This window comes from Indicator indicator, chromosome 1 (assembly GCF_027791375.1).
Source record: "Indicator indicator isolate 239-I01 chromosome 1, UM_Iind_1.1, whole genome shotgun sequence".
In the NCBI taxonomy this organism is placed as follows: Eukaryota; Metazoa; Chordata; class Aves; order Piciformes; family Indicatoridae; genus Indicator; species Indicator indicator.
In genome coordinates this window covers 32,762,785-32,834,873 of record NC_072010.1, presented here as the reverse complement: position 1 = coordinate 32,834,873, position 72,089 = coordinate 32,762,785, and the positions used below count along the sequence as shown (strand labels likewise).

The 72,089-nt window shown below is 40.9% G+C and overlaps 2 protein-coding genes across 2 annotated transcripts; one reads left to right on the top strand and one right to left on the bottom strand.

Annotated features, from left to right (window-relative positions):
* Window positions 1-19,389: 19,389 nt before the first annotated feature.
* CCDC122 (coiled-coil domain containing 122) lies at window positions 19,390-28,729 on the bottom strand. Its single transcript, XM_054390272.1, has 4 exons — window positions 28,604-28,729; window positions 25,217-25,615; window positions 24,002-24,118; window positions 19,390-19,554 (listed from the first exon to the last, which is right to left on the bottom strand). The coding sequence occupies exons 1-4, from the start codon at window positions 28,715-28,717 to the stop codon at window positions 19,390-19,392; spliced, it is 795 nt and encodes a 264-aa protein (XP_054246247.1). The 5' UTR covers window positions 28,718-28,729.
* A 6,354-nt stretch (window positions 28,730-35,083) lies between these two features.
* On the top strand, window positions 35,084-40,366 carry LACC1 (laccase domain containing 1). The gene is made up of 5 exons (XM_054388213.1): window positions 35,084-35,642; window positions 36,726-36,907; window positions 37,389-37,554; window positions 39,535-39,760; window positions 40,192-40,366. Exons 1-5 carry the CDS (start codon window positions 35,084-35,086, stop codon window positions 40,364-40,366), a joined length of 1,308 nt encoding a protein of 435 aa, XP_054244188.1.
* Window positions 40,367-72,089: the final 31,723 nt, after the last annotated feature.

Sequence of the window (72,089 nt, the reverse complement as noted above, 5' to 3'; positions counted from 1 at the left end):
TTCATTTTAGCTTCTCATAAAATAGGTATTTGTCATGATAGTTATCTGGTATGAAACAGATAACAAGGGTAGGATGGAAATAGAGGTTATAAGGGCTTTTACTGCTACAAATGGAACCTGTACCAGAGCAAGTTACAAATTCTTAGGCTCCATTTTCTTCCCCTTTCACTGAAGATCATGTTTATTTGTGTCACATGGAGTGTTTTTAGACTTTAAAAATACAAGAGATGACAAACCATATCTTGGCACAGATGCAGATTTATCCTTTCCTGAATCAGAAGTGCAAAAAGAGTCAGCAGCTCTCACAGCAGAGTCCCATCTCCACTCCCAGACTTCAAGTTAAGATTTGTATGTAGCCCTCAGGAATATGAATTTTGGCAGCAGGCAAGAATTTCAACGTAATTCAACTCCATCTTGAGTTGTGCTGGAAAGGACTGGGAACACTGGAGCTGCTGTGGAAAGCCTTTGACACAGCCCTTAAAATGAGAGCATTCTGGCAAGTAAAATCACAGAATACAGGTTGAGAACCCTATTGCCACATGTATAATCCAGGCTTTCCAAAGACGGTAAGTGAGGGCCACAAGGAAGCTTGTGGCAACAAAAGTGATATACATTTTGTGATTAGCATGCAGACCTGAGCTAGCAGACTCTATTTTCATGTTTATCCAGGTGGTTGCTGGTCACAAGTGCTGTTCCATAAGGATCAATATGGAGGCCTGTTCACTTCAATATCTTTATCAATTATCTGGATGAGGGGATCAAGGGCACCCTCAATAAGTTTGCAGATGACACCAAGTTAGAAGGGAATGTTGGTCTGTTTGAAAGTAGGAAGACTTTACAGAGGGATCTGGGCAGTCTGGATCGATGGGCTGAGGCCAGTGGTAAGAGATTCAGCAAAGCTAAGTGCTGGGTCCTGCACTTTGATCACAACCCTATGATACATGCTTGGACAAAATTGGCTGTAAAGCTGCCCAGCAGAAAGGGACCGGGGGGTATTGGTTAATAGCTGGCTAAATATGAGCCAACAGTGTGCCAGTGTGCTAGCATCCTGGCTTGTATAGTATATATAATAGTGTGGCCAGCAGTGCTAGGGGAATGATTGTTTGCTTGTACTCAGCACTGGTGAAGTCATGCCTTGAACACTGCATTCAGTTTTGGAGCCCTCACTAAAAGAAGGACATTGAGGTGCTAGAGTGTGTCCAGAAAAGGGCACAAAGCTGGTGAAGGGTCTAGAGGACAAGTCTTGTGAGGAGCAGTGGAGAGAACTGGGTTCATTTAGCCTGGAGTAAAGGATACTGAGGGGAGATCTAAGAGTGTGGGTTAGCAGTTGGACTCAATATTAAAGGTTTCTTCTAGCCAAAATGATTCTATGCTTCCATGATCCTCACTTCATTGAGTTTTCCCGGTAGCTAATGGCCTAAAGTCCTATAGATTTGGTATCCTGCTAGACACAGGATCAGTTCTGTAGCAGGCTTTCATTAGTCTCTTCACATTTTTCATCAGCCTCAGATTTTACAGTAAGATTTTAACCTAATGAAGAGGATATTCTTCATACTGATTCCTTCCATTAGGCAGGCCAGTTTCTGTTCTAGTATGAGGGTGAAAGGGCAACAGCTTTCTTTTTGGCACCAGTTCTAACCTTCTGTCTTAAACAGACCCCAACTAATTTGTAGTAATATCTTGAACAACATTAGGTTTTAAGAGAAGAGGGCAAGCTCCTATAAGAAAGGCACTGACAATACTTTCATTTTCCAGTGTCTATGAGATGTTCTTCAGACAATGTGTAGCACTGGAGAAACTGCCTACTGGTGCTGTTCATGAAACCTATGGCTTCCAGTTCAAATCTTGGCTCCAGGAACAGGCAGGAAGCAATCATGAGTCTAGGCAACAGATGGGGATGTTGCTAATTGGCATGTTTTGAAGCTGGGCCATCTACTGACAGACACTTCACACTTCTCTCTTAGCAGTGATTCGTCCTGTCAACAAACTACAAATACAGGAATGATAACAAAGAAAGTGAAAACAGCAATCACTTTGGTGCAGACAATTTTTTCTCAACTGTGCTAATGAAATTTGTTACAGAATGTCATGAGGCAGCTTAGACTTGGCAGACCAAAAGATGTGATTTTTTTCCTACAGTGTCAAGTGGCAATGACGTTATGTGAGTGCCATCATTTCTAGGGCATTTATTCTGCTTTCTTAAGAAGCCTGGTGATCATTATAAAGAAGGAAAGCAGGAAACCATATGTGTAAAAAAAAAAAAATATGCTGGGTGAAAACTACCATGAGAGCAGTGATGTATAAACAAGGGATCAGAACTCAGTATGGGTTGTGAGTGAGACAGAAATTATATTGCCAAAGCAGGATTCACAACCAAAAGCAGGAATAAAAGACTGTGGTTGCAGCTGGGAGAGAATTCAGGAGCATGTTGGAACTAGTGGGAAAGTTTGGGAACTGTTTCATTAAACTGTTCGAGTTTAAAGAATCATGGAATCATAGAATCAACCAGGTTGGAAGAGACATCCAACATCATCCAGTCCAACCTATCACCCAGCCCTATCCAATCAACTAGACCATGGCACCAAGTGCCTCATCCAGTCTTCTCTTGAACATCTCCAGGGACGGTGACTCCACCACCTCCCTGGTCAGCCCATTCCAATGGGCAATCACCCTCGCTGTGAAGAACTTCCTCCTAATACCCAGCCTATACCTCCCCTGGCACAGCTTGAGACTGTGTCCCCTCATTCTGCTTCTGGTTGCCAGGGAGAAGAGACCAATCCCCACCTGGCTACAACCTCCCTTCAGGTAGTTGTAGACAGCAATGAGGTATCATTGCTGAGCCTCCTCTTCTCCAGGCTAAACACCCCCAGCTCCCTCAGCCTCTCCTCATAGGGCTTGTGTTCCAGGCCCCTCACCAGCTTCATTGCCCTTCTCTGGATGCATTCCAGTACCTCAACATCTCTCTTGAATTGAGGGGCCCAGAACTGGGCACAGTTACATTACAATCTTGATACTATGTAAAACTTCAACCTTCACATTTTCTCCTTCTCCAGAAATTACTGACTACAGAACTTAGTATTTTTGTGGTAACAATTGTGGCTTTGTCTTTTGTACTGTCCCTGCCATATTTTACATGATCTGGGACAATAAATGACTGTCATTATACTGCTCAAGGCAGGGATATGGTATCAGAGATTGTGTCTGCTTTTCACTTTTTGAGCAGAGCTGCTAAGTTCTCTGTGGTTTTTAAGGATTTCTAAATTTTTTTCTTTAGTTTTCATTAAAGAAAATCAAACAACTACAGTCATTACAGATAAGCCATTTACAAAGCAGTAAACCAAAATATTTTTAATGGAAGGGATATAAAATGTCTTCAAAACTAACAGTGCCTAAGAGAACGAATTTAACCATCCACGTTTAATTATATCACATAGAAAAATGTCACCCTCTAGATGGCCAAGTTCTATTCCATTGTTGATGGAGATGTATATTCCTGAATATAGGAGACTAATGGGAAATGCTGGCAGGACCATCAGTGAAGTACCTCAACAGAAAAGGTAATTTGAAATTTGAAAGCAACTCTTTTGCCTTTACTTTTCTGAATATCACCACATCTATCCTGGACAAACACATAAAGAACTACTATTTGACGTGGTATTTTCAACAGTAACCATCCAGAAGTTACCTAAAATACATGGCAGACAGGCTTTAAACCTGGCACCCAAATTTTGCATGGCTAAAAATAAGCAAGTTGCATCTACACATATTTTAGCTGGGAGGGCCTGAAGTCTGGCTGAAGCTAATTGCATTGGTTCTTTCTGTAGCACATGGAAAAAGAAAAAAATCACATCCAGAGGGTGATTCATGCTACTTCTAACAGGCATCAATTTTAGCATACACACTGAATGTGCTTCTCGGTCCAAGAAGCCTAGGTGATTAGCTTACAGTAGCTAATGCTCAAATGGCTAAATATTAGACAAGACAAATTCCAGCACAGCCAGATGGAACATCTCTAGTGCAGGACATCACTGCAGGGCAATTCTACTTTCAAGCAATTAATTTCACCAAAACACTCATTTGAGGAGAGAGTGAATCACCTTCTTAAGGTACCTCTCTTTCACAGAGGAAATCTAGCTTATTTGTTTACATGCTTGCTGTGGCTATGATTAGGCAAGCAAAATCCCCACAGATGCAGCAAGATTCACTGCAAGTGGCCTTCTGCCTAGCTGTCCATTCCACTATTAAAAGTTTCTGTGCCATGATGAAGAAGGGGCTGATGAGATAACACAACATCCAAGTGCAGGCTGTGAAGGGAGGTGTTTTAGAGCTAAATTCCTTGGAATTCCAGCACTGAGAAACTGCACTAGTGTATCTACTAAGGAACATCATTCATTAACAGCTGTGAAACAGGCCATTCGCTTTCATGACCACTAAAGCCCCACTGAAAAGATGCCCCCATTTTCTTGATTCAAACTCACTGTTAAACAAACATGTCTTCAACTCTGCTCTGAACTCAGTTGTCATATATGACTGAGGATGAAATAAAATAGACACATATTTCACACTAGTAGTTTGGACTCAATAGACAAAATTTGCTTTTTGTTATCTCTAACAATTATGCCTCATTTTCCATTCAGGAGAGAAAAAAAAACCTCAGCAAATGCATTTACAATCAAACCTTTAATCACAATTTTTCTGCTTTTGCAGTGCACATTTCTAAACTTCTAATTTTAGTATACTAGCACATGTTTTCTATTAACAGATCTTTTCTTTCTCATTTATACTTGACCTTCTACACATCATTAATTAGAGCTGTTAGCATCATAATATGTCAGCTCTTCTTGTCTTCCACTGCTTCTAAAAACAATGTTTCATTGCTGCTTTTCTTATCAGCTGCTCTTCCATGCTTTTATGACAGGTTTTGAGTTGTTTGTTTCCCAGTGTACATTATTTTCCACACTCATGTACTAAAAGCAAACATAATTATAGTAAATGGTATCAGAAAATTAAAGCACTTGGGAAATACTCTAACGGAAGTTCAACACTCCCTTTGTATGAGAAAATTAGTGCTCTTGAAGGTTTAATAAGCATGGTTAAGAACCTCTCTGGTGCCAATAACCTAAAAAGTAGTCAGAATCCCCTGTGCAATCATTAGTAATATAATGTAACACCAAGAAAACAAACAAACAAACAAAAAAAACACACACAAAAAAAAGGAAGGACTGAAGGAAAAAAACTAACATTGTAATGCCATTCCAATGGAAGGAAAGTCATCTGCAGCTGCCTGGGCAATATGAAGGCAAAATGAGCTAGATAAGTTTTAAAAGTGACAAGTGAACTACCTACAGGTATAACTGCCAATGTATGATTCCTTTTTCAACTTCAGACTTATTGAAGTAAATGGAGTCAGACCAGACAAAAGCTGCAGTAAACCAGCAACTGATTTATTAGCTCCCTACTTTTCAACAGAAAACCAAAAAGGCTTTGAAATTCTTAATTACTATCTTTCTGAAAATGGCATAGGCATGCTCTGTAGCTTCTTTTTAGGTATGAAAGGAAAGAAGTCAAAACCACCAAAACATTGTGATTGCTACTGTAAGAACTGTGTTGCGATGGCTGTAATGAGTTACTTTTGATTTTATACTTTGATCCTTCTTTGAGTAATGAGGTGTTTCTTTGTTGTTTCACAAGTGCTAATTGCTGCAGTGCTGTGTTAAATCATTGTTATGCTGGTTTTCTTGAGCAGAAGGATGGATAATTAAATAATTACAAAAGCAAAGTTCATTAAAATGGGTATGGCTATAGAAATGAGATTTTCCAGCAATTCATTGAGAGGTTGTGTACAGTTATGCAAACAATCTGATGAAAAATATTCTTTTCCTATCTAGATCAAATCTTTCATGCACATATCTCTCAGAAACAGAATAGGAAATGACAACAACTGCACTGGGCTGACTTTCTTCTCCGCATGCTACCATGACAATATTTAATCCTGGTATGATTCAAAGAGCAGCCATAGAATTCTTCTGTTATTATGGGTAACTGACCAAACTCAAATCCTGCCTGTAAAAACAGATGTCAAGTGTGTTAGAAGTGTAGGAATCATTTCATAACACTGAAGAGCCTGCAGAAGAACATAATAAGAAAACTGTCTTCCACTTTTGTCTTTCAAGCCTTTTCTTTCCTAGGGCAGGACTGCAAAATATCAGGTGCCGTGATGGTTGATTACGCCTGAGCCATTAGGTCACAATGTGACGTAGCTGCAGTTCTGAGCTGCACCAAGATCTAAGTGTTACATCTCCAGCTACCATATTTACTGCCTCAAAAAATTTAAGCAGCTACTGAATCCTGTGAGGAAGTACTGAAGGTGTCATGGGGAAGAGAAAGACAGGAAACTGGGCATCAAACCAATCTCATAACAGTTTGAAGGATGAGTTAAAAAAAAAAAAAAAAAGTAACCTTGTGAGAATCTACTGATACTCGTAGAGGCAGCATCTGGATCAGTACTTTGGATCTTTTGCACAGATCTCTGTCACATGAGTGAACGGACACTGACGGTAACATGGACTATCCCATGGCTGGCACAAGGTGAGATTATTTGCTGACTTTGGAGGATTTGTCAGACTTAGAGACCCCCACACTCCACCATGGGCTCTATAGGATAAAACAAGCACAGGCTTATGCACTACTGTTCTCCCTTCCCCGATTTATTTCATTTTTAGCCAGTGTCTGTCTCCCATTCACGTTCACTTGCTATTCTTGTCTAAGTTTATTACCTACATTTCCAACTTCATCCTCATTTTGAAGGGGCTGCTCAGCATTTTTCTGGTCATTAGGTACTAATTTTAAAAGTCTAGGTTACAAAGAAGAGACTGGAAATTCACAGTGATGCAAATATTATTGGCTACTGGTGAGATAGTTAAAAGGACTGGAATGCCAAAGATGTTTAGATATAATTTGTTTAGGGGAAGATGTGGAAGTAGTGAATGATGTAGTGGTAGCACTATAAAGACACCGCTAACTGGTCCCTATTATATAATAATATGAATATAGTATCCCTATAATATTATATAATAAAAAATATATAATTAGCTTCTGAATAATAATCACAATATTATATTCATATGATAATATGAATATCCCTATTATAATTCAGAAACTAATTGTCAGTGTGCTACTACACACAGGCCAAGAAGGGAATACAGTAGAGTGGGAAGGAGGGAGAGTCTTTATAGACCATGAAACCATACTAGAATTATTTCTTATGACTTGTCTGCAGTGAAAAGTAGATTGCGGGAGAGCAATTGTCTTGCCATGGGAGAATTCAATTTCATAAATGTAGCATGGAGGTCACACTACTTATTAGAGATTCTAAAATTATTCCTTGTGATCATTTAATACAGAAAGTATTACTGCTCTCAATACAGGGTAACTCAATTATAGTCTCACTATGATGGACAGAGCTGTACTAATTCCTGGCCTGGAGTTGGTGAGGAATAACTGAAGATAATAGATGGGATTTACAGCATGTAATTTTAATCATCTACCATGAGTTTAGAACTAGTTTCCTTACAATATTTCATCTCCTCTCGTGCTAGTTATCCAAAAGGTAGTTTTCTTTCCATCCAGACCCCCCTCTAGTCAATTCAAAGCTCAAGGCACCAACAGAATGTGAGTTACTAAATTCTAAACAGGTGTCCAAGACAGGCAAGGTGAATCCCCTGCACAGCAGCATGCAGCAAGCTGATGCTGCAAAAGGGCTAATTTCCCGTGGCTGATAAAAATTGTGAGTGAAGCTGGCTGGAAACAAGCCAGATTGAAAAAGCAAAGGAAAAATGGGAGTTTTAGGACAGAAACTAAAAAGATGCTTAAAAAGCAAAGAGTGCTCCATCAAGAAAGAGGAAATCTTTAGCTAAAAGCCTGCTCTGGTTCACTGGCAAATGGAAATAGCTGTTAGAACCAGCATCTCACTACTCCACAGTGTAACATATGGAAAACGTGACATTGAATGTAATATATAAATGAGAAGTCTCCAGCCATGGAAATCAATAGGGAAAGCTAGAAAAGTGCAAAGAAAAATATGTGGCCACCAATAAGACAATAAAGGGGAAAAAAATAATTTTGAGCGTTTAGTAATAATGCTGTTGTGGCTGTGGTGGCTTGGACACATCTTACCTAAATTTAGACATCAGAATACAGTTATTCACATTTGAGCTAGTGATCTTTCACTCCCTTTACAGTCAATTTAGAGAGATAGGACTTTTTAGGACACAATTCCTTTCATCCTAATGTAGCTACATAAAGCAGTTCAGATGAAACATCCCTAAAAGTGTTTCTTTCCCTCCATAACTATAAAGGAAGAACCAACAGATATAACTGGAAAAAAACTTGAGATACCCAAACTCTCCTCTGCCAAAATGTTTGCTTGTTTTTCCAGCTGCATCAGTTAACCCAATACAAATGCATTAGCAACAAAATAAGTTGTAGCAGAAGTATGAATTCATAATTTGAGTGACGAATAATTTTAGTAGAGATGCACAGAAGGTAGATAGCATATTTGTACTGCACTGGAGCAGGGCATTGCAATCCTTAAGTTAGCTGCAACAGGCATGACAAAACCTGAGGATAAAATTGTGATCATGAGACCCATGAGACTTTTATCCAAGTTGGTTGAGATGGCCATTGGTCTACTGAAGTGGATTTATTTCACACAAAACAGGCATTTCATGGATTTTTTTTTTAATTAAGGGTACTGTGTTGGGTTTGTGCCTGGGGAGTTTTTTGGTGGTGGGGAAGGGGGCTATTGTCATGACTCCTGTAAGAAACTTTGAGATGTTCCCTGTGCTCCAAACTGGCCCTGCCCCTGGCCAAGCCAATCAGCACCCCTGTGATAAGATATTTAAGAGGGAAAACATGTTGGGCAGATTCCTTTATTTTTGAGAATCCTTTTGTTCTGGAAAACAGTGCGATAGGAGGGAAAGACAACCCTGCAGACACCCAGGTCAGTGAGGAAGGAGGCAGAAAGGCGTGCCAAAGGAGTTATTCTCCTTTGGTCCATGGTAAGGTGGCAGGATGAGACTCTGCAGCCCTTAGAGATACATGGTGGGACAGAATCCCATCTGCAGACCATAGAGGGCCTCATGTTGGAGCAGGGGATTGATCCTGAAGGAGGTCATGACTCTGAGGGGGAAACCTCTGCTGGAGTGATCCATGCCTGGGAGGGTTGCAGCCCATGGAGGAGAACCATGCTAATTGGAGAAACTTGCAGAGGGCTGCTTCCTGTGGGAGGGATGCTATGTTGTCACAGAGGACAACTGTGAGGAGTTATCCCTCCGAGGAGGAAGAAGCAGCAGAAACAATGGTCTGGTACTGTCTGCAACCCCCTTTCCCTGCCCTCCTACACTGCTAAGGGAGAGGAGGTAGCAGAGCTGAGCCCAAGAAGAAGGGAGGAGTTGGGGGAAGGGATTGTATTTATAACTGTCCTGCTCTGATTCAATTGGTGAAATGGTGGTAGCTGTGTTCTTGAAATTAAATTGATTTTGTTTCCCCAAGTTGAGTCCATCTTTTGCCAGTGTTCGTAACTGGTGAGTGACCCTTCCCTGTCCTTTGTCACAACTTTTCAGCCTTTCATTGTGTTTTCTCCTCCACATCTATCAGAGGGGGTCTTAGTGAATGAGCAGCTGCTGAGTGCTTTGTTGACACCTGAGTGGGCTGAAACCATGACAGGTAGTTGCTCTAGCATTCCTTTGTAGTGACTGGAAAGAGACAGACTCTGAATAAGGCACACAAGAACTGAATCAGCTGCAGAATGCTTTTCTCTTGTCAAGTGTATTTGGAGCCTCAAGCGATGACATTCATACCTTATGTTTAAGCTTTCCAGAACACTGACCTTGAGACAGAAACGCAGTTTCAGGCCAAAAGAGCCCAGGCAGGCTTATTTAAGAAGCCTGAAAACATGGGTTTATATAACATGTTGTAAATCCGTAACTACCAGCTATTGTCAGGTTTAGTCAGTTACAAGTCTGACTTAATCTTTTTGAAATATATTTTTCAGCAAACAGCAGGAAGTCAATGGTCTTAGCATAGATTTTACTAAGAAGAAAGTTTGTGTAAGACTGCTTTTAGCTCACAAAAACAGTTTTAAAAATTATTTTCCAGAAAAAATGAGAAGTCCTTCTATCTCTAGCAGACTTTGCCTTATAAGACAGGTCAGGACAGGTGAGGAAATTTGCTAAACTCTTCCTCTTTTAAAACAGATCTACAATTATGAATAAATAAATTGAATCGTCCAATTGTTTGAAGTTGTAAGAAAATACTCAGCACCTCCTTTTCATCTTGCCTTTTTAGAAATAAAACAGCATTTAGGAGTATTTATCATGTTCTGGTGAATCTTAACTATTATCACATCTTCACTGAAAGGGTTATCAAACACTGGAATAGGATCCCCAGGGACGTGGTTGAATCATCACAGAATCATAGAACCACTGGGCTGAAAGAGATCCTTGAGGGTCGTCTTGCCTAACCTCCCCTGCAGTGAGCAAGGACATCTCCAACTAGATCAGGTTGCTCAGGGCCCTATCAAGTTTGACCTTCAGTGTCCCCAGGGATGGGGCCTCCACCACATTTCTGGGCAAAATGTTCCAGTATTTCACTACCCTCATTGTGGAGCTTCCTCCTTATGTATAACCTAAATCTACGCTGCCCTAGTTTAAAACCATTGACCCTGTTGTTGCAAGCCCTTCTAAACAGTCCTCTCCAGCCTTCCTGTAGGTCCCCTTCAAGCACTGAAATGCTGCTATAAGGTCTCCATGTAGCCTTTTCTTCTCCAGGCTGAACAAATCCAGCACTCCCAGGCTGTCTTTATAGAAGAGATGCTTCAGCCTTCTGATCATCTTTGTGGTCCTCCTTTGGACCCACTCCAACAGGTCCACGTCCTTCTTGTGTTGAAGGTCCCAGAGCTGGACACAGTACTCCAGGAGAGGTCTCACCAGTGCAGAGCGGAATGACAGAATCACCTCTCTCAATACTCTCCCTGAAGGTGTCTAAAAGATTATAGAATCATAGAATGGTCTGGGTTAGAAGGGACCTCCAAAGGTCATCTAGTCCAATCCCCTCTGCAGCAAGCAGGGACATCCTCAACTAGACCAGGCTGCCCAGAGCCCTGTTGGGCCTCACTTTGAATACCTCCAGGGAAGGGGCCCCAACCACCTCCCTGGACAACCTGTGCCAGTGTTCCACCATCCTCATAGTAAAGAACTTGTTCCTAACATCCAATGTAAATCTCCTCTGTTATAGTTTGAAGCCATTACCCCTTGTCCTATCACTGCAGGCCTTTGTAAACAGTTTCTCTCCACCCTTCTTGTAGGCCCCCTTCACATACTGGAAGGCTGCTATTAGGTCTCCCCAGAGCCTCCTCTTCTCCAGGCTGAACAACCCCAAATCCCTCAGCTTGTCCTTGTAGCAGAGATGCTCCAACCCCCTGATCACTTTCATGGCCCTCTTCTGGACCCTCTCCATCAGGTCCATATCCCCCTTATACTGAGGGCTCCAGACCTGGACACAGTACTCCAGGTGAGGTCTCACCAGAGCAGTGTAAAGTGGCAGAATCACCTCTCTGGATCTGCTGACAATGCTTCTTTTGATGCAGCCCAGGATGTGATTTGCCTTCGGGACTGCAAGCTCACACTGTCTGCTCATGTTCAGCTTCTCATCCCTCAGCACCCCCAAGTCCTTTTCCTCAGGGCTGCTTTCTATCACCTCATCCCCCAGTCTGTATTAGTAGACAGGTTTGTCCCAGCCCAGGTGCAGAACCCTGCACTTGCTCTTGTTGAACCTCATGCAGTTCACCTGGGCCCACCTCTCCAGCTTGTCCAGGTCCCTCTGGATGACATCCCATCCCTCTGGTGCATTGACAACACCACTCAGCTTGGTGTCATCTGCAAACCTGCTGATGCTACGCTTGATCCCACTGTCTATGTCATTGGTAAAAATATTAAACAGCACAAGTCCCACTATGGACCCCTGAAGGACACCACTTTTCACTGCTCTCCATCTGGACTTCAAGCCACCACCCTCTGGATGTGACCATCCCACCAATTCCTTGACGGACAGAACAGCCCGCCCATCAAATCCATATCTCTCCAACTTGGTCAGCAGGATGTTGTGATGGATCGTGTCAAGGCCTTGCAGAACTCCAGATAGATCACATCCATAGGTCAATGTATAGATATGGTGCTAAGCAACATGGTTTAGCACCGAATTGATCGAGTTAGATGATGGTTGGATTGATGATCTTAAAGGTCTTTTCAAGCCAAAAAGATTCTATGATTCTATAAATGGTGATCTTCAATGTGAAACATATGAAAGGTGACTTTACCATGTAGAGGGAGAAATTTGATGAAGTTCAACAAGGGCAAGTGTAGAGTCTTGCACCTGGGAAGGAGCAACTCCATGCACCAGCATATGTTGGTGAAAAGAAATTAAAGGCATAGCCTTAAAACCATCACAGTTGGGGACAGACCTGCTGAAGAGCAGTGAAGGTGAAAAGGACCTGGGGGTCCTGGTGGATGGAAGGTTGACCATGAGCCAGCAATGTGCTCTTGTGGCCAAGAAGGCCAATGCCATTCTTCGGTGGATTAGAAGGGGTGTGACCAGTAGGTCGAGAGAGGTTCTCCTCACTCTCTGCTCTGCCCTGGTGAGGCCGCATCTGGAATATTGTGTCCAGTTCTGGGTTCCTCAGTTCAAGAAAGACAGGGAGCTACTTGAAAGAGTCCAGCGCAGAGCCACAAGGATGATTAGGGGAGTGGAACATCTTCTGTATGAGAAGAGAATGAGGAAGCTGGGGCTCTTTAGCTTGGAGGAGACTGAGGGGTGATCTCATCAATGTTTACAAATATGTAAAGTGTGAGTCCCAAATGGATGACGACAGGCTCTTCTTGGTGGTGTCCAATGACAGGACAAGGGGCAATGGGTGGAAGTTGAAGCATAGGAAGTTTCACGTAAATACGAGGAAAAATTATTTCACTGTAAGGGTGACGGAGCACTGGAACAGACTGCCCAGGGAGGTTATGGAGTCTCCCTCTCTGGAGATATTCAAAACTCGCCTGGATATGTTCCTGTGTAATCTGGTGTAGGTGATCCTGCTCTGGCAGGGGGGTTGGACTGGATGATCTTTCGAGGTCCCTTCCAGCCCCTGAAATTCTGTGTGATTCTGTGTAATTCTGTGTAAAAAGACATTTTACCACTAGAGGGAACTATTAGACTTTATTGTTGATGGGGAAGAAAAGCAACTGCCTGTGCCGGTTCCACTCAGGAAAAAATCTTCATAGCTCTGTCGAAAACAGTGGAAGTGATATGTTAATTAACATAGCGTGTAAACGACAGAAAGATATTGAAGCTTTTGGGTGACATCTAGTCCATAAGTGTCAACTATATGCTATACAATATAATAAAATGAGAGATAAGAGGCTTGCTGTTCTCAGAAAGATGTTGAGAGAACTTTACTGATTCTGTAGAATTAGACTACGTTAAATTAAAAAGCTACTGCATAATGTATAATGCACCATGTAGGAAAAGTCATGTCATTTCCTAACAGGAGAAATCTCTGTTCAACACAAGCAGGTCCAGAGGAAGGCCACAAAGATAATCAGAGGGCTGGAGCATCACTCCTATGAAGACAGGCTGAAAGAACTGGGACTGTTCAGCCTGGAGAAAAGAAGGCTATGAAGAGACCTTATAACTACATTTCAATGGAGGAGGATCTATAGGAAGGCTGGGGAAGGACTGTTCAGAAAGGTTTTTAACAACAGGTGCTATGATATAGGGGCAATTGTTTGAAGCTGAAGCAGGGTAGATTTAGGTCAGATATATAGAAGAAGTTCTTTAAAATGATAATTCTTTAAAATACTGGAACAGACTACCCAGGGATGCGGTGGAGGCCACATCCCTGGAGACATTCAAGATCAGACTTGATGTGGAATTGGGCTACCTGATCTAGCTGGAGGTGTTCCTGCTCACTGCATGCGAGGTTGAAAGGATGACCTTTGAAAGTCCCTCCCAACCCAGGCAATCTGTGAATCTGCGAACATAGAGCACTGTGCTTTGCTAATTATTGTAGCAACCATTTTCAACCAGAGCTCTGTTTAGGGAGATGATAAAGCTGTCTCAACCGTTCACTTTAATGCAGTAAAATTATCTTTCTTTTTGGGGGTAGGAAGGGTAGATATTTTGTTTGTTTATCTTGCTCTGTCTTTTGCAGTTCATGCTTTGGCTGCTTTTCTTCATTTTATTAAGTTGTTACATGTTGCTTCCTCTAGATGCTGGGAAAAGCCAAGTGAAAGAATTGTATTACTTTAAGCAGGCTGTGAATTCTTTTTGCTCAGTCCCTGTGCATTTCATTGCACTGCCTTAACCCTGCCCCTGAAAAAGTGTTTGCCTCCTGAAAATCAGACAAAAGAATTTCAGTACTGCTTGGAATTTCTCAGGAAGTCACTGCCTTGACATGACTCAGAGGTACATTCTGCAGCCTTGTTTTAACAAAGGATCTAATAATTTCTTTGATAACAATATATTAATGAATTCTGTAAAGCTAGATAAGCATTCTGAAAGCTTTTTTTCAGCATTAGTAGCGTGACATTCCATCAATGCATGGTGTGGCCACAACTTCTATTTCTTCTGAATCACTGTGTATGAAGCATTGTAGAATAAGCTGCATTACTTACTGTCACACTTGTGCATATGGCTTTCTGCACGTGACTCTTCTGAGGGCAAAGCAAACTGCAGCAGAGGCAAAGCCTTCCCTGTTCTGTTGGGCATTGCATATAGCCTTGATGAGATCAAAGATCTTATCAAGTATGTCTGGCACTATTTTCTGCTTCAGCATCTGAGGTTGTTTGGTCACATGAAAGCGTTTCAGGTGGAGTCTCAGCTTACAGCCTGGGGAAATCCTTCCTTTTATCATCCTTCAGTACAATTGCTGAATCACATGATGTGATCCAATGGCTGCATTGGTTCCCTGTGGAGTGCAGAGCAGTATGTTCCCACTCATTTACACAGTAATGTTGGAATAAATCCAGTTTCCCGTACTTCAAACTTTTGGTAAGCAGTGCATAGGCCTTGTTGGTTGTAAAGCTTTTCCACACATCAATTTGCATGGCTGCTGCTGCTTGCTGTCTCTTTTGCTGTTCAGAGTGGGCTGTCACTCCTTTCCCATTTGCCTGCAGAGGGCTGAAGCCAGAAGTTTCTCCTCTCTTAGTCCCACACCCATCCTCAGAAATGGCTGATACAGGTTTGGCAGCACATTTTTCACTGGGAGAGCCTTATGTAAGGAACACAAAGTTGCATTCACCAAGTTATCCCCTGAAAATCATAAATCATTTTCCTACTGTCCCTACTTGCTTGCTAACAGAAAAAAAGTCCTGAGATTAACCTACTGTTCAATATTGTACCAAGAAAAATCTGACTCAGCAGGTTGCCAGTATTTGCTGGAATTAGACATTTTAGAAAAAGATTCATAGAATCATAGAATGCCAAGCAGGAAGGAATCCTAAGGATCATCAGCTCCAACCTTTCCAGGTGATGGTATAGATTAAATGAGATGGCTCAACATCCTGTCAAACTGAGTCTTAAAGCTGACTAGTGTAGGGGAATCTACTACTTCTCTTGGGATGTTATTCCAATGTCTAACTGTTCTCATGGTGAAAAATTACATTTCCTTTCCTCATATGTTACACAGAACACTGACAATTTAGAGAAAAAAGTAATTTATATTTCCTTGTTCCAGGTGAGTTTTTTCCTAGATGAGGTCTTCTCCCAGTTAGCTGCAATTCACTCTTAAAGTGTTTATATCTTCCGGGTATTTATTACCTTTTTAATATTAGATGGTGAAATGGAAATGCTGTGCAAGGGAAAATATGGAAATGCTGTGCAAGGGAAAATATGCTAATGCTGTATGATACAAGGATCTGTTTAATCAGAGGCATGCAAAATGTATTTGAACCTGTAAAATGTGATGTTTAATACATAAATTAACTGACTTTAGATTTCAGATGTACTCAGTGACTAAACTTCAGGAAGTTTGATGGGCACTGAGAACAATCAAAGCTTCAAAGATTAGAGATGAATCACCTCAGGTATCAACGCAGTTGAGTTAAACACAAATAGTGTACTTATGTGGGAAGAGCAATTATAATGGTGGCATTTAACTAGGACAGTGATGCAAGATGACAACAACAGAGTCCTTGTAACAAATTATTTCAGAGATGAAACAGAGATCTTGTGACATAGTGGACTTTACTAAACAATATTTGTATTAAAGTTTTCGTACCCTATATAGTCAGTAAAGCGTAAATAAAAGAGATTAAGGATTGGCTAAAACATTTCCACAGATAATTGTAGAACATATGAAGGGGGTAGTCTCATAGTGAGACTCCACAGGTATTGGTATTAAGATTAATACTAGAGTTTTTATTTGATATGGAATTAAAGATAAACTCAGTTAGTTGTGGTTTTTTGGTGGTTTGGTTTTTTGGTTTGGTTTGGTTTTATTACGAGAGCAGAACAGTTACACATAGCACAGACACACAGAGTGAAATTAAATAATTGGACTACACCCACATTCTCCGTCAGGAAAGCTGAGATTCTGAGGTGTACTTTAATTTGAAAAGCTCCCACCATTCATATGGGAATATGGCTAAACCATGCAGCAGCTCCCTTCTGGCTTGCACAGCTAAGTTTCTTCTCTGGAAAACCAGCACAGAGGGAATGACAAGTCAGGGCTCTTCCTGATGCGGGGTTCAACTATTACCAGACGTAGGGGAATTCTGTGCAGTTACTAGAGTATGACAGACACAATCAAGCTAAGTTTATTTAAATATGTATTTTGGAAAACCAAGTTTTATACTGAGGAAAAAGGAAAAATACACCTTTGATAGCTGAGATCTCTTGAAGGGGTCAAGGGACTCAGTAGACAAGAACATGAGCTCTCCTGCAAAGTACAGAGCAAAACTGAGTGTTAGCTCAGGACTTGGACGGCAGGAGGGCCTCTGTATAGGAGAAGGCAACATCTCCTCTGCTGACAGCAGCATAGTGACTTTTGATAAATTCTATTAAGCAATTTAAAAACATGTACAAAAGAATGTGAGATACTAAAATTTATTAAAAGATACTAAGATGTATGAAAAAAACAGAGACAATGTAGGTCTAAATTATTTATAGTGTAGAAACTTCTCTAATACACAGAGAAGTAATAATGAATATCTACTTTGGTCAAAAAGAAAAATAAAGGTTAATTTTTATTATGTTAGAAGGTTTGGATTGTCTGCTAGAGTTGATTTCAACTAGCAATGAAGGTTAAACTGTGATATTAGAACCATAAAGTGCATCTGGTTGAAGTAATTTTGTGTAGCTGATAAGAAACATATCTTGCTGCATTGATTGTTCTGGTTCAGAAATAATTAGAAACTATTTGAGAACAAAGGCACAATTAAGGGCATACAGTTTTAATACCCTGAGAATTTTGGAGGTTGTGGCAATTTTAGGGATAAAGTTTTTGTCAGGACTGACAGTCACTATCTTTGGAAGGCTTTTAATTCAGCAAGACGACAGCGTGTGTTTTTCTCAAGAGGACATAAAGCACACTCATTTCACTGGATAGCTGAATAAATTCAAATTAAAAATGATGCAAAACAAAAGAAGAGTAAATAATCACTGAAACTACCAATAGGGCAGCAAATACTCCATTTTTTCAAGTCTGAATCCCTTTCTAGAAGATATACATTAACCAAACGCAAGCTGTTTTGCTCTGTGTGTGGATAAACAGTTGAAATGTTATGGTAATGCAGTATATACATGATAACACTCAGCATTCTGTTGGTGTTTTCTGGACTCATCAGAAATGAACGGGTGAGTCACTTCAGAACACAAAGGTAGTTAAGACTAGGGGTTAGTTTTAAGATGTCTTTCACTGTCTTCTTTTAAAATAAGTAAGGTTAGAAATTTTTTAACCTGGCAGAGTATTCATATTACATTACTGTTACTATAGAATAAGATATTGAGGTTTTCCTTTATACTTTATTGTTTTAATGAATGTAGGCTGGTTGATAGTATTGGAAAGGAAAAAGACCAAGCCAAAGAAACCCAAGAGTTTAAAAATGTTGAGAGAGTGTTCACGAGTCAGCATATTGCTCAAAACAACTTATATTAAGTGAAATAACATATTAAGAGAAATGTGAGTATACATGTTCTAACAATTAGTAACAGTATTGCATTTTAAACTTTGCTTTCCTAAGCTAACAATACATAGGGAGTTTAACAGTTCCTACAAGAAACAATGAATTTGCTAAAATCTTCATTTCATATTCATTAGCAAAGAGAAACTTAAATTATTCAAGACAACACCTCAAATAAAAAGCTACTTTGATAAAACAGATAAATATTACAGATTATGTCCATTCAGAATTACTACCTTAAGGAATAGAGAAAATACTATAAATTCCTCAAACGCCAAGTGTATAATAAAAACAAGACAAAGAAAAAATGTCTACCATTCATTACTATTTTAACAAGAATTTTTAATGTGTGGTCATTTTGTTAGGAACCACCTTACCAAACACTAAGCATTTAGATGGCTAGTACTACTTAGTTGTGATCACCTATAATGCTTTCCTATTTCTAGAGGGTGAGTTCTTCTATTTTAAAATGGATGTAGTCCTCTCTTTACCTACTCATTCCTCCTTGCTAACATATATTAGACCAGTTGAAGTCAGATTATTTGAAGCCCAGTTCTGAGTGTTTCTAAGCCTTTAATACCTGGACACCCTATGTTGTCCTTGTTGTCCTACCAAATATAGGGCAAACAGGGCTGTAACATCATCTACATGCATTTCCCATACAGCAAAATGCAGCTCAGAGCATTCAGAGTTCCTTAGTAGGTTGCAGTAATAAGGGATGTGGATAAAAGATCTGGCATCTTGGTATCCCAAGAGTGCAAGTATACACTGATACCAATTTATCTGCAGGAAAAACAATGTAGGTCTCAATCTTCAGAGATCTGATCAAATAAAAAATAACTACTCATATTTTAATTGGTTGACTTGAAATGACTTTTTAGATAAAATTGGCACATGTTTTGAAAACATCTATAAAAGTTAATAACCTTTTTCCCGAACAGCCTCTGGCTAAAGTAAATAAAGCAGTTATTGCAAAGCATTACATAGTGAGCACAAGCTAGTTTAGGCTACAGAATGAAAGGCAGAAAAACTTTAAAAAGAAAGAAACCACTGAGCCCAGGCCCAGCTATTGGGCTATTTACTCTTTGTAGTATTTCCAGGGGAAAAAAAAGCTCCTCTGCCTGAAAAAGATTAACCGTATTGTAAGCTTCTTAGGTTTGTTTTATACACTACTTTGTAACTCCACTACCCCAAGACACTTCCTTAGTTCTGCCGCCTTCTTCTCCAACTGCCGAATGTTCCACTGCCATTGTCTTTTATTTGAATGGAGTTTGTTCAGTTGGCAATGCAAACGTTTTAGAATAGCATTATATCTTTTATTCTGCACCTAATAAAATAGAATAGAATTAACTTCAAAATTTCACTCAAGTAAAACAACTTACAGAAGTGGGGTCAGCTCACCTAACTCTAAGTGTAGAAAAGGAAAGAGCCAAAGAGAAGGAAAGAGCTCTGTCTCATTTTGTGCTGAAGTGAGTTGAGTGTGGGTATCTGTTCTGTAGAGGTCTAAAATTTAGCAAAGTAAATCTCACCCAAAGAGTCAGCATCTGACAACTATAGCAACACTCTGAAATGGAAGATTTCAGGCTCAGGAGTGAGAGGTCAGAAAGGAATAAATTTCCATTCTTTGACAAATGTGTTTGAGCACAAATTAGAATACAAATGAGGCAACCTGGATGGCTGTAGTAGCATCCTCACTGTTGCACTGCAGTTAAAAATGTCTGGTTTTCTTTGAAAGGCAATACTGAGGCAATGCAGTACTGTATCAGTTTTGCCCCTATTGCTGTCTTATGTGACAAATGGCTGCTGCAGACAGCCCTCTGAAGATGTGCATTCTTAAGTGTAAAAGCATGAAAAATTCATTATAATAAAAATGGAAATAATGGGTATTCACTTAATGAAAATTGGGGCTTACTTACCCTAGCTTGAATGGCACATGAGCGGTAGTGTATAATTATTCCTGTGTCTGCTTATTGAAACATTATTACACTGTATTTAGCATACACGTGGACGGCGTACAGCTGCACCAGAACTACAGCATTGCCAGAGACTTCCTGTGAGTCTTGCTACCTAAATTTCACATTTAACTCTCTCCCTCACTGATGTTTAATACATTACAGTGCCACCTTTTACTGGTGATGGGTTGTCTGTCTTCATGTTGCCTGGCCCTCCACTATAATCCTTCACAATTTTTCAAGGGATGCTGTCAGATTTGTTCATCCGAATGAGCGCTTGCCGGCTCTGAACATCACTAGGGCTTTGTTGTATGACGCTGAATCATTTGTGATCAATGTTACCTGCTTTTTTAAAGAAATGCATCTCTAGCATCATTATTGGGAACTATCTAGCACATGGGCTGAGGCAGGGAGCACTAATATGCCTAATGGACAGAAGGGAGGGAGAACGTTGCTCTTTTTTACTAGACCTTGTGTACCTGTAAGTTAACCATTAGAAAATATTGCCTGGGTATGCATGGAATCTCCACTACTGGGAACCTTCAATGACAGGATAGACAAGCATCTTACAAGAATAAAATAGCTGTATGGTGATGTGTGGGAAAGAAGGGCAGAAGGGGAATAAAGAGTCTTAAGCTTTTTCATATTATTTTTACACAACAACCTGTTTTCTATTATTCGTGGATGTCCTGAATTAGTCTGATTGAAGCCTTGTCCCTACCCAGGTAATCACCCTGATTTATTATTGACATCCCTGCCCAAGGCTGCTCTTTAAGTGATGGGTTGTGGGGTTGGTGCTCAGGAAAGGGAGTGGGACTAAGTCAACAAGCTGCCTTAAAAGTCCAACATTATTCTGCCTGATGAGAAGCAGCACAGTTATTAATTAATTGTAAGATTTCTAATTAGCAATGTCAGATCAATGACTTTACTTGGGTAAAAAAAAAAAACTTTAGGCAAAAATTTCCTTTCAAGAAAAATTTCATCAATAATTTTTAACTTTCCAAAATTCATCTGCTTTAGAAAGGCATTACATTCCTGCATGATGTGTTTAGTTGGGGAGACCTTTGTGGGAAATAAAATATAATACTGAAGCAAAATAACAACAACAACAACAACAACAACAATAATAGTAATAATAATAATAATAATAATAATAATAATAATAATAATAATAATAATAATAATAATAATAATAAAAATGGGCACCAGGGCTGCAAGAGTCAGTCTGTTCTGTCTGAGTCACAGATAAGCCATTAATGAGGCTTCAATAGGAATTCTGTAGGCATTTAGGTACAGTGCTGTATAGGGGCAGACTTTGATGAGCACATAAAATCATTGCTGAATCGTGGCCCCAGAACAGCAAACTCATTAATCAGATGCAATGATATGCTTGTATCTGGAGGCTCATAAACCTGGGAGCTCACATGCTTTTTGCAAATTTGCTCATCACAGAATCACAACAGTCTGGTTTGGGTTGGAAGGAATGTTTTGAAGATTACCTAGCCCCACCCCCCTACCATGGCAGTGACATCTTTCACTAGATCAGGTTGCTCAAAGCCTCATCTAATCTGACCCCGAACATTTCTGATTATGACAATTTTTCTGGGCAAGCTGTTGAAGGGTCTCACCACCCTCATTGTAAAAAATTCTTCTTTATATCCAATCTATATCTATCTTCTTTTAGATATTTAAAACTGCTGCCCCTTGTCCTGTAACTACAAGCCCTGATAAAATGTCTTTCTCTGGCTTTCTTACAAGTCCTTTTCATACACTGGTAGGCTGCAGTAAGGTCTCTCTGGCATCTTCTCTTCTCCAGGCTGAACAATCTCAACCCTATCAGCCTTTCTTCACAGGAGAGGTACTCCAGCCCTCTGATCATCTTCACGGCCCTCCTCTGGACCTGCTCCAACATGTCCATGTCTTTCCTGTGCTGTGGGCCCCATAGCTGAGTGCAATACTGCAGGAGGAGTCTCACCAGAATGGAGTAGAGAGAGAGAATCATCTCCTTCAAACTGCTGTCTATGCTGATTTCTATGCAATTCAGGATACAACTGCCTTTCTGAGCTGCTAGTGGGCTTTTCCAGCTCATGACAATTTTTCATCTACTAATATCCTTAAGTCCTTCTCTACAGGGATGCTCTCTCAATCAGTTAATCACCTGGTCTATATTGATACTGGGGATTACCCCAGCCCTGATGCAGGACCTCACACTTGGCTTTGTTGAACTTCACAAGGTTATAAGGAGACCAGTTACTTCTGGCCCATGCAGTGCTAAAAGCTGCAAATCCACACAATATGGAAAAATCCTGTGACAAGAACTGAAATCTAGAGGTAGACTCTGAAGATTAAGACACCAAGCTCTAGAGGTGTATGTACGAACTACATGTCTACATTCTTGTTTTGATCAATAGGAATCTAGCCAATGCATACTATAAAGTCTAGAAAGAATAGACGGTGCAGCTCACCCTACCATAAACATCTTCGTATGGCTAGATCTCTAAAATACATCACTGACTACAATTCCAGTGATTATAAGGGAAACCTGTCTGACTCACATGTAGCCATCTGTATTCAAATAACCACAATCAACATTTAGGTGTCAACAATCTATAGCTGAATCCTACCACTGCAGTTCAATGGAACCTCATCTGTGTGCCGATACCACATTTCATTCCCTTGCTCAGCCTTAGTATTTTTTAATTTTTTTTTAATTTGTGCTGAGAACTGCTAGGTACATAATGTCCCTGCCTGTCCATTTCCAATTTTTATATTGACAAAAGGATTGTTTTCCAGGCAGCTCTTAATACCTTGAAAGATTCCATTTTTAAACCTGTTCCCTTCTGAGACAAAAATATCATATAACCCAAACAACTAAAGATCAGGCTAACCTTCACTATTTAATTAAATTGATTTTGATAAGAGATCAGAACATCATGTTTAGGCTGCCTAATTTCACTTTGAGTTTAGAGAACTTTCTTAGGAGGATATTGCCTTGATAATAAAATATTTTCTCTGATGCCGAATACCACAGACCTATAAGCAGCTGTGCTTTGTTTTTTGGTTCTCTACTCTTCTCTATCACATGAAAAATGATTCTTTTGTCCTCTTATGTTTTACAATGGGCAAGAGAACTAACCTTAGATAGTTAATCTCTATATTATCAAGCTTTGCTGATTAAATTTTGTGGCATTTATATGAACTAACAAGTTACATGATGTGAAATTTCCATACTAAAAATTATCTAGACATACAAAGTATTTTAATAAGGAACAAAAATGTAAAATATAGATTAATTACTTAAAAAGAGAAGCTATTAGTTGTTTATCAGAATTTTATCTTGACAGATCATTAGGAGATGCTGTATTATCTCTACTTTAATGTCAGCTCAAATTAGATTCATGGGAAGTCCATTCTCTTGGCACAATTGATTCTTCCATCCAGTTATCAAGAACCACGAACCACATCACAAATAATCAAGTCAGCAAGTATTTCTGAAGTACTACAGAAATAAAACCACATGCATTTTGCTTTAGCACCATTCAGTGATTCCTTTCTTTTCAGGCCATCATACCCAAAGTTCACAGATTAACTCCTTCTTAAAAAACTTAAGAAAAATTGTTCTTAATTTCAATTTTTTCATGATAGCCATTAAGGTCTGAATTTTAGAAAGACTATCAGTATGAAGAATTTAAGATAGGATGGTTACTGTATATACTTGAATAATGTATGGCCAGAAAGAGTGTATAAACTACTTCAAACTTCATTTGCACTATCTACATTCTGTCAGGAGAACTATAATTATGTTTTACTCAAATGACTCACCTCAATTTCTTTTTTAAGCTTAGCATGAACTTTTCTCTCTTCTTCCAGTAAATCTGTTTTTTTATTGATGAGCTCTTTCAGTGTGGTGATTTCACTTTTTAAAAGTGCAATTTCTTCCTGCAGATATAAGTCATCATACAGAAATTCTCTCCTTATAAAGTTGCACAGTACATCTATTAATCTTATTTAAAATGTCACATTTTAACAGTCTCACTTAATAGAAACAAGATGAAGATTCATAATAAACAATTTCACACTAAAATAATTACTAATCGTTAAATTAATAATTTATTAGTTGTAATTAAATTTAATAACTAAAACAATTTTAACATGACTTTAGATACTTAGGAATATATACCCTTGATCTGAAATATGCAATCTGCAATACAGGGATTTGAACTCTGATGATCTTAATTTTGTTTAAAATCTAATTTACTGAAAAAAAAGGAATATTTGAGCTAGATTTTTTCTTTCTCATAGTAAAACACAATGTTAATGAGTCTTTGTTTATCAGTATTTAAAGATTTGTTTGTACAAGCAAATTTTCATCGATTTACATAAATATAGTCACAGCAGATTTTCAATAATGCAAGTGGCATCAGGGTTTAAATCTGTGATTCCATAGCAACTTCATACATGTTTCTGTTCATATATTGGTAAAGTGGTGAAAAATTACTATATGGTGGCTTTTAATCATTATTGCAATTAGAGTCAAGTAAAACCATCAGTGCTAGAGTAGAATACCAAAACAAATATGTTTTTCCTCTCTCCTTTCTATCACCATCTCACCAAACTACCTCCTGCTGGCAAACAGTTTATTACCTGACAGCTAAGTTAAAAGAATACATGGCAATGTTCCACAGAAATCTGAAAACTGTCCACATAAGTTTATCGAACCACCCAAAGAAGCCCACATAGTTCTCCAATGAATTTAATTTACAGCTCTAAAATTTTTAAAGAGCTGAGTTCACTCAATCACACAGCATGAGCCTGACTTTCACAATAATACACAGGTTAAAATGGCTGATATTGTGTTTTTTTAATGCACACTAAAGTCCAAATGTCTTCAATTAATGCAGCATTATAAATTAGCTATATTCCCCATAGTCAGTTCCTCATGAACTGCAAACATATTAGATGAAATAACCACACTGGCTAAACTATGCCAATATTATTTCACAGAAAAAGGAAAAAATCAAAGAGGAAATATAGTACCTGCACTTGTTTCATAACTGATCCCTCTGGATTCCGGAGATCACGCATTAACTCCTCTTTCTTTCTCTTTAATTCCTTAACAACAGCTTTCTTTTCAGCAAGCTCGATCATAGCTGGCATTTTACTTTCCATCTCCCAAAAGAGATGTTTATGAACCCTTATTTTCTCCCGATACTCATTATTTCTTGCAAATGTCATCTCAAACTCTTCTTGACCTGTTTCTGCATCATACCTCAGCTTTAAAATTTCAGAATATAGGGCTCTGACTTGCACCTCCAGATTTTCACAGTGATGTTTTGTCAGTTCTATGGCATCATCTTGCAGATATATTTCCCTTTCTGTTGTCTTAACTTCTACCAGAATAGAATCCATTTCCTTTTCTAGTTCCTGAACTTTTGCCTGTAAAGAAAAATTTCAAGAGGATACTAGTTCTCTGGTTCAATACTTATGTTATTTAACAGAATCTTATTGTTTGCTCATTTTATGTAGCTTGAATGGAACATAATTAGAGTTCTACTTAAAATCAACACCTTAAAGGCACAATGCAAGAATACTGCCTTAGACTTGTCTCCTTAGATTAAGTCTAAAATATGAAATAATTTTTGAAATTACTTTAGATTCCCATATTTGCAAGGTATGTAGGACTTGCAGATCAAACTCAATCCTAACGTTTGTTTAGAGCTAAAGTCTGGTTAAGACCTAATCAGACAAAAATAATTAATGATGCTCAAAAGCACAGACCCATGCAAACACATAGATGGGTGTTTGGGGTGATAGAGCTTAATTAGCCTGTTCTACTGAAGTTTATTATCCCACCTTCCTCACAGTAATATTCAAGAGTAGGATTAATCCCAGCTACTTTTAACCCTCTAAGAAATATGCATTTAGCTGTAAAAAGGCCTCTATATCTTATCATTGACAAGAAGTGAGCAACTTCAGGAAGCAGTACTTCAACCCATCATAAGAAATCATAAAATCAGAGTATCATTTAGGTTGGAAAAGACCTTTCAGACCATTGAGTCCTATCTCTTTTCAGTGGTGCACAATATTAAGACAAGGAACAGCAGGTACAGGCTTGAACATAGAAGATTTCACCTCAACATGAGGAGAAACTTCTTTACAGTGAGGGTGACAGAACACTGGAGCGGGCTGCCCAGAGAGGTTGTGGAGTTTCTGGACGCATTTAAAACCCACCTGGATGCATTCCTGTGCAGACTACCCTGCTTTGGCAGGGGGTTTGGATACAATGATCTCTGGAGGTCCCTTCCAACCTCTAATGTACTGTGATAAACCTATCACTGCAAACTTCACCACTAAACCATACTACCAAGCCCCATGTCTACAAGTAAATCTTAAATGGGAGGATTGAATTCCTTCCTCAGAAATGTTAGCTCTGTTTGATGACTACCAAGCGTGTCTAGAAGATTCATGTAGGTTTAACATTGGACTGGTAGATGATGTGAGGTAGCTATGAATAATCCCATCCAAAGTAACAATCAACAATAGTGCACTAAGAGAATTAGCATTATGTTTTATGTTTCCTTTTATCTTTTCCCTAATGGAAACATTAACAGTGCTATGAAATCTTTGGCTCTGCAGGAAGCAGGGACTGCTTGTCTTGTATTCAAGGAGGCAATTCTTTACAGTGAGTGACAGAGCAATGGAACAAGCTGCTCAGAGAAGGTTTGGAGTCTTATCTTTCGGAGACTTTCAAAACTCGTCTGGATGCATTCCTGTGCAGCCTGCCCTAGGTGATCCTAATTTGGCAGGGCAGTTAGACTCAATGATCTCTGGAGGTCCCTTCCAACCCCTAACATTCTGTGATTTTGAACAGGTTAAGACAATATTAACTGTTAAGAACAAAAAGTTTCTGTGCGACTTTTACTCTGGAATTCTTGGGCTACAGTTTTAGCAGGATTTGTATCACTGCCAGCCACCACTTACTGAGGACAGGAGAGAAAAAAGATGTTAATGGCAAAGATCTTCAATTTTAGAGAGGAATTATTGTTTACGTGTATTCTAATACACGTAACGTGTATTCTGTCAGATGCGCACATGGGGCTAGGCGTAAAGATGAAAAGTTCTGCATTCTGACTTTAAGTTCCCAATTATTTAACTTTGCTGTTCTGCTAACATTAATGTTGGTAGGAAATTTCCAATGATTTGTACTTTTTTAAAAGAAAAAGGTGTGAGCTGGTTTGGGGCCAGACAGATCCTCTCTTGCCCCGAGAGGGACAAAAGAATGACACACACAAACAGATTGGAGAGTGATGGAAAGTTTAAATAGAAAAGCAATTAGTGAAACTACAAAAAACTACAAAGCATAGTGACAAGAATATCCCAAAGTGTACAGAGTCCCTTACATAACACCCAAAGGCTTCCCAACTCTTCCCTTCTCCCACCTGAGGGTGTACCCAAAACCCCCAGGGCTCTTTCTTCCCCCCCCCCCCCCCCCCCCGCCAGGCTAGTCTCAGGCTGGCCAGGTCTGAGACTGTCCCCCCACCTCCTTTCTCCTCCTGGCATTAGGCCTAGAGAGGCCTAAGAGGCCTTGAGATACTCCCCCACCATTACCCGATAGGGGAGCATCTCCCATGGGAGCAGAGAGGGAAGAAAGAGAGAGAGAATGACTTTGCAGATGGATTTATAGGGCGCAGGATTTATGGGTAGAGATACACCGCTTCCTGTGTCCACCTTATTGGGTTGGACACTCAGAACACCAGAGGTGTAGCTTATGTGGCAGTAACAGGAGGCACCCAGCCTAAACTGCCACAGGGTGTGAAGAGGAAGAAAATAAATGAACTAACTTAATTACTTAGGGCTCTATGACACTGCCTGTATCCAGTGTTCTACAAAATATTACTAATAAAACCAGCATTTAATGACTATTTAGGACACCTGCTTCAAAGACACAGGGGAAAAAAAAAAAAAAAGTATTTTGTATGAAAAAGATGCTAAGAAAAGACTATATAGTCTGGTGAAAAGCTGCCCAAAAGGATGCTTTTTAAGTCTGTTTTTGCCACTAATTTCTCAGGGATTCATAATGAAAATTTCAAAGAGCTCTGACTTTGCATTGAGTTTTTGTGGGTTTGCTATCTCTGTGGTTTTTAAGATTTGTTTTGTTTTTCAAAACAACCCAACCAACCAAGCTTCTGCTATAACCTTCTTTAATGAAGAAGGTTCTTAGCTATATTGCAGCCTTACATATAACACCACACATACACAGTTTTGCCTAAGCCTACACACTACAGAAACAGAACACCTCCCTTACACATAAATGCAAACATCCAGAATAAATTAAGTACCGTCAGCTTCTGTTGTTCACAGGAATACTCCCTCATCTAATGAAAAAATTAAATTAGTTAAACTTCTTCAAAGAAGTCTTATTACCTGCAATTGACAAAGAACTGTTTTGTTTTTTTTAAACTCTGATGCTTGTGAATGCTGCTGCTCTGCAACTTGTTTTACAACTTCAATTAGTGATGGTGAAATTTTCTTGGCCATTTTAGGCAAAAGTGCAGAACTGTAACAAAATATAAAAGAAACCGATTGTTTTATCACCATTCTATTTAAATCCTGCTAATGAAAGGCAACAATATTAAGGCCTTTGCTAGGAGATCTCAGGTCAATACACTATTTAATTTGGTTCATTTTTTATTAACAAGAGCAGGTTACCTGATGGTTAGATGCTCAAAGCAAATGACCAAGAATTAGAACTTTTTCATGAACAGTTTTACAAAATAAAATATTACAATGTTCTTCTGGCTTCTCCACAAGTCAGGACCTCAGTTTGTGAATATAGTCATAGCTCTTAAAAGCATCTTAAACGCTCTCATATTTAGCCTAAATATTTACATTATTGCAGTTACTATACTGCAACTGCCAACTATATTAAACTGTTCTTAATGTAAGATAATGTTGAGAAAGTTGTTATTGTGGAAGCTGTTATTTTGTTATTTACAGTAGCACTGTAAACAGACTGGCCAACACCTCACTACAACCTCCTTTCACACAGTTGTACAGAGCAATGAGGTCTCCCCTCAGCCTCTTTTTGTCAAGGCTGCACAACCCCAGTTCCCTCAGCCGCTCCTCACGAGACTTGTGCTCCAGACCCTTCAGCAGCTTCATCGCCCTTCTCTGGACACACTCCAGCATCTCACTGTCTTTCTTGTAGTGAGTAGCCCCAAAAGTGAATACAGAACTCAAGGTTTGAGCTTGGATTGTTATACAAAGTGACACCAAACTCTGAAGAAAATGCAGTTAAGTCTGTCACAGGTGCATCTTCAGGTCCAGTATTTCAAATGGCACTCTGTGTATACACTTGAACCCACAATATTAAATGACCCACGAACTGTGTGGGCCAGGTTGGTAGCGTAGGGTCAGCATGCTTGAAGCTTGGTAGTCCTGACTAGTAATCCACCTATTCCTTTACAGGGCTGTTGGAAGGATTGTCCTGGCACCTTTAAATCTTCAGCTCTATCCCGCTCAGGCACTCCACACCCCACAATACCAGGCAGGCGACACTTGCCCCTGCAGCAAACAGTCCCAGCCCCTCCAAAGGAACCGGTAAGCAAGGCGAGCCGCGCTAGCCGGCCCAGCACGACGAGCCCAACCCCTCTCCACTACCTGCGCAGAGCAGGCAAGCAACACCTGCTATTTTCCCTCGCCCCCGCCCCTCTAAGGAGGGGCTACGGCGGTCGCCCCGCCCCCGCCCTTCCCGCCCAAACCTGGGCGCGCAGGGAGCCCGCTGCTAGTTAGGGTATTAGCCGAAGAGCGAGCTGCGCGGTGCAGAGTGCGCGGCTCGGGGATTGTCGGAGAACCTCGGCGAGTGGCGGAGGCTGCGTGAGGGAAGAGCGGCCGTTAGCGGTGGCCACGGAGAGCCGGCAGAGGGCCGGGGAAGGAGGGGCTGTCCCCGGCGGGAGACCTAAGGGAAAACAGAGGGAACAGCTTGTTCTGTCAGAAGTGGGTGGGTGCTTCGCGGCGGGGTTTACGGCAGTGGTGCGGCCTAACTCACCGTGGAGATGAGGAAGTTCTGCTTAGCTTTGTTTCACTTCTCAGTTCCTCAAGTTGCTTAATTCGTTGTATGAAATAGAATTTTCTGACATAATTTGTTAATGTTTGATATGCATTCCAGAGAACATGCATTCTGCTGAGTGCTTCCGGGTTATGAGGAGGAAGAAACGAGGCCCCGTTTCTCCTGCTCTGTGTGATGCCCTTTTTTATAGCCATGGACTTGAGTCCTGCCCTCCTGGATTCCTCTGAAATCCGAGTTAAGTAATTTTAAACGTAAATCCCACTGTTTTTTCTAACAATTGCTTGTCTTTTTACACAATCTACTTATTTCATCCCTTTTTGAGATTACAGATAGCAAACATAATACTTCAGCTGGAGACAGAATGTCAGTCTGTCATTTTTTCTTTTTTTCTTTTTTTTTCATCCTGGATAGTTTGTGACCTTTTCTTTATCCTTTCTCAGCCTTTTGCACCAAATTGTTTTTCTTTAGTCTGGTTGAAGGAAAGAAAAATTACTGCCTTGGTCTCTTTCCATCAAGTCCCCTTGTTAATGTTTAATAGTTTACTTCAGACATATTTGACAGTAGGATGGAAAGCCGCAGTGGTTACAGATTTCTGCAGACTTCATGGGTAGGGAAGGAAAGGACAAAGTACCTGCATGGGTTCCTTTTGGGAGACACAGCCATGAAGGTTCATAGCTCTGTCCAGCATATGCTGGAAGGAAAGTCAGCAGTGCACAGAGTAGGAGTCTTGCAAGTTCTGTTGTTGACTTAGCAGAAATGCAGATTTACTGGAGCTGAAAGAAAAGGAGGCATAGGCAGGGGCAGCAATTTATAGGAAAATTGATTTTATTAATTCCTCTATTTGTGAAAAAAATTACGTTTTGTTTTCTTGTCCTTTAAGTTATCATATACTTTTCTGTATCCAAGAATCATTTGATGCTTGGACAAAGCCTGATCCCTCATTCCTCCACTTGCCTTTTGGCCTTTATGTTGTCCTGTCAAAACATCCAGACATTTTTACAAAGCTCTTAAATTTCTGAGTTCTGTAAGGAGAAATCAGCATCCTCATTTCAGGCCTGTAGCCCTGAAGACTGGCATCCTGTAACCTCCTTATCTGGGTCCTTCTGAATATAACTTGACTGACTACCAAACTCATCACTGGAACATGCAGTTGCGACTCAGAAGAGGAAGCTCTTGCAGCCTGAACAAGTTTTGCTTCATCTTGGCTTCTTGCTTTGTGCTGCTGTGCATCTCTGAATCTGTTTGAGATTGTGCAAAGCTGACGCAGTGGAACGTGTGATTACAGAAGTGAGTTACATGGCAGGGTTAATGCTGGTTCCGGGTGTAATGCTGCCCAGGCGGTTACTCATGTTGGTGCCTTTCAGTACAGTTTGTTCCTTTGAATGCTGACAGCAAACAAGCAGGGTCTCATCAGAAAGAAGAAATACAGGTTCCCACTCCAATCTTACTTACCACAGGAATTCCCATCTTGTACAAATCAGCTGCAAGACTGGCAGTGAGGAAGTGAGATATATAAAGCTGGTAGTGTGTGTAGGTATCAGATGATACCTTTCAAGAGTTTAAAAGGATTGTCTACCTGTGTAAGTAAATTCCTGTATTTTAAAATTTTAGTTTGTTTATGAAAGATCTGTGTAATTTCATTCTAATTTTCAATATTTTAATTATAAATTTCTGTTTCTTCAACCTTGCCTAAATACCCCAAATTAAGAGAGGCAGAATGTTTTATTTTAAGCCAATTGCTTTTATTGAAAATTTATTAGAAATGTGCTCTATCCCTGTTCTTTTGGACTGCTTTAATGGTCTGTTTTCTTTCTCTGGGCATCTTTCTCTGAGAGATGTTGAATATTTCTTGGCTTTTTAATTTTCGCAAAACTATGTCAGTTTTCTCAGTTTCTGTAAGAAGATAAGGTGACCAGCAGGGTGCAAAGGTGCAGGAAATTGCCAGCAATTTTGTCTTTACCAACAAGGGAGAATCTTTTAGAATTAGACTGGGAAGACCGGGGTGGGGGGGTTTGAAAGTTGTGAGTTTTCCCCGTTTTTATTTTGTTTCTTTTCTGAATTCACTTGCCTTTGTCCTTTTTGCCCTTGTTAACCTACTTGCCTCTCCTGTCTTTTACGTGGTATTTTCTTTGTTTCTTTTTCTTGATATCTGCACAAAAGATGTTTTCAGTGAGTAAAACAGCTAATGAGTCGCTTTAGTTTCCAGTTTATGCAGGTATTTGCCTTGCATGGTCTGCTGAGTTGAGCAGCTCCCTAAAAAATGCACTTAATCTCTCCTGGTGCAGTTACGTGCAGTGAGGCTTTTTATGGAACACTGGGACTGTAGAGCAAGTCACTTAAATCCTGAGCAACATGAATGCATTTCTCATAAGCCTAAAACATTGCTGTGCTTGACAAGATTGTATTTTGAGAAAGATTTTGTTTCAAAGACTTAGAAATCAGTCAATAAAATTTATTATGGCTGTAAGCAAATTTACTTCTGACTCCCTTGACCTCAGTAGGACTCTATGATGCAAAACTGGAAAGAAACAAGGGTGAATCAGCCCTATTGTTTCATTGAGTGCATCCTAATAATTGCTCCTGTGGAGTTTTTTTGCCCCCTCCCCCCCCCCAATTTAATGTAGGCAGTTACCTCTCCCTTGCAAATACTATCCTTCTACCCTTTAGTTTTCTGGGGAAGCATGGGCACACCAATGAATTCTATTTACCTTCCACTACTAACATCTGAAGTGGAGCAATAATCTGTTTTTCCATTACACTCCTCTGTTACTGGAGCTATTACTATACCTAGATTAGGATCGTGTCATATCCTTACAGGCCTCCCACAGAGCGTGTCAGTGTAGGGATAGAAATATCCTGATTTCCCAAGTCACAGTCTTTGACATGAGTCTGTTTCAACACTGTTTTCTTAGTGAATTGTTTTCTCTTTCAGCTGTGTGTAAATAATATTCTGAGTGAAATTAAGATTTTTTTTTTTTTTATAATGCCGTGGAAGATGCTTTTTATGTGCTGTGACATTTTGGTACTTTTAGTTCACCTGTTTTGATAGTCACTAATTAATCTTTGCAAGCATTCAACTTGCAGAAATGAAAACATTGTTTTCAGTCAGGATTATTTTTCTTCCTGTCTGGGGGAAAGAAAAATGAAGAAAATGCAAAAAGTTTTCTGCAAAACCTACTCTGAATAAACAATCCATTGCAGCCTGAGAGGTCTTTGACCTCTCATTTGAGTGTAGAAACTCTGGGAATCCATTGTCAATCATAAAGAGGAGACCAAGCCCACCATAGTGGTAGGCCTCAAGTATACACAGAAGCAGTATTTTTGCAGGGTGAAGAAGTGTTGTGAAACTAGAGCATGCATGCAGTCACAGGAGAATGAGGAGAATAGTGCCAGATATTATCTGATGCAGTTGGTTCTGCAGCAGAGCATTGATTTCAGAATCTTAAAATTACCAAGTCCTTTTTTCCTGCAAAGGAATTAATATTCGTGCATAATTTGGTACTGTACAAAAAACAAAACCAAAGGATGGCCTTAAGGAATAGTCTAAATGACTATCATGTCTTGGAACTGGTGACAATGCCTGATGTATGCCTCCTAGACCAAGCAGAATGCTTAGTCATGAAATTTGAACAGCTGTCTGCTCAAGATTCCCAAAGCAGAGGGATCTAGTCTTTTGTTCCAGACCTTTGGAGTCTTGCACAAGAAATCAAAAAGTGGTCAGGGGCAGAGAAAAGAAAATAAGGCACTTCATATAGGATACGTAAAATAGGCTGTCGTAGCAACAGAGAGAGGAAGAGGCAGATGGACAAGTTTCCACAGGTAGGCAGCCTAGCTGGGCTTTGACCAACAAAGCTGAGGAAAACAAACCAAACCCACCCCACCCCAGAAAAAAATAAACAACCAAAAACCAAGTAAAAAACCCCACAAACAAACAAAATAACCCTAGCATTATTCCATGGGCCACAGAATGATTGTGGATAACCTTAATGTGTCTTGATTTCTGAGCAGACTGCAGCTAGCATAGTGAAAAAGTTGAGCAAAGAAGTTGTGCACAGTACTATATATTTTTTTTTTTTTACTTCTGTGTACTTCTTTTATTAGTAGGTAAAGTTTTAGTAGCCTGCATTGAGTTCCTGTGTGTGTTGAAAAGAAGAACTATACCAATCGTGTCCCTCTACAAAGACGTCAGAAATTATCAAGTCAATGCTTTTGGTAATGCAAAAAGGAGAAGTGCAAAAAGTTGTGTGAAGGCTTGTAGGAAAGATGTCATTGTGCTCATATCTCAGCACCCCTGCTGCCAAGACTGGTAGTAGACGTGAGCTCCACCTCAACAATAAGTTCATAACATGCCACAAAAAATATTATTACAGAAACTTCTCCAGTTCCAGCATACTTAGAGACCTGTGTTTGGTTCCACTCATGGGAACTGGAGGAAGGCCCAACAGTCAGAGATCAACAAGATCCATGAGGCTAATCTGGGTTAATTGATTCAATAACTCTAATATTATGTACTGACCTTTCCATGACCTGGAAAAACCTGAGTTAGTCTGGGTGGTAGGGAAGTACTTAAACTCTTAAGTAAATACGTAATAATTCCTATTTCCACTACTTTTGATGCAGTGAGGAAATCCTAAGATGGTAGTTACTGCTACATCAGTATCTCTACACAGAGATATCTCTACACAGTATCACTGAATGCAGTGCACTGAATGCAGTAGCACTGAATACAGAACTCTGTAGTTAATGATGATGTCTTGCCTTTTTGTTTGTATTTCATGTTTTGTTACTTTCTACTTGCAGGAACTACTTGTAGGAATCCTTAAATACCCTGGAATATGGTGGAAGCAATACTGATAGATCTCTTCAGCCTACCAGCCAACTTGCAGAACAACATCCAAGGGTTACTATATAACACGCTGGAAACTATTGAGAAATGCTCTTCTATACCTGCTCCATTTGTTTATGTCATGTGTTGCCATAGTCAGAGGTGTGAATGGAAAGGTGAACAAGAGTCCTTGCTTCCAGCTCTGAGAGATTTTCAGAGTCTGAAGAAAAGACTGGAAGTGGTACATGCTCTGAGTACAGCTGCTGCTTTGTATACCATCAAACAAAGACTGGATGAAAAAGACTTAAGCATCATTAAAGTTATTCTCTCATCCGTAAGAAAAGATGCAATGAAAGTCTATATAGACCATCTCTTTACATCAGTCTACCAGTTTGAATTTGAGGATTTACAGGTGACATCTGATTATGAAAACCTACAGATAGCTGAACCTCAGAGTGGAAGGCAAATACAGGATGTGGTGCTCATCCAAAGTGAGATTCAGATGTACTTGGAAAGCCTGCCAAGCCTGAATGGGGAACTCACCATCCTCAGATCTTCCCTGATTCCAGGTAAAGAGAATCCCACCTAGTAGATTTTGTAGACTATTCCTAAGTATACTTCTTGAAGGCAATTGGAAAATGGGTAAGACTTGGAAATATCTTCAGGCAGCAAATAACTCTGTATGATGTTGCAGTGATGCATCATGTCCATAAGAGGGGGAAGTGTCAACAGAGATAATAGCAAAAGACTGGCAAGTCTGTTCCAGGCCTGGGGGATGATCAGATGAAAGAGAGGCCCACGTTTAGTGAGAGCATGGCTGCAGGTGTTAAAACCGCTCACCTCTGTGAGAATCACGTAGTGAGAGTTACCATTGCTTTCTGAAAAGACAGAATCACAGAATGATAGGATTTAGAAGGGACCTCTGAAGATCATCTAACCCAGTCCTTCTGCCAGAGCAGGTTCACGTAGAGCAGGTTGTGCAGGACAGTGTCCAGGAAGGTTTTGAATGGCTCCTGGGCAGCCTGTTCCAGCGCTCTATGACCCTCAAAGAAGTTCCTCTTCCTGTTTATATGGAACTTCCTGTGTTTTGTGCCCAGTTACCTCTTGTCTTGTCACTGGGCACCCACCCTTTACAGTATTTACAATCATTGATAAGATCTCCCCTCGATTGTCTGTTCTCTAAGCTAAAAAGCCCCAAGTCTCTCAGCCTTTCTTCATAAGAAAGATGTTCTAGTCCCCTAATCATCCTTGTAGCCTTTTGCTGTACCCTTTCAAGCAGCTCCTTGTCTGTCTTGAACCGGGGTGCCCAGAACTGGAACAGTACTCCAGATGAGGCTTCACCAGGGCAGAGTAAGTTGGGGGGATAGACTCTATGGACCTGCTGGTCACACTCGTCTCAATGCGTCCCAGGATGCTATTGTCTGCCAGGACCCCTTCTTTGTCAAACCTCTCTACCTTGACCTCAGAAGATTAGGATTATGAGCAAGAAGGAAATTTAGAATCCTTACATTTAAATGCCATGGCTAAATACAAGGTAAAGCAATACTCAACTTCATTGACTGATTCCAGATCTCTTCAGTATAAAACACATGTAATATCTGGACTGGTTTTGTGTTGAAAACAACCATTTGTTTTCTTTTTTGCCTTGACAGATGATATCTTCCTACATGGATTCACCACAAGGGCAGGTGGTATCTCCTACATACCAACTCTAAGCTCTTGTAACCTCTTCAGCAGTTCCAAGCGGAGGGACCCACAAATTGTTGTTAAAGAAAACCTCCGCCGGCTAGCTAATGCTGCAGGATTTAACCCAGAGACTTTTCACAGAGTCAAGGTACCTTATCAGACAATGAATTTATGTAAATAGATCAAATCTTCCTTCATGTATCACTGGCTAAAACTGTAGGCATTAGTCTTACCTTACTCAGCAAGAACTTGTGAGAGACAGGACACTCCAAACATTATGCTGGCAATTGATCTGTGGGAATAGCCATCAAAACTATCTGCCATAGGGAACTATATATGGAGAAGCACTGTTTCTTCTAAGTATACTCTGTCATTTAACTTACCACAGAGTAGATTAATCTGATAAATGATCAGAGCATTTTCTTTTTAAAGAAAAATACACCATCACTTTCATGGTGGCTTTGTACTGATACATCTGTGTGACATCTTGGCAAGGGAGTGTCTGATTCCCACACATAACCAGCTGATGCAGAAGAGTGTTTCATGCCAAAAAAAAAACCCTTGCATTAGTCAGAACTGAGGTTTTTTGCTACCATATCACTGTCCATGTTCTGGTTTTGTGTTGACAGATTGATCATGCTAATGCTGTGTGTATTATGGGAAAGACAGAGCCTGACAGCTATGATGGAATAGTCACGAATCAGAAAGGTGTAACAATAGCAGCTCCAGGTGCTGATTGCATACCTGTGCTGTTTGCTGATCCTGTCAGAAAGGCTTGTGGTGCTGCTCATTCCGGTAGGAATTTTAAATCATGAAGATCAAAATAAATAAGAAGCCACTGGAAATTGAATTTTGGACTAAGGGATTACAAAATAGCAACCAAAGGAGCACTGGGTGAAAATGAATAAATGCAAGATCACATAACAATCTGGCCTGTTAACTTTTGTCCTACCAAAATAGTCTGGAGAATAGTCTGTTTCCCAAGCTAAGGCTCGTTGGGATTTTTGCTGGTTTGGGTTTTTTGTTGATGTTAGTGGTGGGTTTTTTTTTGGTTGGTTTGGATTCTTGGTTTGGGATTTTTTTGTTGTTGTTGTAATTTTTTGATGTTGTATGGTTTTTATGTAACTGTAATAATTATTATTTAGGTATTTAGACATTTTTTTTCTGATCTTGTAGCCAAAACCAAATAATTTTTGGTGCCATACCTAACCTCATATGTGAAACATACCTATGACCCCAACAATCACTTTAGATCAGAAGAAATACTTGTCTAACCCAAATAAAAAAAAGAATAAAACTGAAACAGGGATAGTTAGCACAACCTGGGGTTGTGTCTTACTTTAGATGGGCTAGCATACATATTCTGTGGTGAGATTTTCCTGCAAGGGCTGTTTCATGTTATAAAAAAATCTTTATTTTTGAGGTCAAGGAGAATTCATAGCTGAGAGTTTCTCCACAGCTTTGATTCTAGTGGACCTCTTGATAAGACAGGAAGTTTCACCCCTGCACAGAATTTGTGAATACCACCTAATTTATACAATTCTTCATGCATTCAATGAATTAGGCAACAAAAAAAATTGTGGGTTGTCATAAGATGATCAAAATTTTGGCTTTCCTTCAGTAAAGCTGTGGGTTGTGTGTGTGTGTGTGTCCTGCCCTGTGCCTAGCAAGCTTAGCTTAGAGAAAGTGAAGAATGAGAATTGTTGCATGCCTGGGAGGAGGGGGAAGTCTTGTGGTTTTTAATAGGGAGAAGAGGTGGAGAGAATTTTATCTGCTCTTTAAAGTTTTAAGAGTTTTGCATTGTAAGTGTTCCAACCTAATTATTGCAAAATATTTTAATCTGTAGTTGCTCCTTTCTCTGCTGTCTCTTCAGTTATCTAGTCTGACACACCCACTGTTCTCCCAGCCTACACCACTGCTTTTTCTGAACGTACCTCCCAGCTTTAGCCTGAATTCCTACCTTCCATCTCCCAAGTTTTGGCCTCCATTCCCACAGACCTTGTCAGGGTTCAGATTAAATTCCTAAGTCCTTTCCTTCCTGTCCAAGCCCACCTCAGCTCATAGTTAACTTGAACACATGTTGCTATGTATACAGTTGAAGACAATTAGGTATATAAGGTCATCTCAGTCTTTGGATGTAGAAAATCAGAGGAAAAGTTATTAGTATGTCCTGTCCTTCACTATGATGCATTCCATATGCAATGCAAAGACTTCTAGGACATGAGACCAGAGAGCTGTCCTTTCTTTAATCTATTCAAAACAATGCTGAAGTGCAAAGGTTGGCTTTCTTCTGTCTTTTCAGATGATATCTCTAGCTTAAGCATATTCTTTTATTTTCTGAAATAACACTAAAACCATTTTCACCACCTTCTAAAAATATGCTATTGGCTGTCACATATTTCCATATTCTCATTTAAATATTTTAAGCACAGAGGAGCTGTAAGGTACTTGCCCAAATCAGGACATTAGAAAAAAGGAATTCTGCAATCTTCTAAACTCTTCTCTCTCATTTTCATCCCCACAAAATTATGTCAGCAAATTGATAGTTAATGTGTTGAGGTTTAAAAAAAAATATTTATTATATATATGTATTTTTTTTTAGATGTGTATATATAGTTATTAATTTGTTACCTTTAATAATAACACATATATTAGCTACTGTAAAGAGATCACAGTATCACAGTATATTAGAGGTTGGAAGGGACCTTGAGAGATCGTCAGGTCCAACCCCAATGAGTTATAAAGCTTTTTTTTTTAACCTTTTGTTTTTCACAGGGTGGAAAGGCACGTTGTTAGGAGTTTCTATGGCCACAGTAAATGCCATGGTATCTGAATATGGATGTAACCTGAAAGATATTCTTGTGGTGCTGGGCCCTTCTGTAGGACCTTGCTGCTATAAACTTCCTCATGAATCAGCAAAAGAATTTCACAGAATTGATCCATCGTGTGTGAGACTATTTGACTCTTCAGATCCTTATATTGATATTAGAAGAGCAACGCGGTAAGCCTGAGTGAACCAAAGGGTAATTCCCTAGTAGCTACCAATAATTATTGTGATACTGATTTATCCAGCCCTACTATGGTGATAGTCCTCATCATCTTCAAGTACTGTCTAGTACTTTTGCAGATCAACAAATGATACCTTTGAATTAATGCTCATTTGTGCTGGATTTCAACTATTATTTTACTGATATGTTGTTAGTTTATGGATTATAGGCAAATGTTCAACTTAAATGTGATTTTACTGGCTACAGAAAAGCAATTATTTTAGTCTCATACTGGAAGTAAAAAGAAAATCAAATGAAGGTCTCAATCACAATAGTGGTACAGTTTGTTCAGTTGGTACTTGATGTGTTGTTTGAATGATGGTGTCTTAATGAATGTGAACGAATACAACAAGCATTATCTTCTGGGTTTTTTTCTTTCTTTAAGGATTCTTCTTGAGAGTGGTGGGATTCTTCCTGAGAACATCCAAGATGATTCTGTCACAGACCAGAACCAGAATATCACTTTCTGTACTGCATGCCACCCTGATAAATTTTACTCTCACTTCCGTGATGGTGCTAACTTTGGGACACAGATTGGCTTCATATCAATCAAAGATTGAGATAGCATCTCTTACTTTCCACTAGTATTTAGACAAATCTTGTGCATTGTGTGATGTCCGGCTCTCCTCATAGATGTTCTTCCTCCTTCCTTTCACAGACTTGCAATAGGGAATTCACTGGTCTTGATTCTCAAGTTTCTTCCCTTCCCTGCCATTTGGAGGCAAGAATCAATGTCTAGAGTGTGCAGCCAATAATTCTTGTGTGAGACAAGGTGCAAAGACAGCAAGGACAACTTACATCAGTGAGAAAGCCCTTCTGCAAAATTAGATACAAGCTCTTACATTCTGGAACCTTCTTGAAAAAAAAAAATCACAGAAACCTCACTGTTTTAAGGTGGTGAAATCATGAAAAATCAATCTTATCTTCTGGGTGAGATTTCTAAATGAAGTATGGCATTACTGATACAGGAAGGGAAGCCTCCGTTGCACATTGATTGTTCAAGGATATCTGACTTTTGTAGTTTGAACTAAAGGTCAGCTTTACAGAATTAGTGCATCTAGTATTTTTCTTTGGATTTAAGAAGTGCTCCAGGATGCAGGGTTTTTCCTATGGAAAAAAAAAATCAAAGTGAGAAGCAAGAAAATTCCCTTGGGGCAGACATGAAAATACACAAAGCTCCCCACCATTCTGTATGTTTTGACTGTAGAAAAAGTAAGACTAAGACTCTTGAAATGACTTGTATGTTCATGTTTTCATAGGATTTTCAGCTGGTTTAGCTTAAGTTTATACTATTGGTGCTCTGCTAATGTCCACTGAGACAGTTTCAGCAACATCCGGTTACTAAATGAACATCTAAAAAGGGGAGTGAATCCAGCCTCAGTTAATTTTACTGACCAATAGTTGGCTTATCTGTCTTACTAAGCAAATTCTAAGTGTGCACTGTTTTCTCTGAGCCCTAAAAACTTTGCCTCTAGACTTTACAATAGACTTGATAGTTCCTGACACATAAACAGTGAGAGATTCCTCATAGTAAAACTACGCTGACTGTAACGTGCAGAGCTGCCAAGCACGAGCCTTGGGACAACTGTGCCCATGACGTGTCTTCTATTTTGAATGCAACGGTCTTTACTGATTCTAGACTTTTATGTCCACTAGAGGCCAGTGCTCACTCATGCTGCACCTTCTTCCCTGGCTGTGCTGTAGGCATGAGTTTTCAGATGATGCATTTTGCAAAGCACTGTACACCATACACTTCTACTTTTGCCGATATAATTCTTTACTAGGGAATTCCAATATCTTTGCTTTTATCTATTTTTCTTCTTTTTGTTTTGCTGTGATTCAGAGGTGACCAAATTAGAATTTCCTTGCCCTCTGGGAGAAGAGACTTTAACAAACTTCCTTTACTTTGGAAGTGGTCTTTCTCAGAGAAGAGCCTGGTTCTGAGTATTCTACCCTCTCACTGTAACCATGTTGTACTCAACATGGATTCAACAGGGGGAAGTCATGCTTAGCCAGTCCACTAGTGTTTTATGATGGCATAACTAGATGGATAGATGAGGGGAGGGCAGTGGATGTGGTCTGCCTTGATGTCTTCAACACTTTTGACGCTGTCTCCCATGACATTCTAACAGACAAGCCAAATACAGAGTGGATGATTGGGCACTGAGATAGCTTGGGAGCTGGCTGAAGGACAGAGCTGAGGGAGTTGTGGTCAGTGGGGCAGAGGATAGTTGGAGGCCTGTGGCTAGTGGTGTTTCAGAGGAGTCAGTACTGGGTCAAACCCTATTCAATGTATTCATCAGTGATCTGGATGAAGGGGTAGAAGTGTACCCTCAGCAAGTTTGCTGATGATACCAAACTGGGCAGAGTGGCTGACATGCCAAAAGGATGTGCTGCTATCCAGCATAACCTAGATAGGCTGGAGAGCTGGGTGGAGAGAAATCTAATGAAATTCTGTAAGTGTAGAATACTGCATCTGGGAAAGAACAACTCCATGTGTCAGTACAGGTTGGGGGCTGACCTGTTGGAGAGCAGCTTTGAGGAGAACTTGGGAGTCCTGGTAGACAACAAGATGACCATGAGCTGGCAGTGTGTCAAGAAGACCAATGACATTCTGCGGTGCATCAAGAAAAGCGTGGGCAGGAGGTCCACAGAGTTTATCCTTCCCCTTTACTCTGCCCTGGTGAAGCTTCACCTGGGGTACTGTGTCTGTTTCTGGGCACCCCAGCTCAAGAAGGACGAAAAAGTATTAGAGTCCAGCACAGGGCCAGTAAGATGTTTAGGGGACTAGAACATCTGTTGAAAGGATCAGAGAGCTGGGTCTTCCACATGGAGAAGAGGAGGCTGAGAAGAGATCTCATTAATGCTTACAAATACTTAAGGGATGGATGACAGAAAGATGGGGCCAGTCTTTTTTCAGTGGTGCCCAGTGGCATGACAAGAGGTAATGGACATAAACTTGAACATAGGAGGTTCCATCTAAACATGAGAAGGAACTTCTTTACTTTGAGGGTGGCAGAGCAGTGGAACAGGCTGCCCAGAGAGGTGGTGAAGTCTCTTATCTCTGGAGACTTTCAAGGCCTGCCTGGACATGATGTTATCTAATTTAGGTCATCCTGCTCTGGCAGGAGGGTTGGACTCTACGATCCTCAGAGGTCCCTTCCAACCCCTATCATTCTGTGATCTGCCAAAAAAAATACTTCCAACTCTCCTTCTTTAGAAATATTATTACTTTTCTGCTACAGCACTATGGTCCTTGACAATAAAAATGGTTGTGTTTTCAGTTACCTTTTAAAAACCTTGCCATTGCTGTCATCATTCCTGGTTTCCTTTGTAAGTTCTCTGGTGATGCTCACAGGTGGGCTCAGGTTCCAGTAGGGGCAACACTCGCACCTCTCAGCTTAATCCTGCCAGTCATGCTACTGCACATTAGCTGGTGATGTGTGTGGTATATATATGCATGTGTATGTATTGGACTTATTTCAAATATATGGACACTGACAGACTTACCTTGCTGTACTAGGTAAAAAAACCTCACATCTATCTTCACCTTTTAGTTCTGTCCCTTTGACTTGGTATTTAAGTGTGGGCACTTAGGGGCACTGACTGATGCAGCAACAGATTGAGTAAGGTGTCTTCTGCTGTGTCTGTTCTGGGGGCAGTAGCACCACATAGATTTCAGTCTCTGCACCTGAAGCTCAGCCAAGGCTTGTCTATCAGTGCCCTTCACTTAACCCTCATCCCTTGTGGGTTAAGGGCATTGCCCTCAAAAGCAGCTGAATAACTTGGTTTTGCGAGGTACTGCTTGACAGCTGGGGCATCCTGTGTGCGCGTGTCCCTGCTGTTGGCCTGTCTCACCTCAGTGATGGTTTTAAACTAATGCGTTGCAAGTAAAAGATCCTGTAGCCATGCTGCTTACCACAGTTCAGTATGTTAAGTCACAGTAACGTGATAACTGATCGTAAGCCCTGGCTTGTTCACACCTCCTTATGAATGGCTACGGAGACTTTTTGTTTAGAAAAATACCATTTATGGGTCATGGTAGGGCTGTGGAAGCTGGAGAGCATGTCAGAATGAGCAGAAACACGGAAGGCTTTGCCTTTAAGAAGACTTAATTGTTACCACAATTGCTGTTCGTTATTTCTTTTACACTGAATTACCTAGACTGTAAACCTGTCAAGACAGGAAGCAGCCAGTACTAAGGGGGAGAACTCCACGACCAACAAGAAAACAATAAAAATGTTCAGGCCTCAAGTAGGCTAGGCTCAGTATCTTAGAGAGATTCTGAAAAGGAGTCATTGCTACAAAGGCATTTTAATTCTGGTACTAAAAAAAAACAAAAACAAAACAACACCCCACCAAAAAAAAAAAACCAACCCAAAACCCAAACAAAATTAAACAAAAATAAAAAGAAAAAATTTAGAGGAAGGGCATGATAAAAAGTAAACGAGATTGTTTCACATCTGTTTATTTACTTTTCATTCCTGTTGCTTACTAAAGTAACCAGGCAGATCAACCCTGATTTACTACCTCTAGGGAAGCTCTTTGAAGGCTTCATGAAATTGTTCGGCTGTGCCAACCTAATGATCAGATCCCATTTATTAATCTTGCCTGTGATTTTATAAGCAGCATTTTCCCTATTATTAAATAACATTGTTAATTGTGACTGGGATGCCCTGAGGTGAGCACAAGACACAAATCTCGGTTTTGAAAGCTATTACTGTGCAGTTGTTGTTTGTTGCTATTGTAGATTCTGAATATGGGTCTCTTTCTTTACACTTACATATTGGAATGGAGTGTACCAAAACATGTCTGAGAAAGGCTTTGTTCACTATTCCAGTAAAACAGGGCAGCTCCAACACAGACTTCTAGTTCCAGTACCTGGGGAAGCAGTGTGCAACTTCAGAGACATAGATCAAAGCCTGAGAGAATTAGTGAAATGCTTGCCCAAACTGAGATTTATTGCCACAGGAATGGCAAAGGTGAAAAATAATATAGTTAGATTACAAATACCTTTAATTATAAAAGTTAAGTCCTTTGGTTTCTACTGACAACCTGGGGAGACAGGATGGGAGCTAGTCAGTTGCTTTGTCTTCATTTGGTATTTGATGGCTGTATTTGTGAGAAGCACCAAATTCAGAAGCAATGGGCCTCACCTTCAACAAAACACTTGGGTACTTCTTGACTCACAGAAAGTATATAATTCCTCCCAAATGGTAAGTATTCAATTACAGGAAGGTGTCTCCTATCTCTAACAGTAGCACAATTTGCAAAGTGTTTGTCTTTGCCTCCGATCCTATTTTCCTTATGCTTATCTCTTGTGCATCTCTCCCTTTATGTCCAGCACTACTTGCCACGCCCCTACAAGGCTTGTGAATCAAGTCACAGTGTGTTGGAGGAAACATGCTGCTCTGTGCAGAGGAGCACCACTGTTGCTTTCTTTTGTATGCATATGCATTTTTTCCTTTGAGTAGCAATGTGAAAGTGTTTTGTCCTCAGCATAGGATTTTTATCAGTATTCCCCAACCCAATCTTATTTTACAGGTTTCTGCAAGAACTCCTAATTTCCAGGCTACACAGCAAAGGAACCAATATTCCTAGATTCCCTCATTGCTGTCCTTGTTTCCACTCCATGCTCAATTTGCTGCTGGGTGATGCAAAGAGGCAGATGAGCTTTGCTCACTTGTCCTGAGGCTCAGTGGGGCTGTGTGTGCACTTGCCTTGATGTCATGTGTGTGAGGCTTTTGTTCTCTGAGTACCAAAGTCCTCTTTAAACTCGAGCCTCTTGTGCAGTGATATAACAGGAGCAGTAAATCCTATATGTGACAGAGGAAATAACGTATTGACCTGCCGAGGGATTTGCATACCTCCAAAGACTGAAAGCAAGCTCAGCCTGTAAGGGTGACTCGTTCTGCTTTCCATTTCCAGTAGGTACTATCCAGGGTTTACACATGAGTGGTTCAGATAAAACTGTACATGGATTAAAGAACAGTCCTAATCCAGTATATTCTTATGTCCAGGATGTTACTCTTATCCACTGTCAGATCTTTTTATAAGACTAATAAATGCTGCTGCTCTGCTTGCTTTAAATATACAGTGCCTGTGGCTGTGCTGCTAAAAAGCATGTTTATGTATTTCCCAAAGGCATGCAGAGAAATAGGATGCTAGCTGTTTCAAATGATCCCTCTGATCTTTCATTAGTAAGCATTTAATTTATAGTAGCATCTCACATTACAAATACTTGGCTGGCTTTCTTTGTCTGTGAGCTGCTGAGGTCAAAGGAGGCCCACAGAAGAATTTCGGGAGCGTGATCCCCAGAGGATGGCAGAACTGAGGTCTCTCTCTTCCTCTTCTGCAAATGTGGCATCATGTCTCCAGGGCAACCTGAATTCTGACAGTCAAGGGAGCAAGGACACAGCATGGATTTCCATTTGATTCCTGCAGCAGAAAAGAGAACTGAGACAAAAATCAATATATGACTAAACTATGGGAGTTCATTTTCACAATTTTATCTAAGGGATTGTTTCCTCTCTTCTTGTGCAAATACAATTAACTGCAATTTGTTTTTCTGGTGTTGCTTCTTCTATACATGGCAAAGGCCTAAACATGTGAAATAAATAGGTTGCAACATAAAAATTTGGAAGGTATATATACCATAAATCTCAACAGTGTTTTATAAGGGAGGCTGAAGGTAATGCTTGCATTTCAAGATGTAGAATTTCACTTTTTCTCACATGATGCAATATTTTCAGGCAGCAATTCACAGTTCTGGTAAGATGTTTCAGTTCAAGGTGATTTTATCAATGACAACTATAGAAAGCCCTGTCTATCTGAAATAAATATCTTGGCTTTTCTCTTTGAGGTACTGAACTCTTTCCTAAAGGAATAGACAAGTGAACATTGCTGCTAAAAGAAACGTTTTTGTTCTGCCTTTGTTGTATTTGTTTGAAAGCTCTGAGCTTAATCTTCCTGCACAAGAATAAATCGCAAAAAACCTCAGTTGTAAAAACACAGTTGTGACACTTTGGCTTGAACTCTTTTGGCCGGTTTTATAAAACTAGTATTGAAAACAACTGGCTCATGCAGACAAAATTATTCTTGCTTTCTGCTTTCTTCATTATATTATCTCCATAAAAAGCTTTCAGAACTTGAAAGGTGAGCAGAGCAAGAAGAATGTTACAGAGACACCTTTGGGCTTGCAACTGTCTGTTGCTATATTTGATGCTTAGATCTTCAGTTCTCTCAGTACCCTTCATTCAGCTTTGATCCTTTAATTTCCCCAGCACTGAAGTATCTTGGCTCACATAACCCCATGCTAGCAATGGCAGAAACACAGATGTTGTCTGGATAGTGATGTTTACATTGCAGTGTTTCTTCAGCTTATCTGGTACTGACATAAATGACATAGTGATAAAAATATTATGCCGCAATATGTGATACTTTGAGGAGAAAAATCTGAGCAGCCCTGCATTTACTTGAGATTTTAGGGGCTCTCAAGTAGCAATTTTTCACTGGACTGGGAAAGTTTAACATAACTTTACACATTCCCCTTGTCTAGTACATGTCTTCATCAGAGCAACATGGTTTTGGGTTTTAGAGTTGTCTGGTGTACAATGAAATCACTGTAATTTCCTTTGAGAATGGCTTTTTAAGAAGAGGCTGACTGCATATGCATTGGCCAGGAAGTGCAAAATTTGGCTGACTTCTAGTCAGCTGCTAGTTTATACAACTATTTAGCATAAAAATCTTCTTTGAGCAAATGAAGGCACTGCAAAACAGAAATCAGATTGCCTGAGCTAAAATGTTCTTACAGAAGAAAGGGTAAAGATTCAGGCAAAACTAATAGCTAGTTTCAACGTCTTCAGGATGATGCATTTCAATCTGTCTTTCAGAAAAACTCATCATTTCCTGTTTTGAATATTAGGAACAATCTGAAATAAAACATTTAGAACTGAAGAAGGGCCATTGTAAATTAAAACAAATATTGAAATCTTAAATCATGCTGAAAAGAGTCAGTCTGCCACAGAGCTCCTATTACTATTTATGTTTATCTGTCTGCATGAACCAATCCTCTTATTTCTTCGATAAACATTGCCTTCATAGATTGTAGATTGTTATGTTCTCTTTGGTAAATGTTTAGCTGTGATATAGCTGTTTATATGTGATATTTAGGTCCATTAGTCTTTCCTGAGATGATTTTTTCCACTCTTAATTCTCTAAGTACTGCCCTATTAACGTCAATTAGGTGATAATAAGTTTTCACTTACATGCTTTTTTTAGAAGGAGAGTGACATTTGAACTTTTGTCAAGAGCATTTTTTTTTCTGGTAGTTGCAAAATTGTACTTCTCAGTAAGAAAAAAGCTTAAAGCAGCCTTAATTGAATAACCTTGGTATCCCTCTGTTCTCTCCTTTTCAAAAGAGTCATAGTCTATTGCACTTCAATTAGGATTTATTTTAGGCTTTCTAGCTGTAACTTATAATCCTTCACATTGTTCCAGAAGCAGTCTTCACAGAGGAGGCTCAACTCAGAAAGTGAAAACTAGTTGGTGTTTTCGAGGATTTATGGTGGGAGAATGTTTTAACTTAAACAAAAACTTAAAAAACCCCCAAACCCTACTGTTGTAAAGCTCACACAAGGAAACTAAAATATGTAAATAATTTCACAGGTTTTGTGGGGTGGGGGGGAGGAAAAAGTTTAACAATGCGTGAAACCAAATATCTGTTCTTTCAATTATATTCACATCAGGACTAGAGGCCTTTGTATGTACTGATTTGTCTCCAGTAAACTGGTCTGAGGCTGGAAGAAAAGGGTGAGGTTGTTTGCCCGCTGTAATAAATGATATCAGAAAAGAGGGATACAGTTGCATTCCTTTTATCAAGCGAGTTAAAGAGTGCTCAGGCTAATGATGAACGACATTCTACTGAGCCAGTATCTGAGACTGAAAAAACAGCCAGTCATTCCTTGGCTCTGCAGCAGCCTTGGGGGCTGGTGTAAACAAACAGAAGCAAGGAACAAAAATCTCCTTTGGGATGCAGCTAGTCTGAAACAGATATCTGTGGTGAGACACTGCTGGACAGAAGAGGCAGAAAAAGACTGCTTCATGACAATGAAGTCATTCCTACACCTGTTCATTAAAGATTTAGTGCAAGAGGAGCTAATCCATGTGGAAGCACAGCCCCCTACCACATTGTCCAAGTGAAGAACAGTGCTGGCAAGCATCTTTGTGTGTGTAGTTATTTGCCATAGTTGCTGCAGCTATCAAATCTTCATTGGTCAGGATTTTTCCCCAGAACTTGGAAAGAGTGGGATATTGAATGTTTATGGACATGTCCTAGTTCTCCTCTGTCTTCATCTCTAATTAAAATCCTGGTCCAGGCATATCATGGACTCACAGGCTTCCAATCTATGCAGTCGGGGGAAGACCACAGTTAACTGTGGGAGGTGAATAATGACCACTGTATACATCATCTGCATGCAGGACTCTGGGACCTCACTGGGGCCAGAATGATAGTAATGATGGGCAAATCGCCCTCACCCACTGCAGCTGTATTTCTGGAAGAGAAAGATGTTGGTGTTTTGGTTTGTTTTTTTTTTTTTTTTTTTTTTAAATTTCACTCAGTTTGGCTAACAGCCCAATTCTGCAGACTTGGAAGATTTTCTATCATAATATTTCTCTGAAGCTAGCTGTGAGAATAAATGGCATGAGGTATGTTTGGCTCAAGAGTTGAGCATTTTAAATTTTTGAAGAATCTTTTCTTGTTTGTTATGGAGCTAATCCTAAACTTCTTGCTTAGAAGTCTAGGCTCCCTACTGCTATGGGGCCCCATCTGAACGTCTTGCCTGAAAGGGAGAAGTATCTTGTGTGGATACTTACCATTAACATTTCTACTCTTGGCCATATTAATTACTATGGCAGGAGTAATTTCACAGTAGACAAGGCACACTGACCTCCTGGTCAGTCCCAGGAGGGCAGAGGGGACAAGGATGCTAAATATGGTGAAACTATTCTGTACTTAATGTGGCAGCCACTCTGGGAAAGGCTGCAGCGCTGGGAAGAGGCAGGTCATGAAGGATGAAACAATTCTCTTGGCTTCTGCTAGAAACATATCGAATAAGTCAAGACATTTTTTTGCACAGTTATCTACTGTATATTTTGCTCCAGTCTGCCCAATGAGAAGCTACTGAGCATCTTGAGTACTTCTTTTGGAGCAACAGAAATTTCTGGTATCCTTGATCCTACCTAGCTCTTGAGAAGAGGTTGGGACATATTGGTACCAGAATATCCTTCAAGATTTGGAGTGGTCAGTTGAATATCCTGTTATTACCACACTTCTCATAAGAATGCATTTAGAAGAAACTTCCAATTTGTGAATTTACAGTAGTTTTGTTCTTTGTGGGCAATGCCACTAGTAGAGACAGAAATGCTATCTAGCACAGCTCACAAGATTGAGCAACTCTTCAGACATAAAACAAAAGAGATTCTCTTCTAGATCTGCAGACCAAGAGGCCTGTAGGGTTGTGCCAAACATTCAGGCTATGAAATTTCACAGTCTTGAGACACGTATTAGATGCTGTCAAAGCTGAGGAAGGAGAGGGAGAGATTTCTAGGAGGCACCCAAAGAATGGAAATCCCACAGCTTTGCCCAAGATGTATGTTGGTGGTGTTTGTAACTGGGTTTGGATCTGTCATAGGGCACCCCAAAATCATAGCATATGCAATAAAAACACAGTCCCTTTTCTTGAGTCACAGGACACAGAGCTGGCTTGGGAGCTGTGCTGCAATATCTTGGGACCCTCATACCTGTTAAAAATCATAGCTATCTACCCTTGGACACTGTAATGCCCTTTCATGTTTTTAAACTGCATCTGGCTGTGGTTAGAAGGACCACTGTATTAAGTGCACACTTTTTAATGGTCTAGGAATGTCAGAATACATTTTGGTTCCGACAAGAAGCATCCTATAAAAAAATTTATCTATAACCAGTCAAAATTTCCAGCCATAGGTAAGGCCTTTTGTTTCACTAAAAACCAGTGTTGTTACAATAATGTAGCAATTGCATTCTGAGTTACCATTTTCACAAATCGTCTGCTTTAATGAACAAAGCAGAAACCAACATTTGATCATTTTGTTCTCAAGTTCTGTCTGAGTGTGCAGTTTCTACAGACTATCTCAGGAAATTTTGGCCTATTTCCTACTTCCTGCCTTATCCACTGTGGCAAGCAGTGATTTTATTCTTATTTATTTATTAAGAGAGCAGAGGGAACAATTTGAAATTGCTGTTTCATTTTCTCTTCTGTTTGCAGATTGCAGTTTTCAAAGATGTGTTTTGAGTTGGAGAGTATTTAAAAATTTTCATCTTTGAGCATGGATCACAAACAAATGTTTTGTGGATGTCATTTTTTGTGTATTAAATTTACAAATCAGATGTGATTTGACAGGAAGAGTGTAGATTACCTTTCACCTTGTATAGCTGCTTGGGAACTGAAAGTGTGGTTATGGACATGAGTTTAAAATCCTTTTTATAGGAGAATAAGTATGAACAAAAAATGACTAAAGCTTATGAAAACAAGAATATAAAGAACAAAAACATTACCAAATGTGTTTAAATATAGAAGTGAATAATCCCAAGTAATTTGGAGTGGAAAATTAACTTTCTTTATAGAGAGTGCAACACCTCCCATAAAAGGAGGAAGATGGAGTATCATTAGTTTTATGGTGGCCTGAGTGCCTTCACAAGAAAGGCAGTGCTGTTCCCTTGTTCCCATTTGGATCTGAAAAAAACCCATGAAGACCACAAGATGCAAGGGGCCATTTCCTTTCTCCTTCTATGTAGAGACTCATCTTAATGCAAGAAGTGGAAGACAGCATTAGTAGTACTTGATCCAAATAGAATTGTGGGTAAAATTCATTCTAGTCAAACTTGGAGGGTAGCATACACTCTCTTAAGGCACTCAAACTTGTGCAGTTCTGCCTCCTTCTACAGGAAAGACTCTGTGTGACCCCTTGGGTAGGTGGTGCAAATATGGTATTGGGTTTATTAAATGGGGAAAAATGGAAATGTATTGGATCAAAGGCTGGTAGTTCATCTTGACTGTAAGTAATTATAATTATGTCAACTAGGATGTGGTCATTCAGCTGCCATACAGGATGTCTGCTCTGGAGTTGTTTGATACACTGACTGAAGTTTTGAGATCATCACTTCCCATGGGAGACCTAATTAGACTGATGGCCATGAGAGACTTGCAAAAGGAGTAGAGGAAACTGCAAAATGAAATGTGGATTAAAAGACAAAAGCCCCCTTCTGTATACTATCCTACTCAGTTTGTCTAGTGACCTATGCGAGAGGGAGAGAACTTGGATGCTTGCAAAGTAAGATCCCTTTGAAACACACTTTTCTGCCCTCAGAGGTTATCCAAAAGGAGTAACAGACTGAGATGACTATTAGAGATGAGATTCTGATGAAAGCTTACCCTGATTTTTCAATTATACTGTAGGGCTGCTGTACTGGAACTATTTAGGAAATTGCTTCATACTGTTAATGAAAGAAGCTTTCTTTGTTTATTATCACCTGCATGTTTAGATCAATATTTACCCTCTAATTCAATGTACTTGAGTGTCTGAGAGCAAAGTGCTCTAATGTTTCTTCCATTTTCATTTTACAGTGTCCTCAGTATCCCTATCTGTTAAGACAAATTAGGCCAATCAGTCCTTCAGTGTCCTTGCACGTTGCCTGTTTTCACATTTTGGCCTGCAGAACTGAGAGTAACAATTACAGTATTTTATTTGCAGTTGAACATTGCAGTGGTTCTGATTTTTTTTCTTAGCAGAAAACCTGGCATATCTCTCTACATGTTTCCTTAACAATTTCAAAGTGCCCATTTTTTCCCAGCAAGTGATTACAAAGAAATCTCCCACAACCTCTCTCTCTTGTTCTTTCTTTCTTTAAAAATATGCATTGTAGTCTTCATTCTCCCTTAACAAGCTTTAATTTCTATTTTTTTTTCAGCATATCTGTTATAAATTCAAATGGTACTGGTTCTCACTGGTAATGCTAATGGCACAATTGAAGTCAGTACACTGGGAACTAGACGTAGATTTTGAAGGGTGCTCTGTGAGACGGACCTGGAGAATCTGTCATTTCATGAGTTTATTGGGCAATGTCTTCAAGAGGCCATGCTCTACTCTGTGCTGATTGCCATAGTTTCCTAATGCAAATGATTAATCCTGAATGAAGACAAGCATTGGTACTGTTGTGGAAGAATATGGTGGTAAACTCAGCGTATGGAACTCTCACATGGGAAATATTTTGAGAGGAAGCATGCAATTATTGGCAGAAAATGTGAAACACAGCAATGAACTCAAAGGTCTCCAGTATCTCAGAAGAGTTTGTTTGGTGCTTGAGAATATGCAAACAGCTTCAGGAAAAAAAGGATTCTTGGAATTTAAAGAAAATCTTAGAGATTAAAGGCACATGCAGAACTCTCTGCTCTTTGAATAGAGGTGCCAACTCATTTGAATGCTTATGCTTCCATCTGTATTTTTATCACTTATTTACATGCATAGTCACACACTTTCAGTTATTGCATTTGTGTTTAAAAATGAACACAAGAGCCATGGACGACTCTGAGCTTGTTTTTGTTAATACATACATATCAGGCCAGCCAGACAAATAGCAATATTATTTCTCGCACTTGCTCATTCCTGGATGTCTCATTTACATATTTATGCAGCTCTAGTTTCTTTTAAAAATAAAACTCTATGAAATGATCTGCCTAGGCTTTTACAAGGACATAAATCACTGAGCTTCTGAATTTTGAATAATTCTATCCACTTAATTTTGCAATTCTGGACTTTCCTGAATGTAAAGTTATGCCATCATTCATTTGCCTCCAGCAAAGGCACATTGGCTTCAGGGTGAACTCTTAATTATGGTCAGCGTTTACATCAACACCATCCATAACAAAACAAAAATTGATTGAATATGAGCTTTTAAAATATTTATTGTGTATAGCTGACTTACTATATTATCATTTTGTTACCTAACAGAAACAAGAATAAAATAGGATGAGTTTTGCATTGGTTTTAGTTGTTATTCTTAAAAACAATAGTCAGATCACAGAACTCCTAGGGGAGAAAGATAAATTAAACTGATCAAAACAGACTGTAATGTGAACGCTAAATACATTCACGGGATCCATTACACAGCCTCATTGCCTTGCATTTGTCACCTATGTGCTCTTTCTATCTGCTTTTTAATCAGTTATGCTGTGCTTTATATAGACCAAAAGGCCTACAGGGAAAGAGCTACATCCTGGATTGTGGGACAGTCTTTGTGCTGTGCTTCCAACAGCAAAACACACACTTGCACCAACATCAGATTATACCAAGAGGTGTAAATCCAGCTCAGATATCAAAGGAAGGATGAACCCAAAAATAGAAAATAAATTAGTGACCAAACATAAATCTTCCCACTTCAGCATAGAAGGATAAAAAGTTCTGATGGAGAAAAAAGATTTTCTGGGAAATCCTGGCATTTGACCATTCAGTACTTAACCTGAAACATCTTGGAGTTTGCGAAGTTTTAAAAGAATACAGAGATCATTGTTACCCTGTGACCAGAGAACCAAGGATGGGATTTACTCCAGCCTTTATAGCCCTCCCTAATGGAGGAATTCTGCAGTGGGGATCCAGAACTCACAGGTTACGTGGCCTCAGGGGACCTTAGCAGGATACAGGAACCATCGAAGCCTTCAGCAGATGCACAGTGAAACTCATATACTTGCTTATATATTCTGAATATTTGTTTCTTCTATCTGTATCATGATAAACCTTGAAGGGCTCTGAAAATGTCCTTTTGTTGATTTCAACTAAAACTGATATTTTTTAACAATTTGAGCTGGTACATCCTTTGAGGAGTTTCCAGTTTGGTTTCTGTCTCATTCAAACAAATATCATTTTAGAGACAAGTTCATATAAAATTGTACTTTTTGGAAAGCTCACAGTGCCCAAATGAGGTTGAATGCTGACAACAGGTTCTTGAAGCTGTTACATTCATATTTGAGTGAGATGATCACTATGTTAGTCCTGCTATCAGGCATCTGTGAAAGGGAAACTGAAAGTAAGAAATATTTGCATTGCTATCAATATGTGAACCTGACTGAGAATGTAACAGCTAATGTCAAAGCACCATTCTTGTGTATGGTTGAAAAGAGTCTTTATATTTAGAGAGATATTTCCAGAGTAGTGAAAAGGGTAGACTGTAAGTCCCTCTGGTTAACACACACCATGCTGAATGTAACACCTGAAATGTTGTCTGAGGGGCTTTCTAATCACACTGGTTGTGAAAAGTAAGGGTATGTTCTGCAGTCAAGGGACACCCTGCTGAGAGGGGCAAAGTCCTTTTACTGACTTTCCTCTGAATTCTGGGTTAAATCTGACAAACAGAGAGTCGACATTCACCAAGACACTGAGGGGAAGAGGCATTTCTTATAGGCACCTGGGAGCAAATCCAGATCCATTTTTTCTAGGAGGTACTGGTATGCCTCACGCAACTGTACACACAGTTTTAATTAAGATGTAATATTTACTGCCATCTTTCCAAGCCAGACAGATGTTGTACTCTGGTGACACAAAAGGCTTTTCCAAGATGAGTGGAGAATTCAGTGACATATGGAAATCGCTTGACACAAGGAGGTCTTGATTTGTGAGTACAGCCTTTTGGGGCTTGTCTACCACATCAGTCCAACAGTATTACCAAACGTAATGATAAAGCAACTGCTCTCAAGGTACAGAGAAACATTAAATAACACCTCTGAGCAGTAAGAAAACATCTTTATGCCAGTAAGTGAACAATCTTTATTTTAGGTGAAGAGAAGTTAACCTGCTGGAACAGTCTGGTAAGAGAAATGGGAATAATCTCGACCAGTATTTCAGTGTGGATGGATGCCAAACTGTGCTCTTCCTACCAGTGGATGGACTGAGAGTTTCCTTGAGAGACCAAGGCACCACACTGTGCTGGGTTCTGTATCCTATACTCCCTACATGGTTAGCCTGCACCAAAAAGTGTACGCTTTAGCTCAACTTGTCAGCCTCTGTGTTCGTAGGACCAGTGCCAGCTGTGATCTAAAAGCTGGGGACTGTGTCCACCTGGCACTAAGCCCCAGCTCCCCCATCCCATCTGCCAGCAGGTCTGCTAAGGGTGCATCTGCTCTGGATATGTGCATTGGGGTCTTCCAGAGCACAGGTAGCATTGGTATGCATCCACAACCATCCACCCATATCTTGGGAAGCCTGCCAAAATCAGGGAGAATTTGGCCTCTTCTCTGCTTGGACTCAATGCTGAAAAAGAAAACATTTTATGACATTAATAAGAACAGAGTTTGGTCCACTGGTTCTGAAGCAGACAAATGTCAAACATGTAAAACTAAAGGAGCACTTGTTTTGAAGACAGATCAGCTGCAAAAACGAATTGGCTTTGCTTTCCAGATCCTCCTACGAGTCCCCAGAATAGTTGGTGTGATTTTGCAGTTACACCACCCTATTTCTGAGCATGTTTTCCTCTCGTGCTGACAATAATATCCTTCCCTACAACAAGAGGAACAAGAGGCTCCCTACACCTCGTGAATAAAATCAAAATGGGAGTATATGCAGGTAAGGCTATTTTCACAGCTACATGCATCTCTGTCTCAGGATAAAGAGGGGTTTTGTAAACAGCCTGGTGTTCCTGTATTGACATTTCCTCCACGGGCAGTGCTCCGGCTTTGTGCGGACGCCTGGCACTCGCACACAGCTCCACTCTGTTGTGGAAAGCCAGGCATGCGTGAGCTGATTGCTGGAGACAAGCGAGGAAAAGGGGGAACCTCAGTGAAGACGAGTCAGGTGGGGACAGGGAACACTGTGTCTTTTGTGGAGTGGTGTTAAGAGGGAGAGGGAAGCAAGAACAGTGCTTGCACAGCATCTCCGGGTCCCTTTCCTCGCTCCCCAAACCAACATCTGCAAAAGTCAGACCTGCCGGAGCATGGCGAGACCATGCAGCAGGAAAATGAAAGCCTTGGGGTGAAATATAACTCCAGTGCAATTGTGGAATACAAGTCCTGGGAGGAAAGGGAGGGGGAGAAATCATGCCATTGCTGCTATGGAAACCATGTCCTCCCCATCACAGGGAGATGTGCCAAAGTCCTGGGCAGCCTGGTTGCTGCTCACATCACAAGCCAGACAAACCCCCTACCCCCACTCCCCACCTCTCTGCTCTCTCCTAAGACCACAACATTTTTAAGGCCTTGGGTACAGAAAGGAAGACATACAAAGCTGCAACAGCGGTCAACAAACCTTTCTGGCTAAATATATTCAGACCTTTCTCTGCAAAACGCCAGAGGCTTTCTAGTTACTTGCTGCTTGCAGGAATGTGCAGGGTTTTTTGCTTCCCCTTGAATCATATTGAGGGGGAAAAGGGGTCTAGAGGGATCACCTGTGTTTGGTGTCTCCTTCAGGGACTTTTTCCTCTGCTGGGGTTTGATGAGAGATACTGATTAGGGAATTAGTTTTGGAGTAGGGCTCCTGGGTGTGAGTAAACTAGCAGAGGAAAACATGCTTCCTATCTGTGCTATTTCTGCAGTGTCCATGGCGGAGGAAATGAGGTTTTACTGGCAGAGGAAAAGGGGAGCGAGGACTAAGGAAGAGAAAGGAAAAGAAAAAGGGTGATAAGGGCTGAGCAGACCTCTGATTAACTTCTCTTGGTCTGTGCCTGCCACAGCTATTGCTCTCCCAGAAATAGCTTCTGTGAGTTTTCTCCCCCCCACACCTTTTTTTTTCCTTCCCCAAAACAGCATCTGTGCTCATTACCATGTGTGTGTGCATGGCAGTTTTGTATTCATCATTTTTCTTATACCAGAGCCAGAGGCATATTGCTCAGTGGGTTACTACAAACAGGAAAAGTTGGTAGCCATATATTTATTGCACCATCCATATACAAACCCTGGACTTCAGAGAAACCTCTTCAACAGTCTAATCTGCAAATATAAGTGAAGTAAAGCCCATGGCCTAAAGTGATCATAGCTCAGCTTGAGACGCCTATTTGAATGGAGTGCTGATACCTGCTGGGATGAGGGTAGAATTATCTGCTGAATTACTCAGGAGGTAGGAACCAAAAAGCCAGATACTGTGCTATTGGCATGAGATGTTGCTGGAAAAACACATCAGGGAGGTATGTCTAGTCTATTGTTTTGTTATTCCCTGTGTGTCCATAATTAGCTACTGCTGGAAAACCCAAGTACAGCTATTCTGCTAGTCTCACATTTCTCTCTGTGAGGAATGGTCCCACTAAGCTAAATAGCACCGCTCATGGGTATATTATTATGAATTACCAGCAAATATTTACAGTATTTTGGTGTAATTGAGGATTGAGGTTTGCAGGGCTTCTGCACTGGTCAGACTCTTTGGATATCAGCAGAGATAACCCCTGTATGTCAGGAATGCCAGTATGAACCCTCCTTGCTGCTACCAAAAGTTTCTAGGGGCACACTGTCAGCCCTGTGGTGCATTATAAGGCTGCAGTGCATTTTAACCGTGGCTAAAAGGGGGGGGGTGGGGGGTGGGGGTGGAGGAGAGTCTGAAGACAGAAAGCCCTGGCTGAGTGCCAAGAGAGGGACTGGAGGTGGAGAAATTTCACTACTCTGGTGATCATCTTCTTCGGCAAAGACAGGAGCAGGAAGAATGTGAAGCATCTGTCATATCTGCATCATTCTGTGACAAGAGATTTACCCTCTGTTATGAGCCCGTTTTGGTTATAGTAAAAGTCCTGCATGCCTCACTTCAATGATTTTTCAGTAAAACGTCAGGAGGGGCTGGGCACCAGAGCAGCTAATTCAGCAATTGTACAGTACCTGCTCTTAGATTCTCAGGGTTTTATTCTATATGAAAAATAAGAAGCTGTTGTTTACTCCAGGATTACTGAATGGCCTCTGTTCCCATGATACCTAGAGGAGGCTGACAATTACTCTCCCTGGGTTCTCCCTGGAGCAGTTTTCTTTGCTGGCGGGGAGGAAATTGTTCATGTTTCATTTGTGCTACCGTTGTTCCAGCTGCCAGAGCAGGAATGTTTGTCCGCCAGCCTGCATCAGTGGCAGCAGCTCCCCTTCAGACCTGCCATCTGTTAACGTTATTCATATTATCATCTGCGTGATAGCAGTGCCTGGATGCATGTCCTTCTGCACTAGGCACTGCTCCAGCATGTCAGGAACAGCAGAGGAGGCACAGTGGAGACAGGTTAGGGGACAGAAGGGGCTGGAGAGGTGAGCTTGTCTGCCCCAGTTCTCTAGGCAAGCTGGGAACAGGGCCTTGAACTGCATCCTCCTGTCTCTGTCTCCTTTTGGTCTCTTACTGAAGTATCTCCTTAAATGCCCACTGTAAATACAAGCTTTAGTGCAACATAGGGTCTGCTAGTCCCCAGTCTACAAACCAAGGCTTCTTATAAACATCCTCATTTGGAATCCTTGTATCATCTGGCAAGATAAAGGAATATTAATTCAATTTCACTCGGTTCTCAGCTGACTGGGATCGTCTATAGCATGAGGACCTCACTGTTCTCAAGGGTATTATTTGGTTGACTCCCGGAGTCCCACAATGAGCCCTTTCAGGCCTGGATTTTTGAATGCTACAATCTCAGTTTGTGCCCCATCAGGCTGAGCCCCTGTTGTAAGAAACAAACCCTAGCCCTGATCAAGCCCTTGGCACCTTGCACGACTGTGCTCAGATACATCCTCCGAGCCCGGCCGTGCTGCAAGCCCTGGCTGGAGAAAACAGCCGTCGTTGCACCTGCCAGCTTTTCCCCTGTTCCTTTTGTCCGGATCGGGGGGGGGGAGGTTGGGGGCTGACAGGGACGGCTTCACCCTGCCGAGCCTGCAGTGCCGGCGCTGCACCACGGAGCGGCACCGTCGCCTCAGCGACGCGCGGCACGCCCGGGGACGGAGCCCGGGGACGGCGCCGGGAACAGCACCCACGCCCGCCCGGGGACATCGCCCGGGGATGACTCCCACGCCCGTCCAGGAACACCGCCCGGGGACAGCGTCTGCACCTGCCGGGGACCGCCGCAGAGCTACCCAGAGTGGAGAGCAGGTGGCCTCACGCCTCGGTTGCGAACACACACACACAGACAAAAAGAGCATTTCCTCGTACTCAGCCCCAGAAGTCAAGGGCTCGGCACACGTCTGTGAAAGGCGAGTGTTTGCATCACCAGTGTTTGCAAAGGGTGGGTTGGTAACTCAAACCACTGCACAGCCATCCAGGGTTGCGTCCAAGCAGGGTGCCCAGCTGCCAAGGAGTTTTTCATCATTTGCAACATTTGGACTTGATAGGAAGTGTTTTGTTGTTAGGTTTTTCCCCTTTTGTTTTTGTGCTTCCAGATGTTCAAATGATTTGATATTAAAATGTTTTCAGTAGCATTGTATTTTTGATTGTGGTGGTTGTTGGGGTGAAACCTGGCAGCAAAAGTATTACCTGGCAGCAAAAGTATTCACCTTTAAAACAGTTTGGTGCTTGCTGTATGCCGTGCTATGAACGATGGTTCTGGTAAATGGCTTTAACACAGCTTGAGTCCTAAATCATGTCTATTTTTGCATTCTGAAAATTATAACTGTTTTGTTAATCTGGAAGCCTGCCTATTTGGTGATTAGCAGTTACGGTTTTATGCTAATTTAATAAGTCTTAGGAAGGATGTAAATACAAACTGGTAAAAAAAGGAAACATTTCAAATTCTGTCAAACAGAAATGGGATCTGCACTTTCCATTAGTTCAGTTCCTTCATTTTTTAACCACACATCATCCCAATAGTCTGCCCAGTCCTGATCTGAGAACTGCTGTGGCTAGTGTGGGGCTGGCTAGGGCTATGTAGGAAGATATGTTGGTGTCCTGGCTCCCACATCATGCAGGGACTCGCCTGCAGAATTACCACATCTCCTTTCCAGAGGAGACTAAGGTGATGGAAATGACTGCAGGGGTGCCCCTCCATCTCACCCTGGTCATGGCTGTGTGAGTCCAGCTTCAGGAACTGGAAGTCTCCCAGATTTACCAGTTTGCATGTGGCCACACTGCTCTGCCTGGTGGATCCACTTCCCTCCTCCACCTTTCCCAGGCCAGAACTGCAATTTCTGTCCTTGTTTCTGTGTGTGTTTTGGAGAAGTCAGTCAGGCATGACGTTTTGCTGTTTTGGAGAGCAGGCTTGCTCCTGCTGTCGAGCTCACCGCTGGTGCATTTTTAAACAAAGGACGGTAAGTGCTTCTAGCAAGAGAGAGGAGAGTTTGCCAGTTCTTTGGTAACAAAATGGTTTCAGTTTACATATATTTGAAGGACAGTTTTGTGGTTGACAGTCAAAGCTAGAAGCCTGAGTAATGTGTACTTTTTGTTGCCAGATGACTTGATATATGACAGACACACACACTGCTAAATAAACAGCATTAAGTCAGACACAGTGCTTGAAGGAGGGTCTCAGAGCTATAGCATCTGAGGAGACCCTCAAGCCCAGCTTCCCAAAGTTATATAGGGTACCTAAATGCCACTGAAGTCAGAAGCCCTGTATAAGCCATGAGGATCTTATATGAAGATCTTCTGCAATGTTTGAATTGTTTTTCCTCTCTGTTCCAGCAAGTTAAAGTTAGCCTGGGACAGGCTGACCCAGCAGTCATGAGCTGGATGGACATTCCATGAGCATGTATGGAGTCCATGGCTGCACATCCTTGCTGTATAAAAATGTACGTTGTTTTCTCTGTCTTACATGTATTAAGGAAAAACAAATCAAAACCCACAATACATAGACTGTGGCCTGCTTTTCCCCTCTCCTCTCCAGACCAGAGTTGAATTCTTGAAGCTCTGCCCTTCTTCACTCAAAAGCCTTTGCTCCAAGACTGGTGGCACAACAAACAAGGCTTTCTAAAAGAAATACAGACAGCAGAGAGCCCTTTTGCTAGTCCCATCCTTTCACTGGCTTCGAATCCAGAAAGGCTGCTTCCTGACATTTGTCCTGCCAAGCCTAAATGAGCTGTGTCAGCTCAAGTTTGGATGCTTTCCCTCTTGATCCTGAGAATTTTCTTCCGCAGTTATTGTAGGGCACAGGCAAACCAGGCAGCTGCTGAAGTTGATAGCCAGACCTGAAAAACATCCCATCACTGCTTTGCCAAGGCTGCAGAGCTAGGTGGCCCATTGTGACCAAGACCAAGGCTGTGGTGTTGAGGGTTGTGTTTGCACCTGGAAAGAGAGGCAACCTCTCTTGGCATGACCCCTCATGCCCCATGGAGTTCCCAAGGGCAACCACCCCCTATCCTCCCCTTTCTGTGGCAAAAGCAAACTCACCAGCTGTGCTCCCTGCTTCTCACTGTCAAAAAAACACAAATAAAGCCTTGTCTAACTTTTGACCAGCCTTGAACCTGATGTCCCAGTGGGGATGTCTTCCCTGTGATGCACGAAACTGTCTCTGATACAGCACTATGTCTATCAGCATAACTCTCCTGCTCTGTTTTGCTGTGTGGAATACGAAGGCAGAGGAAGAAAGGTCAGAGAGATCAGATGAACAATATGTATGCAGCCTCATAGCACTTCATTTAGGAAAACAGCTGCCTTTTTCCTCATGTGCTCTGAGCAATATAAAAGCAAGGACCAAAGCACTTGCACACCATGGTACTGCTATGAATACAATTGGCTGCAAAAGCTTCACTTGGACAGGGGTGCAGGTGTAAGAATTGGGGAGTCACAGCCAGTATGTGAACCCAAAGGCTCCTTGCCCTCATGCACCAGCTCTCTACAGGGAAGGTGTGGACTCACCTCCCACACCTGAGCAGCTTTCCTAGTAATGACATATTTGTTCCTTCTACTCTGCATCTTAAGGGCTTTGTCTCAGCTGAAAATAGAGGGTGAGACAATGACCTTGCTGTCTGTCCAAAATTACCTGGGAGCGGAAACATCCTTTGTGTGCACTGTGTTTTTTAAGGATTGCTTTGTATTTGTGTTTCTACCATGACTGGAGGGCCCATTTGAGGTTATACTAGAGGGTGTGCTAACACCTCTTAAAAATGTGGATATAGAATCATAGAATGGTCTGCGTTGGAAGTCCAAAGGTCCTCCAAAGGTCATCTAGTCCAACCCCTTCTGCAGTAAGCAGGGACATCCTCAACTAGATCAGTTTTCTCAGAGCCCTGCCAAGCTTCTCTTTGAATATCTCCAGGGAAGGGGCCCCAGCTGCCTCCCTGGACAACCTGTTGTAGCATTCCACTGTCCTCATGGTAAAGAACCTGTTCCTAACATCCAATCTAAATCTGCTCTTCTCCAGTTTGAGGCCATTGCCCCTCCTCCTGTCACTGCAGGCCTTTGTAAACAGTCTCTCTCCATCCTTCATGTAGGCCCTCTTCAGGTACTGGAAAGCTGCTATTCGGTCTCCCCAGAGCCTCCTCTTCTCCAGGCTGAACAACTCCAGCTCCCTCAGCCTGTCCTTGTAGCAGAGGTGCTCCAACTCCCTGATCGTTTTTGTGGCCCTCCTCTGTACCTGCTCCATCAGCTGGGATTCTTCCAGAAGGTAATGACAAGCATTAGATATTGACAAGGGTGTAGATTGCACGTCTAATAAAGCACACTAAAATGAACTCCTGCTTTTTTGTCAAGGGTTTTTTGTCAATAAACTAAAAAGTGGTTATTTCTGACTTCTGTACAGTCATCGTTTCAGAGGGAAGAGCTCACTTCTGATACCATGGCTGAAATGCTGCAGTAATAGTAGAAATGTTTTTTTTCTGTCTTCTTCAATTTTCAGATTAGGACTTGCTATTTTCTCAAAAGTCCAACGCAAGTCATTTGGGATCACCAAGAACTGCACAATCATGGCATAATTTAGACTGAAAATGACCTCACCATGATCTAGCCCAACTTGCTGCTCAGGGCTCCACCAAGTACATTAGGTTGCTCAGAGCTGTGCCCAGTCTCCAAAGGTATCACAGTATCAGAGTATATCAGAGGTTGGAAGGGACCTCAAGAGATCATCATGTCCAACCCCCCTGCCAGAGAAGGATCGCTTAGGGTAGTTCGCACAGGAATGCATCCAGGTGGGTTTGAAAGTCTCCAGAGAAGGAGACTCCACAGCCTCTCTGGGCAGCCTGTTCCAGTGCTCTGTCACCCTCACTGTAAAGAAGTTTCTCCTCATGTTGAGGTGAAGTCTTCTGTGTTCTAGTTTGAACCCATTGTTCCTTGTCCTTATTAAACTTCATGAGGTTTGCCTGCACCCAGCTCTCCAGCCTGTCCAGGTCATGTTGGATGGCTGCACAGCCTGACAGGTGTCAGCCAACCCCCCCAGTTTTGTATCATCAGTGAACTTGCTGAGGGTACTCTCAATGCCCTCATCCAGGTTGTTGAGAAAGATATTGAACAAAACTGGACCCAGTACTGATCCCTGGGGGACACCACTTGCCACAGGCCTCCAAGTTGATTCTGTGCCACTGATGGTGACCCTCTGAACTCTGTTGTGGAGCCAGTTTTCAATCCACCTCACTAACCAACCATCTATGCCACATCTCCTGAACTTTTCTATGAGGATGTTACAGGAGACAGTATCAAAAGCTGTACTGAAGTCAAGATATATGACATCCACTGCTCTTCCCTCATCTACCCACTTGGTCATAACTTCATAGAAGGCTATCAGGTTAGTTAGACAAGATTTCCCCTTGGTAAATCCATGTTGGCTATTCCTGATAACCTTCTTGTCTTCCATACAACATGGAGATACCAAACTTCTCTGGGACATCTATGTCACTATTTTACCACCATTAGAATGATTTCCGCCCCCCCCCCCCCACCCCCCTTGATATATAATCAGAATCCAATGTGTTACAGAGTGTCTTTTTCTTGGGCTTGTGCAGCTCTGAGAAGAAAGTCCTCTCTGTACCTTCTCCGTAGGTAGTTTTAGTGAGCTGTAACAGTCATTTCCTCACAAAAACATTTTAGCCTTTTCTTGTATGCTACGTGCTCCAACTCCTTACCACCCTGACTGCCCTCCTCTGGGCTTGTTCTTGTATGTCTGAAACTGGAGACAATACTCTAGATGTAATCTCACCAAGTTCTTAGGAGTGGGTAGTGATTACTGATGCTGACCTGATGGCTAGGTGTGGTGGGTTGAAATTACCCCCCAACATAAAATTGCCAGACCAGCTCAGTTGGAAGCAAATGAAGCTGTGTTTACAAGTAAAACTGCAATCTAGAAATGAAATGCAATGAATATGTACAAAATACGCAATATTTACAATATTTACAGGTATTTACAATTTATAAAAAGCAGAAGATCCTCCCTGGCCAGAACCAGGGTGCTACTAATAGCTTCCCCTTCCCTTCTCCCCTTCCTACCCCCTTGTACACAAGGGACAAGAGAAAGAGCGGAGAGTTGTTTGTTAGTACTCAGCCACAACAAAGCAATGCATCCAAGGTCAGCAAAAACCAGCAGAAGCACCAGGCAGAGCAAAGGAAGTGAAAAGAGAGTGAAAGTTAGTCTACAAAACTAGCTTATGTTTGTTATCTGTCCAATGGGATCAGTTAGAACTTATTATTTTCCTTTTTTCACCCAATGGTGATTTATTTACATTCTACTACTTTCTATTCAGGATCTGTGGAAAATTTTCAAGGCACAGCTTAAAACTACCACACTAGGCTACACTTTTGTTGACAGACACTGTTATGGGGCTCACCCTCATTGCAGAAAAGGCACACTGTTGGCTTATATTCAACCTGCTCGTGAACAAATCACCCAAATCCTTCTCTCTGCAAAGCTGCTTCCTATTCAGCTGACCAGCAGCCTTTACTGGAGCCTACACCGGAGCCTCTATTGCAGATGTCGTACTTTGCTTTTGTTGAAGTTTATGGATCTTACCAATTCATTTCTCCAGCCTGATTGTTTTCCTTCTGAACAGCAACCCCGCCTCTGGTCTCCCTAATTTTGTATCATCCATGAATTTGCTGAGAATGCACTTAATCCTATCATTCAGGCCATTGATAAAGACATTAAACAGTGCTGTCTAGCCCAGAGTTGCACCGTTGTTGCATGACCTGGGTGCTAGTTGGACTTTGTACTGCTCTTCACAAGCCTTTGAATCCAATGGTGCAACCAAATTTTATCCCACTTTATAGATATGTCCACCTCTGCAATACAAATCTGATCAATTTAGTTGCAAGCGTACTATGGCAGACTGCCAAAATTCTTCCTAAAGTCAACATCTGCTGTTCTCCCACTGTCCCCTGAGACAACCATCTCATCATAGAGGAAAACCAAGTGGATGAGGCATGATCTGCCCTTGGTAAATCCATTCTGGCTGTTCCAAATCACCTTTTCATCCTTTGTGTGCCTGGAAACATTCTCCATAACCTTTCCAGGGACTGAAAGGTGAGACCTTCCAGGTGAGATCCTCTTTGCCTTTCTTCACAAACACATTGTGACATTTGCCTTTTCCCAGTCATCAGGAACCTCCCCTAAATACTGTCTCAGAAGTACTAGGGGATGGACTTGCAGACTAAACTCAGCAACTGCTACCTACCCGCCCCACAGTCATATTAGCAGGCCATTAAAGTCAACGGGATTTCTTCCTTTGCTTTCACATGGCACAGAACTTCATGGCTTACAAGTGTTTTGATGTCCAATGAAAGTTCAACTACAGACAACAGTGGGGAGTGTTTTAATTTATGCCTCCCCAAACCATTGTATTGTTAGCTGATGTCTCAACTTTTTTTTTTCTTTTTATTTTTTTTCCCAGCCAAAACTGGAAAACAGATTAAACACCTTAGAACCATGAGACTCAAAACAGATTCAGCTCCCACTTGAGCAAGGAGTCTCTGCCAGTTCCAGGCCTCCTATCATGTCATTCAGATACTCTGTGGAAGTGTCTACAACCTTCACTGTCCTCTCACCCTGAAGGTCATATAATGCTGATGCCAATATGGTGGGTTTGAATTACTGTGTGATCATGCCTGGAGGGCAGGAGCAAATGGCTGTTAAAAGTAGAGATATACCTCTGAAAATAAATTAGTTGTGAGCTATTGGCAAACACACACACACACACGTGGGATTACTTTGAATGTTCAAAAAGAATGCATGTTACTTTCCTCAGAATGGAAGTGAGATTGAACAGTTCCTGGAGCCATACAGGATAGAACTTAGTAACACCATATGGTTTTGGTTAAAATTATTCTTTTTTTTTTTTTATTGTAGCAAGAGCAAAACCATCCCACTGAAAGCAGATCTTGGACCAGTTATCTGAGTGCTGCTGAGGGAGTGAGAAAGCTGAATTTGATTTCCTGACCCACCATAGTGCAAGTCACTCTGTTGAGATACCTTATCTGTGTACGTTAATAGCTTTGAGAATTTGGACTTCCATTTCTTCATCTGTAAAATTATGATGTTGGTAATAACACCTCTGTGCTAGTGAACTACTTGGATACAGTGCTACTGGTAATCCTATCAACAATATAATTAAATAGAAATGAAATTGCTTTACTGCAGACTGATTTATCCTAATCTAAATTAATCCCTTAAGATCAATAGCCATTTTTCTCATTTTTCATGTACATATTGTGTAGTTGTTTTTTGCCTTCTTCCAGTAAATACTGCCAGAAGGATCATACCTTAGAACCAGCTTCTTTAATTCTGAGAAAAACAGGACTTATCCTGCCAGTCCCTGACTTTTTCCACTTTAAGAAGAACTAGTCTGACCATATTTCTGTCAAATAATACAATGTTTTGATACATGCCAGTGATATATTATGCTCATTTACATTGCAGCTCAATGTCCTATCAGGACAATGTTACTATCAGGAGCATAAGTCTTTGTTCTGGAAATGAATTTCCAAAATTATAGCCACAGTACTCTTGGCCATGTTTGGCTTTTGAACAGGCTAAGAACTATGCCAGAGAAGTAAGTATTCCAAGTAACTCAGCTCTTTGGAAAAACAGCTCCTGTTGTAAAACTGCGTCTATTACTTCTGTGCTGTTACAATCATGTAAGGCGCAATCAACGGTGTGAGAGAAATCTGGCTTCGTTTGCTGGGGGTGGTGTCCCTTTATTTGGTTCTAGCATGGGTGATCACTGTGAGCTTATCAATGTGGAGGGGTGTTTTTTGAATAACTGTGGATCACAGGATGTCAGGGGTTGGAAGCAACCCAAAGAGATCATCGAGTCCAACCCCCCTGCCAGAGCAGGACCATACGATCTAGCTCAGGTCACAGAGGAACATATCCAGACAGGCCTTGAAAGTCCCCAGAGAAGGAGATCCCACATCCTCTGGGGACCCTGTTCCAGTGGTCCGTGACCCTTACAGTAAAGAAATTTCCTCATGTTGAGGTGGAACCTCCTGTGCTGCAGCTTACATCCATTGCTCCTTGTCCTATCACAGGGAGGATGACGTTCTTGATTATGTGTGGAATCAGTGCTGAGGAATCTGATAAAAAACAGTCATTTAATCTCTTCTTGAAACCTGTTTCAGTCTTTGCAAAACCAAAGATACCTCCTGAAGTACGATTTGTGACCAAAGTTCAAACACTGCTTGATTAGACAAGTTGGAGAGTTATTTCTGTTATAAGAAAGGAGTTCAGAAGCCACTCCCAAACCTAAATCCATTCCTAATATGGGGCTCTGTGCTTCTGAGTGAAGCACACCAAGATTAATAAAGCATTATAAAGTCTATTTGTTATTCTCAGTCATTACTTCACTGTAAACAGATTGCAGTGCTTTGCATGGGGAGGAGTGTGAGCTTCAAGAGCTGCTGAGCCATCAAAGACGGTAATTGGAGTTTCTGGCTGTGGCTAGAGACACACACACACAAATCCCCACTGCAAACAGAGTACAGCCTGAGCTGCAAATATGAATGTCATTGTGCTCATTTTCATTTCTAGCCAGTAAAATAATTCACTATGTCAATAGTACACGGGAGGCATGGATGCTAATTTTCATTCCTTTGTAAAGGGCTTCAGATGATTATACTTCCCTCACAGCCAATCCTATGCTAATGAGAACTCTCTGATCCCAAAACACTGCCAGGATTAATGTTCGTGGACTCTGCACCAGGGTAAATGACCTGTGGCATAGCTTTAATTAAGGAAGACAGCCACATAATTAGAATAACAACAGCTTACTATCAATTTCTGCAGCAAGTCTCAGCCCCTGGGTGATACGTCATTTATGTGCACTGCCTGCATGTGGGTGGACTACTACATGAAAGGCCCAGAAAAGAAAGCTTTGTCATTTCTAAATGGATATTACATAAACTGCACCCTTTGTAGAATCCCTGAAGCAGCAGTTGCAGCTTATTACTGCAAGAAGAGGAACAGAAACCTGCATTGCACAACACGGACCTGAGGAGAGATTCATATGAAAAAATCTGTGCTCCTTTGGCCTGCCTCTTTGAGCTGATGTAGTAAAAGATTTGGTGATGCTTCAGCATAGAAGCTGACAGCTCTCTGGAAAGCAGACAGCACATCCAAATATCTGGGTGTCTGGCCACACTTCCCTCCCTCATACTTTGTATGGCATGTTTTAAAGTGATAGGTCCTACCTTGAGTATTTTAGTTTTCATTGCCATCTATAAAAATTCCTGTGTGAGCAGGGAGCTGATTTGAAAAATAAACCACCATTATCCGTTAACCATTGTGCTTTCCAGATAAAGCTTTATGTGAAGGTGATTGGCTCTCAACAGCATGCAACTGAAGAAATTGGAATTGGACCCATCTCTGTCAGTCACTAGTTTCCTTTTGTGTGTTTGCACCACACTGTAGTCAGATAAAGGCCTGCTTTTCAAATATAGCCTGTGGACTCAAACTCTTTTACAACAGAGATTCTTTAAAACTGCATTTTAGAACCCACTTGAGCCCAAATCTCGTCCCATAATAGCTCCTGTGGTCCTTTGCTGTCACCTAATCTCTCCTGATATGTCATGACTAGAGCCTCCCACCAACTCCTGTCCCATTGACCCTGCAATTCTACTTTCTTCTGACCCTCACCCACCATAGCAGAATGTGCCTGTTTCACTGCATTGACAGACTGCTTGTAGGCTATATCCTGATAATCATGAAGCAGAAGGAACTTTTAGAGGTCATCTAATCTCATCCCATGGCTAACTTGCTCAGGGAAAAAGTTATCTGCAGTGTTCCTAGAAAGTCTATTCCACAGCTTCATTGTCTGTGCAATTAGAAAGTTCTTCATGTTTCAATGAAATCTTGGTTACTGCAGGTTAAATGTCATCCTATATAACAAGAGTACTGGAAGGAAGATTAATACCTTTCCTATTTGCAACAATCTTTCACGTGCCTTAAAACTGTTACCACATGTTGAATGTTTGGTCATTGTTTTCCTTGGTGCTTCTACATCACCGTATCTTTAGTGTCTTTTCTAAAGTGGAGCCTACCTCCTTTTGTTGTTTTGGACTTCAGCTTCAAGTTTCCCTGGATTTTAGAAAAGTTTTTTTCTGTCTATGCATACAGGAGCTTGTAAACTCTACAGAAATAAAAATAAAATGCTGTTATAACCATAGCACATAAAAGTTATAAGAACAAAAATTATTATAGAAACATCTTAGCTGCATAATGACATTTCAGTGAATAGGGTAGTACTGGGATAAATGAAAGCAGTCAGACTTTTCATATGATATCCAGATGAGTTGCCTCATTGTCAGGCCTTTGAATCTTAAAAAAAATAACATTTCAGAGACCTGGTTACAACATGACACAAGACTGACTGATGTTCTAATTAGTCTGGTGGACAACAGACTTGTTCCTACAGAACAGGAAGCTAATTATTTTTCTTATAATAAACTCTTTAGATTTCACTGTTAACATCTGCTCTTTAGCATTGGCACAAGCACAATCCACAGGCAATGAATAATTATGTTAACACCCCAATGTTACCAGAAGCAGGGTTTATTCTAAAGTAAGACTCCATTAGTCAACACTGTAATAAAGAGCAGAGTTAAGTGCAGTAAACTCAATTATGAGTTGTGCAACTGTGATTGCTTCATACAGAAATTCAGAGAGCTGTAGTTGGTTTTTCTGATCCTCTGTGATTGGGATAGTGTCTCTGTGTGAGTAGGACAGGTTGTCACTACAGAGCTAGCTCAAACTCTCAATCTCTCCTTGGCTTGTCTGTCCATCTAGTGTGTAGAAAGCAAAACTTTGTCAGTAGTGATACAGGCTGACAATTAAGTTTTCCCTGTATGACATGTTATTGTGTATGAGCTGCCAGCGCTTACTACTCTGTCAGGCAGTTACTTCAAGGCAGAGACAGCAGTTTCATGGTCTCAGTCAGTCTTTTGTGCAGTGCTGGCTAAGAGAAAGGATCCAGAAAAGTACCACAGATAACAGTGTGCTCATCCCCTTACTTGTATTTCCATAATGGAAGTTAAGATTAACTCACATGACTAGGTGTGGGTTAGAACCAGATCTCTACTTTGATTTAGTTTAACTCACCTCCTTTTCAGATCACTTGGATGATGATAGCCCTGCTTGTTCTCTCCCACAAAGGACAGGCAACTTCTCCTGCAATTGTCTGGAAAGAACTCCTAAAGGAGTGGATTCTAAACATATGAATCAGCAGATTACCAATAGTCTTCAAGATTTCCATGGATCCAATAGCCCATCCAATAGGAAAACTAGTAATATTGACTATTTAGCGTCATTCAGTTACATGTGACATGTGTCATCTGGTCAGTTTGTGAGCCAGCAGCACTAACCTCTCAAGACAAAAATCTATGGGATATGCCCTGGACACACACCCACTAATACAAAAGCATTGAGGATAGAAGAGGGAAGGCTGTTTGCTGCAACTGTGCTCACCTCACTTCAGGCTGTATCAGAAGTGAGCAGCCTCCTCTGGCTAAGTGGGAGATGGAAATGTGTGCACTGCTGATAGGGGGCCAAGGTAAATGTGCCATTTGTGGAAGTTCAGTTGTTTGTGTACTTACACCAGGGCAAACTGCCCTTCCCAAAGTGAAGTTTGGGTTTTTCTTTCTTAGGGTGTATCTAGCTGCACCTCTTGTCTCATTGAAATTCTGAATCTTTCATCTCTGCTTCTTCCTTGCTTTAGGCCATGTGCATGACTAACCTGTCCTTCCAGCTCAAATATGTTAATCACAACTCCTCCCTGAAACAATCAGCTGCACTCCTCAGACCTGCCAGATGCTATGTGTTAAAACTTGAAGCTCCCACCTGGCTCCTTCCATATTCACCTTTTCTTAATGCATCTACAATGCAGAGTGGTGGTATCTTTCCCATCCCACAACGTG

Bases quoted from the DNA above. Each gene is read 5' to 3' on its own strand.
- CCDC122 (XM_054390272.1), bottom strand. From the start codon at position 28,717: ATGGCCAAGAAAATTTCACCATCACTAATTGAAGTTGTAAAACAAGTT. The intron at 25,616-28,603 runs GTAATAAGACTT...TTTTCTTTACAG, and splicing joins CAGTTCTTTGTCAATTGCAG to GCAAAAGTTCAGGAACTAGA. The intron at 19,555-24,001 runs GTGAGTCATTTG...CTATTTTATTAG, and splicing joins AGCTTAAAAAAGAAATTGAG to GTGCAGAATAAAAGATATAA.
- LACC1 (XM_054388213.1), top strand. From the start codon at position 35,084: ATGGTGGAAGCAATACTGATAGATCTCTTCAGCCTACCAGCCAACTTG. The intron at 35,643-36,725 runs GTAAAGAGAATC...TTGCCTTGACAG, and splicing joins CAGATCTTCCCTGATTCCAG to ATGATATCTTCCTACATGGA. The intron at 39,761-40,191 runs GTAAGCCTGAGT...TCTTTCTTTAAG, and splicing joins GATATTAGAAGAGCAACGCG to GATTCTTCTTGAGAGTGGTG.